A 72,089-nucleotide genomic window follows, 5' to 3' on the forward strand; every position below is an offset into this window, starting at 1 on the left:
TGTCAACTGTTGTATTCAATCCCGATGCAATTTCTGTGTTTCATCAAGACTTTGAAGGTCCACAGCTTACAGAATGCCACCAGATGTGCATCGGAAACTACTTCTAGTCTTCCTGGGAACGATCAAAGCGTACACTGTTTGAGACATACCTCCCGTAGAGGAAAGTGCGCATGGTGACTGTTGTATTCAATCCCGATGCAATTTCTGTGTTTCATCAACACTCTCATAGTCCACAGATTACAGAATGCCACCAGATGTGCATCGGAAACTACTACTGGTCTTCCAGGGAACGATCAAAGCGTAGACTGTTTGGGAATTACTCTCTGGAGGAAAGAGCGCATGGTGAATGTTGTATTCAATCCCGATGAAATTTCTGTGTTTCATCAACATTCTGATAGTCCACAGATTACAGAATGCCTCCAGATGTGCATCGGAAACTACTACTGGTCTCTTAGGGAACGATAAAAGCGTAGACTCTTTGAGACATTACTCCCATGGAGGCAAGTGCGCATGGTGACTGTTGTATTCAATCCCGATGCATTTTCTGTGTTCCATCAACACTCTGATAGTCCACAGATTACAGAATGCCTTTAGATGTGCAACGCAAACTACTACTGGTCTTCCAGGGAACGATCAAAGCGCAGACTGTTTGAGACATTACTCCCATGGAGGAAAGTGCACATGGTGACTGTTGTATTCAATTCCGATGCAATTTCTGTGTTTTATCAACACTCTGATAGTCCACAGATTACAGAATGCCACCAGACGTGCATCGCAAGCTACTACTGGTGTTGCAGGTAACGATCAAAGCGTAGACTCTTTGAGACATTACTCCCGTGGAGGAAAGTGCGCATGGTGACTGTTGTATTCAATCCCGATGCAATTTCTGTGTTCCATCAACACTCTGATAGTACACAGATTACAGAGTGAGTCCAGATGTGCATCGTAAGCTACTACTGGTCTTCCAGGGAATGATCAAAGCGTAGACTGTTTGAGAATTACTCCCATGGAGGAAAGTGGGCATGGTGACTGTTGTATTCAATCGTGATGCAATTTCTGTGTTTTATCAACACTCTGATGGTCCATAGATTACAGAATGCCACAAGACGTGCATCGGAAGCTACTACTGGTCTCCCAGGTAACAATCAAAGCGTAGACTGTTTGAGACATTACTCCCGTGGAGAAAAGAGCGCATGGTGACTGTTGTATTCAATCCCGATGCAATTTCTGTGTTTCATCTACACTCTGATAGTCCACAGGTTACAGAATGCCTCCAGATGTGCATCGGAAACTACTACTGGTCTTCCAGGGAACGATCAAAGCGTAGACTGTTTGAGACATTACTCCCACAAAGGAAAGTTTGCATGGTGACTGTTGTATTCTATCCCGATGCATTTTCTGTGTTTCATCAACACTCTGATAGTCCACAGATTACAGAATGCCTTTAGTTGTGCATCGGATACTTCTACTGGTCTTCTAGGGAACGATCAAAGCGTAGACCGTTTGAGACATTACTCCCATGGAGAAAAATGCACATGGTGACTGTTGTATTCAATTCCGATGCAATTTCTGTGTTTCATCAACAGTCTGATAGTCCACAGATTACAGAATGCCTAAAGGTGTGCATAGGAAACTACTACTGGTCTTCCAGGGAACGATCAAAGCGTAGACCCTTTGAGACATTACTCCCATGGAGGCAAGTGCGCATGGTGACTGTTGTATACAATCCCGATGCATTTTCTGTGTGCCATCAACACTCTGATAGTCTACAGATTACAGAATGCCTTTAGATGTGCATCGCAAACTACTACTTGTCTTCCAGGGAACGATCAAAGCGTAGACTGTTTGAGACATTGCTCCCATGGAGGAAAGTGCACATGGTGACTGTTGTATTCAATCCCGATGCAATTTCTGTGTTTCATCAACACTCTAATAGTTTACAGATTACAGAGTTAGTCCAGATGTGCATCGTAAGCTACTACTGGTCTTCCAAAGAATGATCAAAGCGTAGACTGTTTGAGAATTACTCCCATGGAGGAAAGTGGGCATGGTGACTGTTGTATTCAATCCTGATGCAATTTCTGTGTTTCATCAACACTCTGATGGTCCACAGATTACAGAATGCCACCAGACGTGCATCGGAAGCTACTACTGGTCTCCCAGGTAACAATCAAAGCGTAGACTGTTTGAGACATTACTCCCACGGAGGAAAGTTCGCATGGTGACTGTTGTATTCAATCCCGATGCAGTTTCTGTGTTTCATCAACACTCCCTAAGTCCACAGATTGCAGAATGCCACCAGATGTGCATCGGAAACTACTACTGGTCTTCCAGGGAACGATCAAAGCGTAGACTGTTTGAGACATTACTCCCATAGAGGAAAGTGCGCATGGTAACTGTTGTATTCAATCCCGATGAAATTTCTGTGTTTCATCAAAAATTTGAAGGTCCTCAGATTACAGATTGTCTCCAGATGTGCATCGGAAACTACTACTGGTCTTCCTGGGAACGATCAAAGCGTAGAGTGTTTGAGAATTACTCCCATTGAGGAAAGTGCGCATAGTAACTGTTGTATTCAATCCCGATGAAATTTCTGTGTTTCATCAACACTTTGAAGGTCCACAGATTACAGAATGCCACCAGATGTGCATCGCAAACTACTACTGGTCTTCCAGGGAACGATCAAAGCGTAGACTGTTCGAGACATACCTCCTGTGGAGAAAAGAGCGCATGGTGACTGTTGTATTTAATCCCGATGCAATTTCTGTGTTTCATCAACACTCAGATAGTCCACAGATTACAGAATGATACCAGATGTGCATCGGAAACTACTACTGGTCTTCCAGGGAACGATCAAAGCGTAGACTGTTTGAGACATTACTCCCATAGAGGAAAGTGCGCATGCTGACTGTTGTATTCAAATCCCGAGGCAATTTCTGTGTTTCATCAACACTTTGAAGATCCACAGATTACAGATTGTCTCCAGATGTGCATCGGAAACTACTACTGGTGTTCCAGGTAACGATCAAAGCGTAGACTGTTTGACACATTACTCCCGTGGAGGAAAGTGCGCATGGTGACTGTTGTATTCAATTCCGATGCAATTTCTGTGTTTCATCAACACTCTGATAGTCCACAGATTACAGAATGCCACCAGATGTGCATCGCAAACTACTACTGGTCTTCCAGGGAACGATCAAAGCGTAGACTGTTCGAGACATACCTCCCGTGGAGGAAAGTGCGCATGTTGACTGTTGTATTCAATCCCGATGCAATTTCTGTGTTTCATCAACACTCCCTAAGTCCACAGATTACAGAATGCCACCAGATGTGCATCGGAAACTACAACTGGGCTTCCAGGGTATGATCAATGCGTAGACTGATTGAGACATTACTCCCATAGAGGTAAGTTCGAATAGTAACTGTTGTATTCAATCCCGATGCAATTTCTGTGTTTCATCAACACTTTGAAGGTCCACAGATTACAGCATGCCACCAGATGTGCATCGTAAGCTACTTCTGGTCTTCCAGGGAACGATCAAAGCGTAGACTGTTTGAGACATACCTCACGTGGAGGAAAGTAAGCATGATGACTGTTGTATTCAATCCCGATTCAATTTCTGTATTTCATCAACACTCTGATGGTTTACAGATTACAGAGTTAGTCCAGATGTGCATCGTAAGCTACAACTGGTCTTCCAGGGAATGATCAAAGCGTAGACTGTTTGAGAATTACTCCCATGGAGGAAAGTGGGCATGGTGACTGTTGTATTCAATCCTAATGCAATTTCTGTGTTTCATCAAAACTCTGATGGTCCACAGATTACAGAATGCCACCAGACGTGCATCGGAAGCTATTACTGGTCTCCCAGGTAACAATCAAAGCGTAGCCTGTTTGAGACATTACTCCCGTGGAGGAAAGTGCGCATGGTGACTGTTGTATTCAATCCCGATGCAATTTCTGTGTTTCATCTACACTCTGATAGTCCACAGGTTACAGAATGCCTCCAGATGTGCATCGGAAACTACTACTAGTCTTCCACGGAACGATCAAAGCGTAGACTGTTTGAGACATTACTCCCACGGAGGAAAATGCACATGGTGACTGTTGTATTCAATTCCGATATAAATTCTGTGTTTCATCAACACTCTGATAGTCCACAGATTACAGAATGCCACCAGACGTGCATTCGAAGCTACTACTGGTCTACCAGGTTATGATCAAAGCGTAGACTATTTGAGACATTACTCCCGTGGAGGAAAGTGTGCATGGCGAATGTTGTATTCAATCCCGATGAATTTTCTGTGTTTCATCAACACTCTGATAGTCCACAGATTACAGAATGCCACCAGATGTGCATCGGAAACTACTACTGGCCTTCAAGGGAACGATCAAAGCGTAGACTGTTTCAGACATTACTCCCATGGAGGAAAGTGTGGATGGTGACTGGTTATTCAATCCCGATGCAATTTCTGTGTTTCATCAACACTCTCATAGTCCACAGATTACAGAATGACACCAGATGTGCATCGCAAACTACTACTGGTCTTCCAGGGAACGATCAAAGCGTAGACTGTTTGAGAATTACTCCTATGGAGGAAAGTACGCATGGTAACTGTTGTATTCTATCCCGATGCCATTTCTGAGTTTCATCAACACTTTGAAGGTCCACAGATTGCAGATTGTCACCTAATGTGCATCGGAAACTATTTCTGGTCTTCCAGTTAACGATCAAAGCGTAGACTGTTTGAGACATACCTCCCGTGGAAGAAAGTGCCCAAGGTGACTTTTGTATTCAATCCCGATGCAATTTCTATGTTTCATCTACACTCTGATAGTCCACAGGTTACAGAATGCCTCCAGATGTGCATCGGAAACTACTACTGGTCTTCCAGGGAACGATCAAAGCGTAGACTGTTTGAGACATTACTCCCACGGAGGAAAGTTCGCATGGTGACTGTTGTATTCAATCCCGATGCATTTTCTGTGTTTCATCAACACTCTGATAGTCCACAGATTACAGAATGCCTTTAGATGTGCATCGGATACTACTACTGGACTTCCAGGGAACGATCAAAGCGTAGACCGTTTGAGACATTACTCCCATGGAGGAAAATGCACATGGTGACTGTTGTATTCAATTCCGATGCAATTTCTGTGTTTCATCAACACTCTGATAGTCCACAGATTACAGAATGCCACCAGATGTGCATCGCAAACTACTACTGGTCTTCCAGGGAACGATCAAAGCGTAGACTGATCGAGACATACCTCCCGTGGTGGAAAGTGCGCATGGTGACTGTTGTATTCAATCCCGATGCAGTTTCTGTGTTTCATCAACACTCCCTAAGTCCACAGAATACAGAATGCCACCAGATGTGCATCGGAAACTACTACTGGTCTTCCAGGGAACGATCAAAGCGTAGACTCTTTGAGACATTACTCCCATGGAGGCAAGTGCGCATGGTGACTGTTGTATTCAATCCCGATGCATTTTCTGTGTTCCATCAACACTCTGATAGTCCACAGATTACAGAATGCCTTTAGATGTGCATCGCAAACTACTACTGGTCTTCCAGGGAACGATCAAAGCGCAGACCGTTTGAGACATTACTCCCATGGAGGAAAGTGCACATGGTGTCTGTTGTATTCAATTCCGATGCAATTTCTGTGTTTCATCAACACTCTGATAGTCCACAGATTACAGAATGCCACCACACGAGGATCGGAAGCTCCTACTGGTGTTCCAGGTAACGATCAAAGCGTAGACTGTTTGAGACATTACTCCCGTGGAGGAAAGTGCGCATGGTGACTGTTGTATTCAATCCCGATGCAATTTCTGTGTTTCATCAACACTCTGATAGTCCACAGGTTACAGAATGCCACCAGATGTGCATCGGAAACTACTACTGGTCTTCCAGTGATCGATCAAATCGTAGACTGTTTGAGATACTCCTGAGGAGGAAAGTGCGCATGGCGACTGTTGTATTCAATCCCGACGCAATTTCTGTGTTTCATCAACACTCTGATAGTTCACAGATTACAGAATGCCACCAGACGTGCATCGGAAATTACTACTGGTCTTCAAGGGAACGATCAAAGCTTAGACTGTTTCAGACATTACTCCCGTGGAGGACAGTGAGCGATGGTGACTGTTGTATTCAATCCCGATGCAATTTCTGTGTTTCATCAACAGTCTGATAGTCCACAGATTACAGAGTGAGTCCAGATGTGCATCGTAAGCTACTACTGTTCTTCCAGGGAATGATCAAAACGTAGACTGTTTAAGAATTACTCCCATGGAGGAAAGTGGGCATGGTGACTGTTGTATTCAATCCTGATTGCAATTTCTGTGTTCCATCAACACTCTGATGGTCCACAGATTACAGAATGCCACCAGACGTGCATCGGAAGCTACTACTGGTCTCCCAGGTAACAATCAAAGCGTAGACTGTTTGAGACATTACTCCCGTGGAGAAAAGAGCGCATGGTGTCTGTTGTATTCAATCCCGATGCAATTTCTGTGTTTCATCTACACTCTGATAGTCCACAGGTTACAGAATGGCTCCAGATGTGCATCGGAAACTACTACTGGTCTTCCAGGGAACGATCAAAGAGTAGACTGTTTGAGACATTACTCCCACGGAGGAAAGTTCGCATGGTGACTGTTGTATTCAATCCCGATGCATTTTCTGTGTTCCATCAAAACTCTGATAGTCCACAGATTACAGTATGCTTTTAGATGTGCATCGCAAACTACTACTGGTCTTCCAGTGATCGATCAAAGCGTAGACTGTTTGAGATACTCCTGTGGAGGAAAGTGCGCATGGCGACTTTTGTATTCAATCCCGACGCAATTTCTGTGTTTCATCAACACTCTGATAGTCCACAGATTACAGAATGCCACCAGACGTGCATCGGAAGCTACTACTGCTGATCCAGGTAACGATCAAAGCGTAGACTGTTTGAGACATTACTCCCGTGGAGGAAAGTGCGCATGGTGACTGTTGTATGCAATCCCGATGCAATTTCTGTGTTTCGTCAACACTCTGATAGTCCACAGGTTACAGTAAGCCACCAGATGTGCATCGGAAACTACTACTGGTCTTCCAGTGATCGATCAAAGCGTAGACTGTTTGAGATACTCCTGTGGAGGAAAGTGCGCATGGCGACTGTTGTATTCAATCCCGACGCAATTTCTGTGTTTCATCAACACTCTGATAGTTCACAGATTGCAGAATGCCACCAGACGTGCATCGGAAATTACTCCTGGTCTTCAAGGGAACGATCAAAGCTTAGACTGTTTCAGACATTACTCCCATGGAGGATAGTGCGGATGGTGACTGTTGTATTCAATCCCGATGCAATTTCTGTGTTACATCAACACTCTGATGGTCCACAGATTACAGAATGCCATCAGATGTGCATCGCAAATTACTCCTGGTATTCCAAGGAACGATCAAAGCGTAGACTGTTCGAGACATACCTCCCGTGGAGGAAAGTGCGCATTTTGACTGTTGTATTCAATCCCGATGCAATTTCTGTGTTTCATCAACACTCCCTAAGTCCACAGATTACAGAATGCCACCAGATGTGCATCGGAAACTACAACTGGGCTTCCAGGGAACGATCAATGCGTAGACTATTTGAGACATACGTCACGTGGAGGAAAGTGCGCATGATGACTGTTGTATTCGATCCCGATGCAATTTCTGTGTTTCATCAACACTCTGATAGTTTACAGATTACAGAGTTAGTCCAGATGTGCATCGTAAGCTACTACTGGTCTTCCAGGGAATGATCAAAGCGTAGACTGTTTGAGAATTACTCCCATGGAGGAAAGTGGGCATGGTGACTGTTGTATTCAATCATGATGCAATTTCTGTGTTTCATCAACACTCCCTAAGTCCACAGATTATAGAATGCCACCAGACGTGCATCGGAAGCTACTACTGGTCTCCGAGGTAACAATCAAAGCGTAGACCGTTTGAGACATTACTCCCATAGAGGAAAGTGCGCATGGTACCTGTTGTATTCAATCGCGATGCAATTTCTGTGTTTCATCAAAAATTTGAAGGTCCTCAGATTACAGATTGTCTTCAGATGTGCATCGGAAACTACTACTGGTCTTCCTGGGAACGATCAAAACGTAGAGTGTTTGAGAATTACTCCCATTGAGGAAAGTGCGCATGGTAACTGTTGTATTCAATCCCGATGCAATTTCTGTGTTTCATCAACACTTTGAAGGTCCACAGATTACAGAATGCCACCAGATGTGCATCGCAAACTACTACTGGTCTTCCAGGGAACGATCAAAGCGTAGACTGTTCGAGACATACCTCCCGTGGAGGAAAGTGCGCATGGTGACTGTTGTATTCAATCCCGAAGCAATTTCTGTGTTTCATCAACACTCAGATAGTCCACAGATTACAGAATGATACCAGATGTGCATCGGAAACTACTACTGGTCTTCCAGGGAACGATCAAAGCGTAGACTGTTTGAGACATTACTCCCATAGAGGAAAGTGCGCATGCTGACTGTTGCATTCAATCCCGAGGCAATTTCTGTGTTTCATAAACACTTTGAAGGTCCACAGATTACAGATTGTCTCCAGATGTGCATCGGAAACTACTACTGGTCTTCCTGGGAACGATCAAAGCGTAGACTGTTTGAGAATTGCTCCCATGGAGGAAAGTACGCATGGTAACTGTTGTATTCAATCCCGATTCAATTTCTGTGTTTCATCAACACTTTGAAGGTCCACAGATTACAGATTGTCACCTAATGTGCATCGGAAACTATTTCTGGTCTTCCAGTTAACGATCAGAGCGTAGACTGTTTGAGACATACCTCCCGTAGAAGAAAGTGCCCAAGGTGACTGTTGTATTCAATCCCGATGCAATTTCTGTGTTTCATCTACACTCTGATAGTCCACAGGTTACAGAATGCCTCCAGATGTGCATCGGAAACTACTACTGGTCTTCCAGGGAACGATCAAAGCGTAGGCTGTTTGAGACATTACCCCCGTGGAGGAAAGTGTGCATGGCGAATGTTGTATTCAATCCCGATGAATTTTCTGTGTTTCATCAACACTCTGATAGTCCACAGATTACAGAATTCCACCAGATGTGCATCGGAAACTACTACTGGTCTTCCAGGGAACGATCAAAGCGTAGACTGTTTGAGACATTACTCCCATAGAGGAAAGTGCGCATGCTGACTGTTGTATTCAATCCCGAGGCAATTTCTGTGTTTCATCAACGCTTTGAAGATCCACAGATTACAGATTGTCTCCAGATGTGCATCGGAAACTACTACTGGTGTTCCAGGTAACGATCAAAGCGTAGACTGTTTGACACATTACTCCCGTGGAGGAAAGTGCGCATGTTGACTGTTGTATTCAATTCCGATGCAATTTCTGTGTTTCATCAACACTCCGATAGTCCACAGATTACAGAATGCCACCAGACGTGCATCGGAAGCTACTACTGGTGTTCCAGGTAACGATCAAAGCGTAGACTGTTTGAGACATTACTCCCGTGGAGGAAAGTGCGCATGGTGACTGTTGTATTCAATCCCGATGCAATTGCTGTGTTTCATCAACACTCTGATAGTCCACAGGTTACAGAATGCCACCAGATGTGCATCGGAAACTACTACTGGTCTTCCAGGGAACGATCAAAGCGTAGACTGTTTGAGACATTACTCCCATGGAGGAAAGTACGCATGGTGACTGTTGTATTCAATCCCGATGCATTTTCTGTGTTCCATCAACACTCTGATAGTCCACAGATTACAGTATGCCTTTAGATGTGCATCGCAAACTACTACTGGTCTTCCAGGGAACGATCAAAGCGTAGACTGTTTGAGACATTACTCCCGTGGAGGAAAGTGCGCATGGTGACTGTTGTATTCAATCCCGATGCAATTTCTGTGTTTCATCTACACTCTGATAGTCCACAGGTTACAGAATGCCTCCAGATGTGCATCGGAAACTACTACTGGTCTTCCAGGGAACGATCAAAGCGTAGACTGTTTGAGACATTACTCCCACGGAGGAAAGTTCGCAAGGTGACTGTTGTATTCAATTCCGACGCATTTTCTGTGTTACATCAACACTCTGATAGTCCACAGATTACAGAATGCCTTTAGATGTGCATCGGATACTACTACTGGTCTTCCAGGGAACGATCAAGGCGTAGACCGTTTGAGACATTACTCCCATGGAGGAAAATGCACATGGTGACAGTTGTATTCAATTCCGATGCAATTTCTGGGTTTCATCAACACTCTGATAGTCCACAGATTACAGAATGCCACCAGACGTGCATTCGAAGCTACAACTGGTCTTAAAGGTTATGATCAAAGCGTAGACTATTTGAGACATTACTCCCGTGGAGGAAAGTGCACATGGTGACTTTTGTATTCAATTCCGATGCAATTTCTGTGTTTCATCAACACACTGATAGTCCACAGATTACAGAAAGCCTCCAGATGTGCATCGGAAACTACTACTGGTCTTCCACGGAACGATCAAAGCGTAGACTGGTTGAGACATTACTCCCGAGGAGGAAAGTGTGCATGGCGAATGTTGTATTCAATCCCGATGAATTTTCTGTGTTTCATCAACACTCTGATAGTCCACAGATTACAGAATTCCACCAGATGTGCATCTGAAACTACTACTGGTCTTCCAGGGAACGATCAAAGCGTAGACTGTTTGAGACATTACTCCCATAGAGGTAAGCGCGCATGGTAACTGTTGTATTCAATCCCGATACAATTTCTGTGTTTCATCAAAAATTTGAAGGTCCTCAGATTACAGATTGTCTCCAGATGTGCATCGGAAACTACTACTGGTCTTCCTGGGAACGATCAAATCGTAGAGTGTTTGAGAACTACTCCCATTGAGGAAAGTGCGCATAGTAACTGTTGTATTCAATCCCGATGAAATTTCTGTGTTTCATCAACACTTTGAAGGTCCACAGATTACAGAATGCCACCAGATGTGCATCGCAAACTACTACTGGTCTTCCAGGGAACGATCAAAGCGTAGACTGTTTGAGACATTACTCCCGTGGAGGAAAGTGCGCATGGTGACTGTTGTATTCAATCCCGATGCAATTTCTGTGTTTCATCTACACTCTGATAGTCCACAGGTTACAGAATGCCTCCAGATGTGCATCGGAAACTACAACTGGTCTTCCACGGAACGATCAAAGCGTAGACTGTTTGAGACATTACTCCCGTGGAGGAAAGTGCGCATGGTGACTGTTTTATTCAATTCCGATGCAATTTCTGTGTTTCATCAACACTCTGATAGTCCACAGATTACAGAATGCCACCAGACGTGCATCGGAAGCTACTACTGGTGTTCCAGGTAACGATCAAAGCGTAGACCGTTTGAGACATTACTCCCGTGGAGGAAAGTGCGCATGGTGACTGTTGTATTCAATCCCGATGCAATTGCTGTGTTTCATCAAGACTCTGATAGTCCACAGGTTACAGAATGCCACCAGATGTGCATCGGAAACTACTACTGGTCTTCCAGTGATCGATCAAAGCGTAGACTGTTTGAGATACTCCTGTGGAGGAAAGTGCGCATGGCGACTGTTGTATTCAATCCCGACGCAATTTCTGTGTTTCATCAACACTCTGATAGTTCACAGATTACAGAAAGCCACCAGACGTGCATCGGAAATTACTACTGGTCTCCCAGGTAACAATTAAAGCGTAGACTGTTTGAGACATTACTCCCATGGAGGAAAGTTCGCATGGTGACTGTTGTATTCAATCCCGATGCTTTTTCTGTGTTTCATCAACACTCTGATAGTCCACAGATTACAGAATGCCTTTAGATGTGCATCGGATACTACTACTGGTCTTCCAGGGAACGATCAAGGTGTAGACCATTTGAGACATTACTCCCATGGAGGAAAATGCACATGGTGACTGTTGTACTCAATTCCGAAACAATTTCTGGGTTTCATCAACACTGTGATAGTCCACAGATTAAAGAATGCCACCAGACGTGCATTCGAAGCTACTACTGGTCTTTAAGGTTATGATCAAAGCGTAGACTATTTGAGACATTACTGCCGTGGAGGAAAGTGCACATGGTGACTTTTGTAATCAATTCCGATGCAATTTCTGTGTTTCATCAACACACTGATAGTCCAAAGTTTACAGAAAGCCTCCAGATGTGCATCGGAAACTACTACTGGTCTTCCACGGAACGATCAAAGCGTAGACTGGTTGAGACATTACTCCCGTGGAGGAAAGTGTGCATGGCGAATGTTGTATTCAATCCCAATGAATTTTCGGTGTTTCATCAAGACTCAGATAGTCCACAGACTATAGAATTCCACCAGATGTGCATCGGAAACTACTACTGGTCTTCCAGGGAACGATCAAAGCGTAGACTGGTTGAGACATTACTCCCATAGAGGTAAGCTCGCATGGTAACTGTTGTATTCAATTCCGATGCAATTTCTGTGTTTCATCAAAAATTTGAAGGTCCTCAGATTACAGATTGTCTCCAGATGTGAATCGGAAACTACTACTGGTCTTCCTGGGAACGATCAAAACGTAGAGTGTTTGAGAATTACTCCCATTGAGGAAAGTGCGCATAGTAACTGTTGTATTCAATCCCGATGAAATTTCTGTGTTTCATCAACACTTTGAAGGTCCACAGATTACAGAATGCCACCAGATGTGCATCGCAAACTACTACTGGTCTTCCAGGGAACGATCAAAGCGTAGACTGTTCGAGACATACCTCCCGTGTAGGAAAGTGCGCATGGTGACTGTTGTATTTAATCCCGATGCAATTTCTGTGTTTCGTCAACACTCAGATAGTCCACAGATTACAGAATGATACCAGATGTGCATCGGAAACTACTACTGGTCTTTCAGGGAACGATCAAAGCGTAGACTGTTTGAGACATTACTCCCATAGAGGAAAGTGCGCATGCTGACTGTTGTATTCAATCCCGAGGCAATTTCTGTGTTTCATCAACGCTTTGAAGATCCACAGATTACAGATTGTCTCCAGATGTGCATCGGAAACTACTACTGGTGTTCCAGGTAACGATCAAAGCGTAGACTGTTTGACACATTACTCCCGTGGAGGAAAGTGCGCATGGTGACTGTTGTATTCAATTCCGATGCAATTTCTGTGTTTCATCAACACTCTGATAGTCCACAGATTACAGAATGCCACCAGACGTGCATCGGAAGATACTACTGGTGTTCCAGGTAACGATCAAATCGTAGACTGTTTGAGACATTACTCCCGTGGAGGAAAGTGCGCATGGTGACTGTTGTATTCAATCCCGATGCAAATGCTGTGTTTCATCAACACTCTGATAGTCCACAGGTTACAGAATGCCAACAGATGTGCATCGGAAACTACTACTGGTCTTCCAGTGATCGATCAAAGCGTAGACTGTTTGAGATACTCCTGTGGAGGAAAGTGCGCATGGCGACTGTTGTATTCAATCCCGACGCAATTTCTGTGTTTCATCAACACTCTGATAGTTCACAGATTACAGAATGCCACCAGACGTGCATCGGAAATTACTACTGGTCTCCCAGGTAACAATTAAGGCGTAGACTGTTTGAGACACTACTCCCACGGAGGAAAGTTCGCATGGTGACTGTTGTATTCAATCCCGATGCATTTTCTGTGTTTCATCAACACTCTGATAGTCCACAGATTACAGAATGCCTTTAGATGTGCATCGGATACTACTACTGGTCTTCCAGGGAACGATCAAGGCGTAGACCGTTTGAGACATTACTCCCATGGAGGAAAATGCACATGGTGACTGTTGTATTCAATTCCGATATAATTTCTGTGTTTCATCAACACTCTGATAGTCCACAGATTACAGAATGCCACCAGACGTGCATTCGAAGCTACTACTGGTCTTCCAGGTTATGATCAAAGCGTAGACTATTTGAGACATTACTCCCGTAAAGGAAAGTGCGCATGGTGACTGTTGTATTCTATCCCGATTCTATTTCAGTGTTTCATCAACACTCGGATAGTCCACAGATTACAGAATGCCTCCAGTTGTGCATCGGAAACTACTACTGGTCTTCCACGGAACGATCAAATCGTAGACTGGTTGAGACATTACTCCCGTGGAGGAAAGTGTGCATGGCGAATGTTGTATTCAATCACGATGAATTTTCTGTGTTTCATCAACACTCTGATAGTCCACATTTTACAGAATGCCACCAGACGTGCATCGGAAATTACTACTGGTCTTCAAGGGAACGATCAAAGCTTAGACTGTTTCAGACATTACTCCCATTAAGGAAATTGCGGATGGTGACTGTTGTATTCAATCCCGATGCAATTTCTGTGTTTCATCAACACTCTGATAGTCCACAGATTACAGAGTGAGTCCATATGTGCATCGTAATCTTCTACTGGTCTTCCAGGGAATGATCAAAGCGTAGACTGTTTGAGAATTACTCCCATGGAGGAAAGTGGGCATGGTGACTGTTGTATTCAATCCTGATGCAATTTCTGTGTTTCATCAACACTCTGATGGTCCACAGATTACAGAATGCCACCAGACGTGCATCGGAACCTACTACTGGTCTCCCAGGTAACAATCAAATCGTAGACTGTTTGAGACACTATTCCCGTGGAGAAAAGAGCGCATGGTGACTGTTGTATTCAATCCCGATGCAATTTCTGTGTTTCATCTACACTCTGATAGTCCACATGTTACAGAATGCCTCCAGATGTGCATCGGAAACTACTACTGGTCTTCCAGGGAACGATCAAAGCGTAGACTGTTTGAGACATTACTCCCATGGAGGAAAGTACGCATGGTGACTGTTGTATTCAATCCCGATGCATTTTCTGTGTTCCATCAACACTCTGATAGTCCACAGATTACAGTATGCCTTTAGATGTTCATCGCAAACTACTACTGGTCTTCCAGGGAACGATCAAAGCGTAGACTGTTTGAGACATTACTCCCGTGGAGGAAAGTGCGCATGGTGACTGTTGTATTCAATCCCGATGCAATTTCTGTGTTTCATCTACACTCTGATAGACCACAGGTTACAGAATGCCTCCAGATGTGCATCGGAAACTACTACTGGTCTTCCAGGGAACGATAAAGGCGTAGACTGTTTGAGACATTACTCAGACGGAGGAAAGTTCGCATGGTGACTGTTGTATTCAATCCCGATGCATTTTCTGTGTTTCATCAACACTCTGATAGTCCACAGATTACAGAATGCCTTTAGATGTGCATCGGATACTACTACTGGTCTTCCAGGGAACGATCAAGGCGTAGACCGTTTGAGACATTACTCCCATTGAGGAAAATGCACATGGTGACTGTTGTATTCAATTCCGATGCAATTTCTGGGTTTCATCAACACTGTGATAGTCCACAGATTACAGAATGCCACCAGACGTGCATTCGAAGCTACTACTGGTCTTAAAGGTTATGATCAAAGCGTACACTATTTGAGACATTACTCCCGTGGAGGAAAGTCCACATGGTGACTTTTGTATTCAATTCCGATGCAATTTCTGTGTTTCATCAACACACTGATAGTCCACAGATTACAGAAAGCCTCCAGATGTGCATCGGAAACTACTACTGGTCTTCCACGGAACGATCAAAGCGTAGACTGGTTGAGACATTACTCCCGTGGAGGAAAGTGTGCATGGCGAATGTTGTATTCAATCCCGATGAATTTTCTGTGTTTCATCAACACTCTGATAGTCCACAGATTACAGAATGCCACCAGATGTCCATCGAAAATTACTACTGGCCTTCAAGGGAACGATCAAAGCGTAGACTGTTTCAGACATTACTCCCATGGAGGAAAGTGTGGATGGTGACTCTTGTATTCAATCCCGATGCAATTTCTGTGTTTCATTAACACTCTGATAGTCCACAGATTACAGAATGCCACCAGATGTGCATCGCAAACTACTACTGGTCTTCCAGGGAACGATCAAAGCGTAGACTGATCGAGACATACCTCCCGTGGAGGAAAGTGCGCATGGTGACTGTTGTATTCAATCCCGATGCAGTTTCTGTGTTTCATCAACACTCCCTAAGTCCACAGATTACAGAATTCCACCAGATGTGCATCGGAAACTACTACTGGTCTTCGAGGGAACGATCAAAGCGTAGACTGTTTGAGACATTACTATCATAGAGGAAAGTGCGCATGGTAACTGTTGTATTCAATCCCGATGCAATTTCTGTGTTTCATCAAAAATTTGAAGGTCCTCAGATTACAGATTGTCTCCAGATGTGCATCGGAAACTACTACTGGTCTTCCTGGGAACGATCAAAACGTAGAGTGTTTGAGAATTACTCCCATTGAGGAAAGTGCGCATAGTAACTGTTATATTCAATCCCGATGAAATTTCTGTGTTTCATCAACACTTTGAAGGTCCACAGATTACAGAATGCCACCAGATGTGCATCGGAAACTACTACTGGTCTTCCAGTGATCGATCAAAGCGTAGACTGTTTGAGATACTCCTGTGGAGGAAAGTGCGCATGGCGAATGTTGTATTCAATCCCGACGCAATTTCTGTGTTTCATCTACACTCTGATAGTCCACAGGTTACAGAATGCCTCCAGATGTGCATCGGAAACTACTACTGGTCTTCCACGGAACGATCAAAGCGTAGACTGTTTGAGACATTGCTCCCACGGAGGAAAGTTCGCATGGTGACTGTTGTATTCAATCCCGATGCATTTTCTGTTTTTCTTCAACACTCTGATAGTCCACAGATTACAGAATGCCTTTAGATGTGCATCGGATACTACTACTGGTCTTCCAGGCAACGATCAAGGCGTAGACCCTTTGAGACATTACTCCCATGGAGGTAAATGCACATGGTGACTGTTGTATTCAATTCCGATATAATTTCTGTGTTTCATCAACGCTCTGATAGTCCACAGATTACAGAATGCCACCAGACGTGCATTCGAAGCTACTACTGGTCTTCCAGGTTATGATCAAAGCGTAGACTATTTGAGACATTACTCACGTGGAGGAAAGTGCACATGGTGTCTGTTGTATTCAATTCCGATGCAATTTCTGTGTTTTATCAACACTCCCTAAGTCTACAGATTACAGAATGCCACCAGATGTGCATCGGAAACTACTACTGGTCTTCAAGGGAACGATCAAAGCGTAGACTGTTTGAGACATTACTCCCGTGGAGGAAAGTGCGCATGGCGACTGTTGTATTCAATCCCGATGCAATTTCTGTGTTTCATCAACACTCTGATAGTCCACATATTACAGAATGTCACCAGATGTGCATCGGAAATTACTACTGGCTTCAAGAGAACGATCAAAGCTTAGACTGTTTGAGAATTACTCCCATGGAGGGAAGTGGGCATGGTGACTGTTGTATTCAATCCTGATGCAATTTCTGTGTTCATCAACACTCTGATAGTCCACAGATTACTGGATGCCACCAGACGTGCATCGGAAGCTACGACTGGTCTCCCAGGTAACGATCAAAGCGTAGACTGTTTGAGACATTACTCCCGTAAAGGAAAGTGCGCATGGTGACTGTTGTATTCAATCCCGATGCAATTTCAGTGTTTCATCAACACTCTGATAGTCCACAGATTACAGAATGCCTCCAGATGTGCATCGGAAACTACTACTGGTCTTCCACGGAACGATCAAAGCGTAGACTGTGTGAGACATTACTCCCGTGGAGGAAAGTGTGCATGGCGAATGTTGTATTCAATCCCGATGAATTTTCTGTGTTTCATCAACACTCTGATAGTCCACAGATTACAGAATGCCACCAGATGTGCATCGGAAATTACTACTGGCCTTCAAGGGAACGATCAAAGCGTAGACTGTTTCAGACATTACTCCCATGGAGGAAAGTGTGGATGGTGACTGTTGTATTCAATCCCGATGCAATTTCTGTGTTTCATCAACACTCAGATAGTCCACAGATTACAGAATGATACCAGATGTGCATCGGAAACTACTACTGGTCTTCCAGGGAACGATCAAAGCGTAGACTGTTTGAGACATTACTCCCATAGAGGAAAGTGCGCATGCTGACTGTTGTATTCAATCCCGAGGCAATTTCTGTGTTTCATCAACACTTTGAAGATCCACAGATTACAGATTGTCTCCAGATGTGCATCGGAAACTACTACTGGTCTTCCTGGGATCGATCAAAACGTAGAGTGTTTGAGAACTACTCCCATTGAGGAAAGTGCGCATGGTAACTTTTGTATTCAATCCTGATGCAATTTCTGTGTTTCACCAACACTTTGAAGGGCCACAGATTACAGAATGCCTCCAGATGTGCATCGCAAACTACTACTGGTCTTCCAGGGAACGATCAAAGCGTAGACTGATCGAGACATACCTCCCGTGGAGGAAAGTGCGCATGGTGACTGTTGTATTCAATCCCGATGCAGTTTCTGTGTTTCATCAACCCTCCCTAAGTCCACAGATTACAGAATTCCACCAGATGTGCATCGGAAACTACTACTGGTCTTCCAGGGAACGATCAAAGCGTAGACTGTTTGAGACATTACTCCCATAGAGGAAAGTGCGCATGGTAACTGTTGTATTCAATCCCGATGCTATTTCTGTGTTTCATCAAAAATTTGAAGTCCTCAGATTACAGATTATCTCCAGATGTGCATCGGAAACTACTACTGGTCATCCTGGGAACGATCAAAACGTAGAGTGTTTGAGAATTACTCCCATTGAGGAAAGTGCGCATGGTAACTGTTGTATTCAATCCCGATGAAAATTCTGTGTTTCTTCAACACTTTGAAAGTCCACAGATTACAGAATGCCACCAGATGTGCATCGCAAACTACTACTGGTCTTCCAGGGAACGATCAAATCGTAGACTGTTCGAGACATACCTCCCGTGGAGGAAAGTGCGCATGGTGACTGTTGTATTCAATCCCGATGCAATTTCTGTGTTTCATCAACACTCAGATAGTCCACAGATTACAGAATGATGCCAGATGTGCATCGGAAACTACTACTGGTCTTCCAGGGAACGATCAAAGCGTAGACTGTTTGAGACATTACTCCCATAGAGGAAAGTGCGCATGCTGACTGTTGTATTCAATCCCGATGCAATTTCTGTGTTTCATCAACACTTTGAAGATCCACAGATTACAGATTGTCTCCAGATGTGCATCGGAAACTACTACTGGTCTTCCTGGGATCGATCAAAACGTAGAGTGTTTGAGAATTACTCCCATTGAGGAAAGTGCGCATGGTAACTTTTGTATTCAATCCCGATGCAATTTCTGTGTTTCACCAACACTTTGAAGGTCCACAGATTACAGAATGCCTCCAGATGTGCATCGGAAACTACTACTGGTCTTCCAGGGACCGATCAAAGCGTAGACTCTTTGAGACATTACTCACATGGAGGCAAGTGCGCATGGTGACTGTTGTATTCAATCCAGATGCATTTTCTGTGTTCCATCAACACTCTGATAGTCCACAGATTACAGAATGCCTTTAGATGTGCATTGCAAACTACTACTGGTCTTCCAGGGAACGATCAAAGCGCAGACTGTTTGAGACATTACTCCCATGGAGGAAAGTGCACATGGTGACTGTTGTATTCAATTCCGATGCAATTTCTGTGTTTCATCAACACTCTGATAGTCCACAGATTACAGAATGCCACCAGACGTGCATCGGAAGCTACTACTGGTGTTCCAGGTAAAGATCAAAGCGTAGACTGTTTGAGACATACCTCCCATGGAAGAAAGTGCCCAAGGTGACTGTTGTATTCAATCCCGATGCAATTTCTGTGTTTCACCTACACTCTGATAGTCCACTGGTTACAGAATGCCTCCAGATGTGCATCGGAAACTACTACTGGTCTTCCAGGGAACGATCAAAGCGCAGACTGTTTGAGACATTACTCCCATGGAGGAATGTGCACATGGTGACTGTTGTATTCAATTCCGATGCAATTTCTGTGTTTCATCAACACTCTGATAGTCCACAGATTACAGAATGCCACCAGACGTGCATTCGAAGCTACTACTGGTCTTCCAGGTTATGATCAAAGCGTAGACTATTTGAGACATTACTCACGTGGAGGAAAGTGCACATGGTGACTGTTGTATTCAATTCCGATGCAATTTCTGTGTTTTATCAACACTCCCTAAGTCTACAGATTACAGAATGCCACCAGATGTGCATCGGAAACTACTACTGGTCTTCAAGGGAACGATCAAAGCGTAGACTGTTTGAGACATTACTCCCGTGGAGGAAAGTGCGCATGGCGACTGTTGTATTCAATCCCGATGCAATTTCTGTGTTTCATCAACACTCTGATAGTCCACATATTACAGAATGTCACCAGATGTGCATCGGAAATTACTACTGGTCTTCAAGAGAACGATCAAAGCTTAGACTGTTTGAGAATTACTCCCATGGAGGGAAGTGGGCATGGTGACTGTTGTATTCAATCCTGATGCAATTTCTGTGTTCATCAACACTCTGATAGTCCACAGATTACTGAATGCCACCAGACGTGCATCGGAAGCTACGACTGGTCTCCCAGGTAACGATCAAAGCGTAGACTGTATGAGACATTACTCCCGTAAAGGAAAGTGCGCATGGTGACTGTTGTATTCAATCCCGATGCAATTTCAGTGTTTCATCAACACTCTGATAGTCCACAGATTACAGAATGCCTCCAGATGTGCATCGGAAACTACTACTGGTCTTCCACGGAACGATCAAAGCGTAGACTGTGTGAGACATTACTCCCGTGGAGGAAAGTGTGCATGGCGAATGTTGTATTCAATCCCGATGAATTTTCTGTGTTTCATCAACACTCTGATAGTCCACAGATTACAGAATGCCACCAGATGTGCATCGGAAATTACTACTGGCCTTCAAGGGAACGATCAAAGCGTAGACTGTTTCAGACATTACTCCCATGGAGGAAAGTGTGGATGGTGACTGTTGTATTCAATCCCGATGCAATTTCTGTGTTTCATCAACACTCACATAGTCCACAGATTACAGAATGATACCAGATGTGCATCGGAAACTACTACTGGTCTTCCAGGGAACGATCAAAGCGTAGACTGTTTGAGACATTACTCCCATAGAGGAAAGTGCGCATGCTGACTGTTGTATTCAATCCCGAGGCAATTTCTGTGTTTCATCAACACTTTGAAGATCCACAGATTACAGATTGTCTCCAGATGTGCATCGGAAACTACTACTGGTCTTCCTGGGATCGATCAAAACGTAGAGTGTTTGAGAATTACTCCCATTGAGGAAAGTGCGCATGGTAACTTTTGTATTCAATCCCGATGCAATTTCTGTGTTTCACCAACACTTTGAAGGACCGCAGATTACAGAGTGCCTCCAGATGTGCATCGCAAACTACTACTGGTCTTCCAGGGAACGATCAAAGCGTAGACTGATCGAGACATACCTCCCGTGGAGGAAAGTGCGCATGGTGACTGTTGTATTCAATCCCGATGCAGTTTCTGTGTTTCATCAACACTCCCTAAGTCCACAGATTACAGAATTCCACCAGATGTGCATCGGAAACTACTACTGGTCTTCCAGGGAACGATCAAAACGTAGACTGTTTGAGACATTACTCCCATAGAGGAAAGTGCGCATGGTAACTGTTGTATTCAATCCCGATGCTATTTCTGTGTTTCATCAAAAATTTGAAGTCCTCAGATTACAGATTGTCTCCAGATGTGCATCGGAAACTACTACTGGTCATCCTGGGAACGATCAAAACGTAGAGTGTTTGAGAATTACACCCATTGAGGAAAGTGCGCATGGTAACTGTTGTATTCAATCCCGATGAAAATTCTGTGTTTCTTCAACACTTTGAAAGTCCACAGATTACAGAATGCCACCAGATGTGCATCGCAAACTACTACTGGTCTTCCAGGGAACGATCAAATCGTAGACTGTTCGAGACATACCTCCCGTGGAGGAAAGTGCGCATGGTGACTGTTGTATTCAATCCCGATGCAATTTCTGTGTTTCATCAACACTCAGATAGTCCACAGATTACAGAATGATACCAGATGTGCATCGGAAACTACTACTGGTCTTCCAGGGAACGATCAAAGCGTAGACTGTTTGAGACATTACTCCCATAGAGGAAAGTGCGCATGCTGACTGTTGTATTCAATCCCGATGCAATTTCTGTGTTTCACCAACACTTTGAAGGTCCACAGATTACAGAATGCCTCCAGATGTGCATCGGAAACTATTACTGGTCTTCCACGGAACGATCAAAGCGTAGACTGGTTGAGACATTACTCCCGTGGAGGAAAGTGTGCATGGCGAATGTTGTATTCAATCCCGATGAATTTTCTGTGTTTCATCAACACTCTGATAGTCCACAGATTACAGAATGCCACCAGATGTCCATCGAAAATTACTACTGGCCTTCAAGGGAACGATCAAAGCGTAGACTGTTTCAGACATTACTCCCATGGAGGAAAGTGCGGATGGTGACTCTTGTATTCAATCCCGATGCAATTTCTGTGTTTCATTAACACTCTGATAGTCCACAGATTACAGAATGCCACCAGATGTGCATCGCAAACTACTACTGGTCTTCCAGGGAACGATCAAAGCGTAGACTGATCGAGACATACCTCCCGTGGAGGAAAGTGCGCATGGTGACTGTTGTATTCAATCCCGATGCAGTTTCTGTGTTTCATCAACACTCCCTAAGTCCACAGATTACAGAATTCCACCAGATGTGCATCGGAAACTACTACTTGTCTTCGAGGGAACGATCAAAGCGTAGACTGTTTGAGACATTACTATCATAGAGGAAAGTGCGCATGGTAACTGTTGTATTCAATCCCGATGCAATTTCTGTGTTTCATCAAAAATTTGAAGGTCCTCAGATTACAGATTGTCTCCAGATGTGCATCGGAAACTACTACTGGTCTTCCTGGGAACGATCAAAGCGTAGACTGTTTGAGACATTACTCCCATGAAGGAAAGTGCGCATGGTGACTGTTGTATTCAATCCCGATGCAATTTCAGTGTTTCATCAACACTCTGATAGTCCACAGATTACAGAATGCCTCCAGATGTGCATCGGAAACTACTACTGGTCTTCCACGGAACGATCAAAGCGTAGACTGTGTGAGACATTACTCCCGTGGAGGAAAGTGTGCATGGCGAATGTTGTATTCAATCCCGATGAATTTTCTGTCTTTCATCAACACTCTGATAGTCCACAGATTACAGAATGCCACCAGATGTGCATCGGAAATTACTACTGGCCTTCAAGGGAACGATCAAAGCGTAGACTGTTTCAGACATTACTCCCATGGAGGAAAGTGTGGATGGTGACTGTTGTATTCAATCCCGATGCAATTTCTGTGTTTCATCAACACTCACATAGTCCACAGATTACAGAATGATACCAGATGTGCATCGGAAACTACTACTGGTCTTCCAGGGAACGATCAAAGCGTAGACTGTTTGAGACATTACTCCCATAGAGGAAAGTGCGCATGCTGACTGTTGTATTCAATCCCGAGGCAATTTCTGTGTTTCATCAACACTTTGAAGATCCACAGATTACAGATTGTCTCCAGATGTGCATCGGAAACTACTACTGGTCTTCCTGGGATCGATCAAAACGTAGAGTGTTTGAGAATTACTCCCATTGAGGAAAGTGCGCATGGTAACTTTTGTATTCAATCCCGATGCAATTTCTGTGTTTCACCAACACTTTGAAGGTCCGCAGATTACAGAGTGCCTCCAGATGTGCATCGCAAACTACTACTGGTCTTCCAGGGAACGATCAAAGCGTAGACTGATCGAGACATACCTCCCGTGGAGGAAAGTGCGCATGGTGACTGTTGTATTCAATCCCGATGCAGTTTCTGTGTTTCATCAACACTCCCTAAGTCCACAGATTACAGAATTCCACCAGATGTGCATCGGAAACTACTACTGGTCTTCCAGGGAACGATCAAAACGTAGACTGTTTGAGACATTACTCCCATAGAGGAAAGTGCGCATGGTAACTGTTGTATTCAATCCCGATGCTATTTCTGTGTTTCATCAAAAATTTGAAGTCCTCAGATTACAGATTGTCTCCAGATGTGCATCGGAAACTACTACTGGTCATCCTGGGAACGATCAAAACGTAGAGTGTTTGAGAATTACACCCATTGAGGAAAGTGCGCATGGTAACTGTTGTATTCAATCCCGATGAAAATTCTGTGTTTCTTCAACACTTTGAAAGTCCACAGATTACAGAATGCCACCAGATGTGCATCGCAAACTACTACTGGTCTTCCAGGGAACGATCAAATCGTAGACTGTTCGAGACATACCTCCCGTGGAGGAAAGTGCGCATGGTGACTGTTGTATTCAATCCCGATGCAATTTCTGTGTTTCACCAACACTTTGAAGGTCCGCAGATTACAGAGTGCCTCCAGATGTGCATCGCAAACTACTACTGGTCTTCCAGGGAACGATCAAAGCGTAGACTGATCGAGACATACCTCCCGTGGAGGAAAGTGCGCATGCTGACTGTTGTATTCAATCCCGATGCAATTTCTGTGTTTCACCAACACTTTGAAGGTCCACAGATTACAGAATGCCTCCAGATGTGCATCGGAAACTATTACTGGTCTTCCACGGAACGATCAAAGCGTAGACTGGTTGAGACATTACTCCCGTGGAGGAAAGTGTGCATGGCGAATGTTGTATTCAATCCCGATGAATTTTCTGTGTTTCATCAACACTCTGATAGTCCACAGATTACAGAATGCCACCAGATGTCCATCGAAAATTACTACTGGCCTTCAAGGGAACGATCAAAGCGTAGACTGTTTCAGACATTACTCCCATGGAGGAAAGTGCGGATGGTGACTCTTGTATTCAATCCCGATGCAATTTCTGTGTTTCATTAACACTCTGATAGTCCACAGATTACAGAATGCCACCAGATGTGCATCGCAAACTACTACTGGTCTTCCAGGGAACGATCAAAGCGTAGACTGATCGAGACATACCTCCCGTGGAGGAAAGTGCGCATGGTGACTGTTGTATTCAATCCCGATGCAGTTTCTGTGTTTCATCAACACTCCCTAAGTCCACAGATTACAGAATTCCACCAGATGTGCATCGGAAACTACTACTGGTCTTCGAGGGAACGATCAAAGCGTAGACTGTTTGAGACATTACTATCATAGAGGAAAGTGCCCATGGTAACTGTTGTATTCAATCCCGATGCAATTTCTGTGTTTCATCAAAAATTTGAAGGTCCTCAGATTACAGATTGTCTCCAGATGTGCATCGGAAACTACTACTGGTCTTCCTGGGAACGATCAAAACGTAGAGTGTTTGAGAATTACTCCCATTGAGGAAAGTGCGCATAGTAACTGTTATATTCAATCCCGATGAAATTTCTGTGTTTCATCAACACTTTGATGGTCCACATATTACAGAATGCCACCAGATGTGCATCGGAAACTACTACTGGTCTTCCAGTGATCGATCAAAGCGTAGACTGTTTGAGATACTCCTGTGGAGGAAAGTGCGCATGGCGAATGTTGTATTCAATCCCGACGCAATTTCTGTGTTTCATCTACACTCTGATAGTCCACAGGTTACAGAATGCCTCCAGATGTGCATCGGAAACTACTACTGGTCTTCCACGGAACGATCAAAGCGTAGACTGTTTGAGACATTACTCCCACGGAGGAAAGTTCGCATGGTGACTGTTGTATTCAATCCCGATGCATTTTCTGTGTTTCATCAACACTCTGATAGTCCACAGATTACAGAATGCCTTTAGATGTGCATCGGATACTACTACTGGTCTTCCAGGGAACGATCAAGGCGTAGACCCTTTGAGACATTACTCCCATGGAGGTAAATGCACATGGTGACTGTTGTATTCAATTCCGATATAATTTCTGTGTTTCATCAACGCTCTGATAGTCCACAGATTACAGAATGCCACCAGACGTGCATTCGAAGCTACTACTGGTCTTCCAGGTTGTGATCAAAGCGTAGACTATTTGAGACATTACTCCCGTGGAGGAAAGTGCACATGGTGACTGTTGTATTCAATTCCGATGCAATTTCTGTGTTTTATCAACACTCCCTAAGTCCACAGATTACAGAATGCCACCAGATGTGCATCGGAAACTACTACTGGTCTTCAAGGGAACGATCAAAGCGTAGACTGTTTGAGACATTGCTCCCGTGGAGGAAAGTGCGCATGGCGACTGTTGTATTCAATCCCGATGCAATTTCTGTGTTTCATCAACACTATGATAGTCCACATATTACAGAATGTCACCAGATGTGCATCTGAAATTACTACTGGTCTTCAAGAGAACGATCAAAGCTTAGCCTGTTTGAGAATTACTCCCATGGAGGGAAGTGGGCATGGTGACTGTTGTATTCAATCCTGATGCAATTTCTGTGTTCATCAACACTCTGATAGTCCACAGATTACTGAATGCCACCAGACGTGCATCGGAAGCTACGACTGGTCTCCCAGGTAACGATCAAAGCGTAGACTGTTTGAGACATTACTCCCGTAAAGGAAAGTGCGCATGGTGACTGTTGTATTCAATCCCGATGCAATTTCAGTGTTTCATCAACACTCTGATAGTCCACAGATTACAGAATGCCTCCAGATGTGCATCGGAAACTACTACTGGTCTTCCACGGAACGATCAAAGCGTAGACTGTTTGAGACATTACTCCCGTGGAGGAAAGTGTGCATGGCGAATGTTGTATTCAATCCCGATGAATTTTCTGTGTTTCATCAACACTCTGATAGTCCACAGATTACAGAATGCAACCAGATGTGCATCGGAAATTACTACTGGCCTTCAAGGGAACGATCAAAGCGTAGACTGTTTCAGACATTACTCCCATGGAGGAAAGTGTGGATGGTGACTGTTGTATTCAATCCCGATGCAATTTCTGTGTTTCATCAACACTCAGATAGTCCACAGATTACAGAATGATACCAGATGTGCATCGGAAACTACTACTGGTCTTCCAGTGAACGATCAAAGCGTAGACTGTTTGAGACATTACTCCCATAGAGGAAAGTGCGAATGCTGACTGTTGTATTCAATCCCGAGGCAATTTCTGTGTTTCATCAACACTTTGAAGATCCACAGATTACAGATTGTCTCCAGATGTGCATCGGAAACTACTACTGGTCTTCCTGGGATCGATCAAAACGTAGAGTGTTTGAGAATTACTCCCATTGAGGAAAGTGCGCATGGTAACTTTTGTATTCAATCCCGATTCAATTTCTGTGTTTCACCAACACTTTGAAGGTCCACAGGTTACAGAATGCCTCCAGATGTGCATCGCAAACTACTACTGGTCTTCCAGGGAACGATCAAAGCGTAGACTGATCGAGACATACCTCCCGTGGAGGAAAGTGCGCATGGTGACTGTTGTATTCAATCCCGATGCAGTTTCTGTGTTTCATCAACACTCCCTAAGTCCACAGATTACAGAATTCCACCAGATGTGCATCGGAAACTACTACTGGTCTTCCAGGGAACGATCAAAGCGTAGACTGTTTGAGACATTACTCCCATAGAGGAAAGTGCGCATGGTAACTGTTGTATTCAATCCCGATGAAAATTCTGTGTTTCTTCAACACTTTGAAAGTCCACAGATTACAGAATGCCAATAGATGTGCATCGCAAACTACTACTGGTCTTCCAGGGAACGATCAAATCGTAGACTGTTCGAGACATACCTCCCGTGGAGGAAAGTGCGCATGGTGACTGTTGTATTCAATCCCGATGCAATTTCTGTGTTTCATCAACACTCAGATAGTCCACAGATTACAGAATGATACCAGATGTGCATCGGAAACTACTACTGGTCTTCCAGGGAACGATCAAAGCGTAGACTGTTTGAGACATTACTCCCATAGAGGAAAGTGCGCATGCTGACTGTTGTATTCAATCCCGAGGCAATTTCTGTGTTTCATCAACACTTTGAAGATCCACAGATTACAGATTGTCTCCAGATGTGCATCGGAAACTACTACTGGTCTTCCTGGGATCGATCAAAACGTAGAGTGTTTGAGAATTACTCCCATTGAGGAAAGTGCGCATGGTAACTTTTGTATTCAATCCCGATGCAATTTCTGTGTTTAACCAACACTTTGCAGGTCCACAGATTACAGAATGCCTCCAGATGTGCATCGGAAACTACTACTGGTCTTCCAGGGACCGATCAAAGCGTAGACTCTTTGAGACATTACTCCCATGGAGGCAAGTGCGCATGGTGACTGTTGCATTCAATCCAGATGCATTTTCTGTGTTCCATCAACACTCTGATAGTCCACAGATTACAGAATGCCTTTAGATGTGCATCGCAAACTACTACTGGTCTTCCAGGGAACGATCAAAGCGCAGACTGTTTGAGACATTACTCCCATGGAGGAAAGTGCACATGGTGACTGTTGTATTCAATTCCGATGCAATTTCTGTGTTTCATCAACACTCTGATAGTCCACAGATTACAGAATGCCACCAGACGTGCATCGGAAGCTACTACTGGTGTTCCAGGTAACGATCAAAGCGTAGACTGTTTGAGACATACCTCCCATGGAAGAAAGTGCCCAAGGTGACTGTTGTATTCAATCCCGATGCAATTTCTGTGTTTCACCTACACTCTGATAGTCCACTGGTTACAGAATGCCTCCAGATGTGCATCGGAAACTACTACTGGTCTTCCAGGGAACGATCAAAGCGTAGACTGTTTGAGACATTACTCCCACGGAGGAAAGTTCGCATGGTGACTGTTGTATTCAATCCCGATGCATTTTCTGTGTTTCATCAACACTCTGATAGTCCACAGAATACAGAATGCCTTTAGATGTGCATCGGATACTATTACTGGTCTTCCATGGAACGATCAAAGCGTAGACCGTTTGAGAGATTACTCCCATGGAGGAAAATGCACATGGTGACTGTTGTATTCAATTCCGATGCAATTTCTGTGTTTCATCAACACTCTGATAGTCCACAGATTACAGAATGCCACCAGATGTGCATCGCAAACTACTACTGGTCTTCCAGGGAACGATCAAAGCGTAGACTGATCGAGACATACCTCCCGTGGAGGAAAGTGCGCATGGTGACTGTTGTGTTCAATCCCGATGCAGTTTCTGTGTTTCATCAACACTCCCTAAGTCCACAGATTACAGAAAGCCACCAGATGTGCATCGGAAACTACTACTGGTCTTCCAGGGAACGATCAAAGCTTAGACTGTTTCAGACATTACTCCCATGGAGGAAAGTGAGGGATGGTGACTGTTGTATTCAATCCCGATGCAATTTCTGTGTTTCATCAACACTCTGATAGTCCACAGGTTACAGTATGCCACCAGATGTGCATCGGAAACTACTACTGGTCTTAAAGTGATCGATCAAAGCGTAGACTGTTTGAGATACTCCTGTGGAGGAAAGTGCGCATGGCTACTGTTGTATTCAATCCCGACGCAATTTCTGTGTTTCATCAACACTCTGATAGTTCACAGATTGCAGAATGCAACCAGACGTGCATCGGAAATTACTACTGGTCTTCAAGGGAACGATCAAAGCCTAGACTGTTTCAGACATTACTCCCATGGAGGAAAGTGCGGATGGTGACTGTTGTATTCAATCCCGATGCAATTTCTGTGTTTCATTAACACTCTGATAGTCCACAGATTACAGAATGCCACCAGATGTGCATCGCAAATTACTACTGGTCTTCCAAGGAACGATCAAAGCGTAGACTGTTCGAGACATACCTCCCGTGGAGGAAAGTGCGCAATTTGACTGTTGTATTCAATCCCGATGCAATTTCTGTGTTTCATCAACTCTCCCTAAGTCCACAGATTACAGAATGCCACCAGTTGTGCATCGGAAACTACAACTGGGCTTCCAGGGAACGATCAATGCGTAGACTGTTTGAGACATACCTCACGTGGAGGAAAGTGCGCATGATGACTGTTGTATTCAATCCCGATCCAATTTCTGTGGTTCATCAACACTCTGATAGTTTACAGATTACAGAGTTAGTCCAGATGTGCATCGTAAGCTACTACTGGTCTTCCAGGGAATGATCAAAGCGTAGACTGTTTGAGACATTACACCCATGGAGGAAAGTGCACATGGGGACTGTTGTATTTAATCCTGATGCAATTTCTGTGTTTCATCAACACTCCCTAAGTCCACAGATTACAGAATGCCACCAGACGTGCATCGGAAGCTACTACTGGTCTCCCAGGTAACAATCAAAGCGTAGACTGTTTGAGACATTACTCCCGTGGAGGAAAGCGCGCATGGTGACTGTTGTATTCAATCCCGATGCAATTTCTGTGTTTCATCTACACTCTGACAGTCCACGGGTTACAGAATGCCTCCAGATGTGCATCGGAAACTACTACTGGTCTTCCAGGGAACGATCAAAGCGTAGACTGTTTGAGACATTACTCCCACGGAGGGAATTCCGCATGGTGACTGTTGTATTCAATCCCGACGCAATTTCTGTGTTTCATCAACACTCTGATAGTTCACAGATTACAGAATGCCACCAGACGTGCATCGGAAATTACTACTGTTCTTCAAGGGAACGATCAAAGCTTAGACTGTTTCAGACATTACTCCCATGGAGGAAAGTGAGGGATGGTGACTGTTGTGTTCAATCTCGATGCAATTTCTGTGTTTCATCAACACTCTGATAGTCCACAGATTACAGAGTGACTCAAGATGTGCATCGTAAGCTACTACTGGTCTTCCAGGGAATGATCAAAACGTAGTCTGTTTAAGAATTACTCCCATGGAGGAAAGTGGGCATTGTGACTGTTGTATTCAATCCTGATTGCAATTTCTGTGTTCCATCAACACTCTGATGGTCCACAGATTACAGAATGCCACCAGACGTGCATCGGAAGCTACTACTGGTCTCCCAGGTAACAATCAAAGCGTAGACTGTTTGAGACATTACTCCCGTGGAGAAAAGAGCGCATGGTGACTGTTGTATTCTATCCCGATGCAATTTCTGTGTTTCGTCTACACTCTGATAGTCCACAGGTTACAGAATGCCTCCAGATGTGCATCGGAAACTACTACTGGTGTTCCAGGGAACGATCAAACAGTAGACTGTTTGAGACATTACTCCCTCGGAGGAAAGTTCGCATGGTGACTTTTGTATTCAATCCCGATGCATTTTCTGTGTTCCATCAACACTCTGATAGTCCACAGATTACAGTATGCCTTTAGATGTGCATCGCAAACTACTACTGGTCTTCCAGGGAACGATCAAAGCGTAGACTGTTTGAGACATTACTCCCATGGGGGAAAGTGCACATGGTGACTGTTGTATTCAATTCCGATACAATTTCTGTGTTTCATCAACACTCTGATAGTCCACAGATTACAGAATGCCACCAGACGTGCATCGGAAGCTACTACTGGTGATCCAGGTAACGATCAAAGCGTAGACTCTTTGAGACATTACTCCCGTGGAGGAAAGTGCATATGGTGACTGTTGTATTCAATCCCGATGCAATTTCTGTGTTTCATTAACACTCTGATAGTCCACAGATTACAGAATGCCACCAGACGTGCATCGGAAATTACTACTGGTCTTCAAGGGAACGATCAAAGCTTAGACTGTTTCAGACATTACTCCCATTAAGGAAATTGCGGATGGTGACTGTTGTATTCAATCCCGATGCAATTTCTGTGTTTCATCAACACTCTGATAGTCCACATATTACAGAGTGAGTCCATATGTGCATCGTAATCTTCTACTTGTCTTCCAGGGAATGATCAAAGCGTAGACTGTTTGAGAATTACTCCCATGGAGGAAAGTGGGCGTGGTGACTGTTGTATTCAATCCTGATGCAATTTCTGTGTTTCATCAACACTCTGATGGTCCACAGATTACAGAATGCCACCAGACGTGCATCGGAACCTACTACTGGTCTCCCAGGTAACAATCAAATCGTAGACTGTTTGAGACACTACTCCCGTGGAGAAAAGAGCGCATGGTGACTGTTGTATTCAATCCCGATGCAATTTCTGTGTTTCATCTACACTCTGATAGTCCACAGGTTACAGAATGCCTCCAGATGTGCATCGGAAACTACTACTGGTCTTCCAGGGAACGATCAAAGCGTAGACTCTTTGAGACATTACTCCCATGGAGGAAAGTACGCATGGTGACTGTTGTATTCAATCCCGAAGCATTTATTGTGTTCCATCAACACTCTGATAGTCCACAGATTACAGAATGCCTCCAGATGTGCATCGGAAACTACTACTGGTCTTCCACGGAACGATCAAAGCGTAGACTGTTTGAGACATTACTCCCGTGGAGGAAAGTGTGCATGGCGAATGTTGTATTCAATCCCGATGAATTTTCTGTGTTTCATCAACACTCTGATAGTCCACAGATTACAGAATGCAACCAGATGTGCATCGGAAATTACTACTGGCCTTCAAGGGAACGATCAAAGCGTAGACTGTTTCAGACATTACTCCCATGGAGGAAAGTGTGGATGGTGACTGTTGTATTCAATCCCGATGCAATTTCTGTGTTTCATCAACACTCAGATAGTCCACAGATTACAGAATGATACCAGATGTGCATCGGAAACTACTACTGGTCTTCCAGGGAACGATCAAAGCGTAGACTGTTTGAGACATTACTCCCATAGAGGAAAGTGCGCATGCTGACTGTTGTATTCAATCCCGAGGCAATTTCTGTGTTTCATCAACACTTTGAAGATCCACAGATTACAGATTGTCTCCAGATGTGCATCGGAAACTACTACTGGTCTTCCTGGGATCGATCAAAACGTAGAGTGTTTGAGAATTACTCCCATTGAGGAAAGTGCGCATGGTAACTTTTGTATTCAATCCCGATGCAATTTCTGTGTTTCACCAACACTTTGAAGGTCCACAGGTTACAGAATGCCTCCAGATGTGCATCGCAAACTACTACTGGTCTTCCAGGGAACGATCAAAGCGTAGACTGATCGAGACATACCTCCCGTGGAGGAAAGTGCGCATGGTGACTGTTGTATTCAATCCCGATGCAGTTTCTGTGTTTCATCAACACTCCCTAAGTCCACAGATTACAGAATTCCACCAGATGTGCATCGGAAACTACTACTGGTCTTCCAGGGAACGATCAAAGCGTAGACTGTTTGAGACATTACTCCCATAGAGGAAAGTGCGCATGGTAACTGTTGTATTCAATCCCGATGCTATTTCTGTGTTTCATCAAAAATTTGAAGTCCTCAGATTACAGATTGTCTCCAGATGTGCATCGGAAACTACTACTGGTCATCCTGGGAACAATCAAAACGTAGAGTGTTTGAGAATTACTCCCATTGAGGAAAGTGCGCATGGTAACTGTTGTATTCAATCCCGATGAAAATTCTGTGTTTCTTCAACACTTTGAAAGTCCACAGATTACAGAATGCCAATAGATGTGCATCGCAAACTACTACTGGTCTTCCAGGGAACGATCAAATCGTAGACTGTTCGAGACATACCTCCCGTGGAGGAAAGTGCGCATGGTGACTGTTGTATTCAATCCCGATGCAATTTCTGTGTTTCATCAACACTCAGATAGTCCACAGATTACAGAATGATACCAGATGTGCATCGGAAACTACTACTGGTCTTCCAGGGAACGATCAAAGCGTAGACTGTTTGAGACATTACTCCCATAGAGGAAAGTGCGCATGCTGACTGTTGTATTCAATCCCGAGGCAATTTCTGTGTTTCATCAACACTTTGAAGATCCACAGATTACAGATTGTCTCCAGATGTGCATCGGAAACTACTACTGCTCTTCCTGGGATCGATCAAAACGTAGAGTGTTTGAGAATTACTCCCATTGAGGAAAGTGCGCATGGTAACTTTTGTATTCAATCCCGATGCAATTTCTGTGTTTCACCAACACTTTGAAGGTCCACAGATTACAGAATGCCTCCAGATGTGCATCGGAAACTACTACTGGTCTTCCAGGGACCGATCAAAGCGTAGACTCTTTGAGACATTACTCCCATGGAGGCAAGTGCGCATGGTGACTGTTGCATTCAATCCAGATGCATTTTCTGTGTTCCATCAACACTCTGATAGTCCACAGATTACAGAATGCCTTTAGATGTGCATCGCAAACTACTACTGGTCTTCCAGGGAACGATCAAAGCGTAGACTGTTTGAGACATACCTCCCATGGAAGAAAGTGCCCAAGGTGACTGTTGTATTCAATCCCGATGCAATTTCTGTGTTTCACCTACACTCTGATAGTCCACTGGTTACAGAATGCCTCCAGATGTGCATCGGAAACTACTACTGGTCTTCCAGGGAACGATCAAAGCGTAGACTGTCTGAGACATTACTCCCACGGAGGAAAGTTCGCATGGTGACTGTTGTATTCAATCCCGATGCATTTTCTGTGTTTCATCTACACTCTGATAGTCCACAGAATACAGAATGCCTTTAGATGTGCATCGGATACTACTACTGGTCTTCCATGGAACGATCAAAGCGTAGACCGTTTGAGACATTACTCCCATGGAGGAAAATGCACATGGTGACTGTTGTATTCAATTCCGATGTAATTTCTGTGTTTCATCAACACTCTGATAGTCCACAGATTACAGAATGCCACCAGATGTGCATCGCAAACTACTACTGGTCTTCCAGGGAACGATCAAAGCGTAGACTGATCGAGACATACCTCCCGTGGAGGAAAGTGCGCATGGTGACTGTTGTGTTCAATCCCGATGCAGTTTCTGTGTTTCATCAACACTCCCTAAGTCCACAGATTACAGAAAGCCACCAGATGTGCATCGGAAACTACTACTGGTCTTCCAGGGAACGATCAAAGCTTAGACTGTTTCAGACATTACTCCCATGGAGGAAAGTGAGGGATGGTGACTGTTGTATTCAATCCCGATGCAATTTCTGTGTTTCATCAACACTCTGATAGTCCACAGGTTACAGTATGCCACCAGATGTGCATCGGAAACTACTACTGGTCTTAAAGTGATCGATCAAAGCGTAGACTGTTTGAGATACTCCTGTGGAGGAAAGTGCGCATGGCGACTGTTGTATTCAATCCCGACGCAATTTCTGTGTTTCATCAACACTCTGATAGTTCACAGATTGCAGAATGCAACCAGACGTGCATCGGAAATTACTACTGGTCTTCAAGGGAACGATCAAAGCCTAGACTGTTTCAGACATTACTCCCATGGAGGAAAGTGCGGATGGTGACTGTTGTATTCAATCCCGATGCAATTTCTGTGTTTCATTAACACTCTGATAGTCCACAGATTACAGAATGCCACCAGATGTGCATCGCAAATTTCTACTGGTCTTCCAAGGAACGATCAAAGCGTAGACTGTTCGAGACATACCTCCCGTGGAGGAAAGTGCGCAATTTGACTGTTGTATTCAATCCCGATGCAATTTCTGTGTTTCATCAACTCTCCCTAAGTCCACAGATTACAGAATGCCACCAGTTGTGCATCGGAAACTACAACTGGGCTTCCAGGGAACGATCAATGCGTAGACTGTTTGAGACATACCTCACGTGGAGGAAAGTGCGCATGATGACTGTTGTATTCAATCCCGATGCAATTTCTGTGTTTCATCAACACTCTGATAGTCCACATATTACAGAGTGAGTCCATATGTGCATCGTAATCTTCTACTGGTCTTCCAGGGAATGATCAAAGCGTAGACTGTTTGAGAATTACTCCCATGGAGGAAAGTGGGCGTGGTGACTGTTGTATTCAATCCTGATGCAATTTCTGTGTTTCATCAACACTCTGATGGTCCACAGATTACAGAATGCCACCAGACGTGCATCGGAACCTACTACTGGTCTCCCAGGTAACAATCAAATCGTAGACTGTTTGAGACACTACTCCCGTGGAGAAAAGAGCGCATGGTGACTGTTGTATTCAATCCCGATGCAATTTCTGTGTTTCATCTACACTCTGATATTCCACAGGTTACAGAATGCCTCCAGATGTGCATCGGAAACTACTACTGGTCTTCCAGGGAACGATCAAAGCGTAGACTGTTTGAGACATTACTCCCATGGAGGAAAGTACGCATGGTGACTGTTGTATTCAATCCCGATGCATTTATTGTGTTCCATCAACACTCTGATAGTCCACAGATTACAGAATGCCTCCAGATGTGCATCGGAAACTACTACTGGTCTTCCACGGAACGATCAAAGCGTAGACTGTTTGAGACATTACTCCCGTGGAGGAAAGTGTGCATGGCGAATGTTGTATTCAATCCCGATGAATTTTCTGTGTTTCATCAACACTCTGATAGTCCACAGATTACAGAATGCAACCAGATGTGCATCGGAAATTACTACTGGCCTTCAAGGGAACGATCAAAGCGTAGACTGTTTCAGACATTACTCCCATGGAGGAAAGTGTGGATGGTGACTGTTGTATTCAATCCCGATGCAATATCTGTGTTTCATCAACACTCAGATAGTCCACAGATTACAGAATGATACCAGATGTGCATCGGAAACTACTACTTGTCTTCCAGGGAACGATCAAAGCGTAGACTGTTTGAGACATTACTCCCATAGAGGAAAGTGCGCATGCTGACTGTTGTATTCAATCCCGAGGCAATTTCTGTGTTTCATCAACACTTTGAAGATCCACAGATTACAGATTGTCTCCAGATGTGCATCGGAAACTACTACTGGTCTTCCTGGGATCGATCAAAACGTAGAGTGTTTGAGAATTACTCCCATTGAGGAAAGTGCGCATGGTAACTTTTGTATTCAATCCCGATGCAATTTCTGTGTTTCACCAACACTTTGAAGGTCCACAGGTTACAGAATGCCTCCAGATGTGCATCGCAAACTACTACTGGTCTTCCAGGGAACGATCAAAGCGTAGACTGTTTGAGACATTACTCCCATAGAGGAAAGTGCGCATGGTAACTGTTGTATTCAATCCCGATGCTATTTCTGTGTTTCATCAAAAATTTGAAGTCCTCAGATTACAGATTGTCTCCAGATGTGCATCGGAAACTACTACTGGTCATCCTGGGAACAATCAAAACGTAGAGTGTTTGAGAATTACTCCCATTGAGGAAAGTGCGCATGGTAACTGTTGTATTCAATCCCGATGAAAATTCTGTGTTTCTTCAACACTTTGAAAGTCCACAGATTACAGAATGCCAATAGATGTGCATCGCAAACTACTACTGGTCTTCCAGGGAACGATCAAATCGTAGACTGTTCGAGACATACCTCCCGTGGAGGAAAGTGCGCATGGTGACTGTTGTATTCAATCCCGATGCAATTTCTGTGTTTCATCAACACTCAGATAGTCCACAGATTACAGAATGATACCAGATGTGCATCGGAAACTACTACTGGTCTTCCAGGGAACGATCAAAGCGTAGACTGTTTGAGACATTACTCCCATAGAGGAAAGTGCGCATGCTGACTGTTGTATTCAATCCCGAGGCAATTTCTGTGTTTCATCAACACTTTGAAGATCCACAGATTACAGATTGTCTCCAGATGTGCATCGGAAACTACTACTGGTCTTCCTGGGATCGATCAAAACGTAGAGTGTTTGAAAATTACTCCCATTGAGGAAAGTGCGCATGGTAACTTTTGTATTCAATCCCGATGCAATTTCTGTGTTTCACCAACACTTTGAAGGTCCACAGATTACAGAATGCCTCCAGATGTGCATCGGAAACTACTACTGGTCTTCCAGGGACCGATCAAAGCGTAGACTCTTTGAGACATTACTCCCATGGAGGCAAGTGCGCATGGTGACTGTTGCATTCAATCCAGATGCATTTTCTGTGTTCCATCAACACTCTGATAGTCCACAGATTACAGAATGCCTTTAGATGTGCATCGCAAACTACTACTGGTCTTCCAGGGAACGATCAAAGCGCAGACTGTTTGAGACATTACTCCCATGGAGGAAAGTGCACATGGTGACTGTTGTATTCAATTCCGATGCAATTTCTGTGTTTCATCAACACTCTGATAGTCCACAGATTACAGAATGCCACCAGACGTGCATCGGAAGCTACTACTGGTGTTCCAGGTAACGATCAAAGCGTAGACTGTTTGAGACATACCTCCCATGGAAGAAAGTGCCCAAGGTGACTGTTGTATTCAATCCCGATGCAATTTCTGTGTTTCACCTACACTCTGATAGTCCACTGGTTACAGAATGCCTCCAGATGTGCATCGGAAACTACTACTGGTCTTCCAGGGAACGATCAAAGCGTAGACTGTCTGAGACATTACTCCCACGGAGGAAAGTTCGCATGGTGACTGTTGTATTCAATCCCGATGCATTTTCTGTGTTTCATCTACACTCTGATAGTCCACAGAATACAGAATGCCTTTAGATGTGCATCGGATACTACTACTGGTCTTCCATGGAACGATCAAAGCGTAGACCGTTTGAGACATTACTCCCATGGAGGAAAATGCACATGGTGACTGTTGTATTCAATTCCGATGCAATTTCTGTGTTTCATCAACACTCTGATAGTCCACAGATTACAGAATGCCACCAGATGTGCATCGCAAACTACTACTGGTCTTCCAGGGAACGATCAAAGCGTAGACTGATCGAGACATACCTCCCGTGGAGGAAAGTGCGCATGGTGACTGTTGTGTTCAATCCCGATGCAGTTTCTGTGTTTCATCAACACTCCCTAAGTCCACAGATTACAGAAAGCCACCAGATGTGCATCGGAAACTACTACTGTTCTTCCAGGGAACGATCAAAGCTTAGACTGTTTCAGACATTACTCCCATGGAGGAAAGTGAGGGATGGTGACTGTTGTATTCAATCCCGATGCAATTTCTGTGTTTCATCAACACTCTGATAGTCCACAGGTTACAGTATGCCACCAGATGTGCATCGGAAACTACTACTGGTCTTAAAGTGATCGATCAAAGCGTAGACTGTTTGAGATACTCCTGTGGAGGAAAGTGCGCATGGCGACTGTTGTATTCAATCCCGACGCAATTTCTGTGTTTCATCAACACTCTGATAGTTCACAGATTGCAGAATGCAACCAGACGTGCATCGGAAATTACTACTGGTCTTCAAGGGAACGATCAAAGCCTAGACTGTTTCAGACATTACTCCCATGGAGGAAAGTGCGGATGGTGACTGTTGTATTCAATCCCGATGCAATTTCTGTGTTTCATTAACACTCTGATAGTCCACAGATTACAGAATGCCACCAGATGTGCATCGCAAATTACTACTGGTCTTCCAAGGAACGATCAAAGCGTAGACTGTTCGAGACATACCTCCCGTGGAGGAAAGTGGGCAATTTGACTGTTGTATTCAATCCCGATGCAATTTCTGTGTTTCATCAACTCTCCCTAAGTCCACAGATTACAGAATGCCACCAGTTGTGCATCGGAAACTACAACTGGGCTTCCAGGGAACGATCAATGCGTAGACTGTTTGAGACATACCTCACGTGGAGGAAAGTGCGCATGATGACTGTTGTATTCAATCCCGATCCAATTTCTGTGGTTCATCAACACTCTGATAGTTTACAGATTACAGAGTTAGTCCAGATGTGCATCGTAAGCTACTACTGGTCTTCCAGGGAATGATCAAAGCGTAGACTGTTTGAGACATTACACCCATGGAGGAAAGTGCACATGGGGACTGTTGTATTTAATCCTGATGCAATTTCTGTGTTTCATCAACACTCCCTAAGTCCACAGATTACAGAATGCCACCAGACGTGCATCGGAAGCTACTACTGGTCTCCCAGGTAACAATCAAAGCGTAGACTGTTTGAGACATTACTCCCGTGGAGGAAAGCGCGCATGGTGACTGTTGTATTCAATCCCGATGCAATTTCTGTGTTTCATCTACACTCTGACAGTCCACGGGTTACAGAATGCCTCCAGATGTGCATCGGAAACTACTACTGGTCTTCCAGGGAACGATCAAAGCGTAGACTGTTTGAGACATTACTCCCACGGAGGGAATTCCGCATGGTGACTGTTGTATTCAATCCCGACGCAATTTCTGTGTTTCATCAACACTCTGATAGTTCACAGATTACAGAATGCCACCAGACGTGCATCGGAAATTACTACTGTTCTTCAAGGGAACGATCAAAGCTTAGACTGTTTCAGACATTACTCCCATGGAGGAAAGTGAGGGATGGTGACTGTTGTGTTCAATCTCGATGCAATTTCTGTGTTTCATCAACACTCTGATAGTCCACAGATTACAGAGTGACTCAAGATGTGCATCGTAAGCTACTACTGGTCTTCCAGGGAATGATCAAAACGTAGTCTGTTTAAGAATTACTCCCATGGAGGAAAGTGGGCATTGTGACTGTTGTATTCAATCCTGATTGCAATTTCTGTGTTCCATCAACACTCTGATGGTCCACAGATTACAGAATGCCACCAGACGTGCATCGGAAGCTACTACTGGTCTCCCAGGTAACAATCAAAGCGTAGACTGTTTGAGACATTACTCCCACGGAGGAAAGAGCGCATGGTGACTGTTGTATTCAATCCCGATGCAATTTCTGTGTTTCATCTACACTCTGATAGTCCACAGGTTACAGAATGCCTCCAGATGTGCATCGGAAACTACTACTGGTGTTCCAGGGAACGATCAAACAGTAGACTGTTTGAGACATTACTCCCTCGGAGGAAAGTTCGCATGGTGACTTTTGTATTCAATCCCGATGCATTTTCTGTGTTCCATCAACACTCTGATAGTCCACAGATTACAGTATGCCTTTAGATGTGCATCGCAAACTACTACTGGTCTTCCAGGGAACGATCAAAGCGTAGACTGCTTGAGACATTACTCCCATGGGGGAAAGTGCACATGGTGACTGTTGTATTCAATTCCGATACAATTTCTGTGTTTCATCAACACTCTGATAGTCCACAGATTACAGAATGCCACCAGACGTGCATCGGAAGCTACTACTGGTGATCCAGGTAACGATCAAAGCGTAGACTCTTTGAGACATTACTCCCGTGGAGGAAAGTGCATATGGTGACTGTTGTATTCAATCCCGATGCAATTTCTGTGTTTCATCAACTCTCTGATAGTCCACAGATTACAGAATGCCACCAGACGTGCATCGGAAATTACTACTGGTCTTCAAGGGAACGATCAAAGCTTAGACTGTTTCAGACATTACTCCCATTAAGGAAATTGCGGATGGTGACTGTTGTATTCAATCCCGATGCAATTTCTGTGTTTCATCAACACTCTGATAGTCCACATATTACAGAGTGAGTCCATATGTGCATCGTAATCTTCTACTGGTCTTCCAGGGAATGATCAAAGCGTAGACTGTTTGAGAATTACTCCCATGGAGGAAAGTGGGCGTGGTGACTGTTGTATTCAATCCTGATGCAATTTCTGTGTTTCATCAACACTCTGATGGTCCACAGATTACAGAATGCCACCAGACGTGCATCGGAACCTACTACTGGTCTCCCAGGTAACAATCAAATCGTAGACTGTTTGAGACACTACTCCCGTGGAGAAAAGAGCGCATGGTGACTGTTGTATTCAATCCCGATGCAATTTCTGTGTTTCATCTACACTCTGATAGTCCACAGGTTACAGAATGCCTCCAGATGTGCATCGGAAACTACTACTGGTCTTCCAGGGAACGATCAAAGCGTAGACTGTTTGAGACATTACTCCCATGGAGGAAAGTACGCATGGTGACTGTTGTATTCAATCCCGATGCATTTATTGTGTTCCATCAACACTCTGATAGTCCACAGATTACAGAATGCCGTTAGATGTGCATCGGATACTACTACTGGTCTTCCAGGGAACGATCACGGCGTAGACCGTTTGAGACATTACTCCCATTGAGGAAAATGCACATGGTGACTGTTGTATTCAATTCCGATGCAATTTCTGGGTTTCATCAACACTCTGAAAGTCCACAGATTACAGAATGCCACCAGACGCGCATTCGAAGCTACTACTGGTCTTAAAGGTTATGATCAAAGCGTACACTATTTGAGACATTACTCCCGTGGAGGAAAGTCCACATGGTGACTTTTGTATTCAATTCCGATGCAATTTCTGTGTTTCATCAACACACTGATAGTCCACAGATTACAGAAAGCCTCCAGATGTGCATCGGAAACTACTACTGGTCTTCCATGGAACGATCAAAGCGTAGACTGGTTGAGACATTACTCCCGTGGAGGAAAGTGTGCATGGCGAATGTTGTATTCAATCCCGATGAATTTTCTGTGTTTCATCAACACTCTGATAGTCCACAGATTACAGAATGCCACCAGATGTCCATCGAAAATTACTACTGGCCTTCAAGGGAACGATCAAAGCGTAGACTGTTTTAGACATTACTCCCATGGAGGAAAGTGTGGATGGTGACTCTTGTATTCAATCCCGATGCAATTTCTGTGTTTCATTAACACTCTGATAGTCCACAGATTACAGAATGCCACCAGATGTGCATCGCAAACTGCTACTGGTCTTCCAGGGAACGATCAAAGCGTAGACTGATCGAGACATACCTCCCGTGGAGGAAAGTGCGCATGGTGACTGTTGTATTCAATCCCGATGCAGTTTCTGTGTTCATCAACATTCCCTAAGTCCACAGATTACAGAATTCCACCAGATGTGCATCGGAAACTACTACTGGTCTTCGAGGGAACGATCAAAGCGTAGACTGTTTGAGACATTACTATCATAGAGGAAAGTGCGCATGGTACTGTTGTATTCAATCCCGATGCAATTTCTGTGTTTTATCAAAAATTTGAAGGTCCTCAGATTACAGATTGTCTCCAGATGTGCATCGGAAACTACTACTGGTCTTCCTGGGAACGATCAAAACGTAGAGTGTTTGAGAATTACTCCCATTGAGGAAAGTGCGCATAGTAACTGTTATATTCAATCCCGATGAAATTTCTGTGTTTCATCAACACTTTGAAGGTCCACAGATTACAGAATGCCACCAGATGTGCATCGGAAACTACTACTGGTCTTCCAGTGATCGATCAAAGCGTAGACTGTTTGAGATACTCCAGTGGAGGAAAGTGCGCATGGCGAATGTTGTATTCAATCCCGACGCAATTTCTGTGTTTCATCTACACTCTGATAGTCCACAGGTTACAGAATGCCTCCAGATGTGCATCGGAAACTACTACTGGTCTTCCACGGAACGATCAAAGCGTAGACTGTTTGAGACATTAATCCCACGGAGGAAAGTTCGCATGGTGACTGTTGTATTCAATCCCGATGCATTTTCTGTGTTTCATCAACACTCTGATAGTCCACAGATTACAGAATGCCTTTAGATGTGCATCGGATACTACTACTGGTCTTCCAGGGAACGATCAAGGCGTAGACCCTTTGAGACATTACTCCCATGGAGGTAAATGCACATGGTGACTGTTGTATTCAATTCCGATATAATTTCTGTGTTTCATCAACGCTCTGATAGTCCACAGATTACAGAATGCCACCAGACGTGCATTCGAAGCTACTACTGGTCTTCCAGGTTATGATCAAAGCGTAGACTATTTGAGACATTACTCCCGTGGAGGAAAGTGCACATGGTGACTGTTGTATTCAATTCCGATGCAATTTCTGTGTTTTATCAACACTCCCTAAGTCCACAGATTACAGAATGCCACCAGATGTGCATCGGAAACTACTACTGGTCTTCAAGGGAACGATCAAAGCGTAGACTGTTTGAGACATTACTCCCGTGGAGGAAAGTGCGCATGGCGACTGTTGTATTCAATCCCGATGCAATTTCTGTGTTTCATCAACACTCTGATAGTCCACATATTACAGAATGTCACCAGATGTGCATCTGAAATTACTACTGGTCTTCAAGAGAACGATCAAAGCTTAGCCTGTTTGAGAATTACTCCCATGGAGGGAAGTGGGCACGGTGACTGTTGTATTCAATCCTGATGCAATTTCTGTGTTCATCAACACTCTGATAGTCCACAGATTACTGAATGCCACCAGACGTGCATCGGAAGCTACGACTGGTCTCCCAGGTAACGATCAAAGCGTAGACTGTTTGAGACATTACTCCCGTAAAGGAAAGTGCGCATGGTGACTGTTGTATTCAATCCCGATGCAATTTCAGTGTTTCATCAACACTCTGATAGTCCACAGATTACAGAATGCCTCCAGATGTGCATCGGAAACTACTACTGGTCTTCCACGGAACGATCAAAGCGTAGACTGTTTGAGACATTACTCCCGTGGAGGAAAGTGTGCATGGCGAATGTTGTACCCAATCCCGATGAATTTTCTGTGTTTCATCAACACTCTGATAGTCCACAGATTACAGAATGCCACCAGATGTGCATCGGAAATTACTACTGGCCTTCAAGGGAACGATCAAAGCGTAGACTGTTTCAGACATTACTCCCATGGAGGAAAGTGTGGATGGTGACTGTTGTATTCAATCCCGATACAATTTCTGTGTTTCATCAACACTCTGATAGTCCACAGATTACAGAATGCCACCAGATGTGCATCGCAAACTACTACTGGTCTTCCAGGGAACAATCAAAGCGTAGACTGATCGAGACATACCTCCCGTGGAGGAAAGTGCGCATGGTGACTGTTGTATTCAATCCCGATGCAGTTTCTGTGTTTCATCAACACTCCCTAAGTCCACAGATTACAGAATTCCACCAGATGTGCATCGGAAACTACTACTGGTCCTCCAGGGAACGATCAAAGCGTAGACTGTTTGAGACATTACTCCCATAGAGGAAAGTGCGCATGGTAACTGTTGTATTCAATCCCGATGCTATTTCTGTGTTTCATCAAAAATTTGAAGTCCTCAGATTACAGATTGTCTCCAGATGTGCATCGGAAACTACTACTGGTCATCCTGGGAACGATCAAAACGTAGAGTTTTTGAGAATTACTCCCATTGAGGAAAGTGCGCATGGTAACTGTTGTATTCAATCCCGATGAAAATTCTGTGTTTCTTCAACACTTTGAAAGTCCACAGATTACAGAATGCCACCAGATGTGCATCGCAAACTACTACTGGTCTTCCAGGGAACGATCAAATCGTAGACTGTTCGAGACATACCTCCCGTGGAGGAAAGTGCGCATGGTGACTGTTGTATTCAATCCCGATGCAATTTCTGTGTTTCATCAACACTCAGATAGTCCACAGATTACAGAATGATACCAGATGTGCATCGGAAACTACTACTGGTCTTCCAGGGAACGATCAAAGCGTAGACTGTTTGAGACATTACTCCCATAGAGGAAAGTGCGCATGCTGACTGTTGTATTCAATCCCGAGGCAATTTCTGTGTTTCATCAACACTTTGAAGATCCACAGATTACAGATTGTCTCCAGATGTGCATCGGAAACTACTACTGGTCTTCCTGGGATCGATCAAAACGTAGAGTGTTTGAGAATTACTCCCATTGAGGAAAGTGCGCATGGTAACTTTTGTATTCAATCCCGATGCAATTTCTGTGTTTCATCAACACTTTGAAGGTCCACAGATTACAGAATGCCTCCAGATGTGCATCGGAAACTACTACTGGTCTTCCAGGGACCGATCAAAGCGTAGACTCTTTGAGACATTACTCCCATGGAGGCAAGTGCGCATGGTGACTGTTGTATTCAATCCAGATGCATTTTCTGTGTTCCATCAACACTCTGATAGTCCACAGAATACAGAATGCCTTTAGATGTGCATCGGATACTACTACTGGTCTTCCATGGAACGATCAAAGCGTAGACCGTTTGAGACATTACTCCCATGGAGGAAAATGCACATGGTGACTGTTGTATTCAATTCCGATGCAATTTCTGTGTTTCATCAACACTCTGATAGTCCACAGATTACAGAATGCCACCAGATGTGCATCGCAAACTACTACTGGTCTTCCAGGGAAAGATCAAAGCGTAGACTGATCGAGACATACCTCCCGTGGAGGAAAGTGCGCATGGTGACTGTTGTATTCAACCCCGATGCAGTTTCTGTGTTTCATCAACACTCCCTAAGTCCACAGATTACAGAAAGCCACCAGATGTGCATCGGAAACTACTACTGGTCTTCCAGGGAACGATCAAAGCTTAGACTGTTTCAGACATTACTCCCATGGAGGAAAGTGAGGGATGGTGACTGTTGTATTCAATCCCGATGCAATTTCTGTGTTTCATCAACACTCTGATAGTCCACAGGTTACAGTATGCCACCAGATGTGCATCGGAAACTACTACTGGTCTTAAAGTGATCGATCAAAGCGTAGACTGTTTGAGATACTCCTGTGGAGGAAAGTGCGCATGGCGACTGTTGTATTCAATCCCGACGCAATTTCTGTGTTTCATCAACACTCTGATAGTTCACAGATTGCAGAATGCAACCAGACGTGCATCGGAAATTACTACTGGTCTTCAAGGGAACGATCAAAGCTTAGACTGTTTCAGACATTACTCCCATCGAGGAAAGTGCGGATGGTGACTGTTGTATTCAATCCAGATGCAATTTCTGTGTTTCATTAACACTCTGATAGTCCACAGATTACAGAATGCCACCAGATGTGCATCGCAAATTACTACTGGTCTACCAAGGAACGATCAAAGCGTAGACTGTTTGAGACATTACTCCCGTAAAGGAAAGTGCGCATGGTGACTGTTGTAATCAATCCCGATGCAATATCAGTGTTTCATCAACACTCTGATAGTCCACAGATTACAGAATGCCTCCAGATGTGCATCGGAAACTACTACTGGTCTTCCAGGGAACGATCAAAGCGCAGACTGTTTGAGACAGTACTCCCTTGGAGGAAAGTGCACATGGTGACTGTTGTATTCAATCCTGATGCAATTTCTGTGTTTCATCAACACTCTGATAGTCCACATATTACTGAATGCCACCAGACGTGCATCGGAAGCAACGACTGGTCTCCCAGGTAACGATCAAAGCGTAGACTGTTTGAGACATTACTCCCGTAAAGGAAAGTGCGCATGGTGACTGTTGTATTCAATTCCGATGCAATGTCTGTGTTTCATCAACACTCTGATAGTCCACAGATTACAGAATGCCACCAGACGTGCATCGGAAGCTCCTACTGGTGTTTCAGGTAACGATCAAAGCGTAGACTGTTTGAGACATTACTCCCGTGGAGGAAAGTGCGCATGGTGACTGTTGTATTCAATCCCGATGCAATTTCTGTGTTTCATCAACACTCTGATAGTCCACAGGTTACAGAATGCCACTAGATGTGCATCGGAAACTACTACTGGTCTTCCAGTGATCGATCAAACCGTAGACTGTTTGAGATACTCCTGAGGAGGAAAGTGCGCATGGCGACTGTTGTATTCAATCGCGACGCAATTTCTGTGTTTCATCAACACTCTGATAGTTCACAGATTACAGAATGCCACCAGACGTGCATCGGAAATTACTACTGGTCTTCAAGGGAACGATCAAAGCTTAGACTGTTTCAGACATTACTCCCATGGAGGAAAGTGAGGGATGGTGACTGTTGTATTCAATCTCGATGCAATTTCTGTGTTTCATCAACACTCTGATAGTCCACAGATTACAGAGTGACTCAAGATGTGCATCGTAAGCTACTACTGGTCTTCCAGGGAATGATCAAAACGTAGACTGTTTAAGAATTACTCACATGGAGGAAAGTGGGCATGGTGACTGTTGTATTCAATCCTGATTGCAATTTCTGTGTTCCATCAACACTCTGATGGTCCACAGATTACAGAATGCCACCAGACGTGCATCGGAAGCTACTACTGGTCTCCCAGGTAACAATCAAAGCGTAGACTGTTTGAGACATTACTCCCGTGGAGAAAAGAGCGCATGGTGACTGTTGTATTGAATCCCGATGCAATTTCTGTGTTTCATCTACACTCTGATAGTCCACAGGTTACAGAATGCCTCCAGATGTGCATCGGAAACTACTACTGGTCTTCCAGGGAACGATCAAAGAGTAGACTGTTTGAGACATTACTCCCACGGAGGAAAGTTCGCATGGTGACTTTTGTATTCAATCCCGATGCATTTTCTGTGTTCCATCAACACTCTGATAGTCCACAGATTACAGTATGTCTTTAGATGTGCATCGCAAACTACTACTGGTCTTCCAGGGAACGATCAAAGCGTAGACTGTTTGAGACATTACTCCCATGGGGGAAAGTGCACATGGTGACTGTTGTATTCAATTCCGATGCAATTTCTGTGTTTCATCAACACTCTGATAGTCCACAGATTACAGAATGCCACCAGACGTGCATCGGAAGCTACTACTGGTGATCCAGGTAACGATCAAAGCGTAGACTCTTTGAGACATTACTCCCGTGGAGGAAAGTGCATATGGTGACTGTTGTATTCAATCCCGATGCAATTTCTGTGTTTCATCAACACTCTGATAGTCCACAGGTTACAGTATGCCACCAGATGTGCATCGGAAACTACTACTGGTCTTCCAGTGATCGATCAAAGCGTAGACTGTTTGAGATACTCCTGTGGAGGAAAGTGCGCATGGCGACTGTTGTATTCAATCCCGACGCAATTTCTGTGTTTCATCAACACTCTGATAGTTCACAGATTGCAGAATGCCACCAGACGTGCATCGGAAATTACTACTGGTCTTCAAACGAACGATCAAAGCTTAGACTGTTTCAGACATTACTCCCATGGAGGAAAGTGCGGATGGTGACTGTTGTATTCAATCTCGATGCAATTTCTGTGTTTCATCAACACTCTGATAGTCCACAGATTACAGAATGCCACCAGATGTGCATCGCAAATTACTACTGGCCTTCCAAGGAACGATCAAAGCGTAGACTGTTGGAGACATACCTCCCGTGGCGGAAAGTGCGCATTTTGACTGTTGTATTCAATCCCGATGCAATTTCTGTGTTTCATCAACACTCCCTAAGTCCACAGATTGCAGAATGCCACCAGATGTGCATCGGAAACTACAACTGGGCTTCCAGGGAACGATCAATGCGTCGACTGTTTGAGACATACCTCACGTGGAGGAAAGTGCTCATGATGACTGTTGTATTCAATCCCGATGCAATTTCTGTGTTTCATCAACACTCTGATAGTTTACAGATTACAGAGTTAGTCCAGATGTGCATCGTAAGCTACTACTGGTCTTCCAGGGGATGATCAAAGCGTAGACTGTTTGAGAATTACTCCCATGGAGGAAAGCGGGCATGGTGACGTTTGTATTCAATCCCGATGCATTTTCTGTGTTCCATCAACACTCTGATAGTCCACAGATTACAGAATGCCACCAGACGTGCATCGGAAGCTACTACTGGTCTCCCAGGTAACAATCAAAGCGAAGACTGTTTGAGACATTACTCCCGTGGAGGAAAGTGCGCATGGTGACTGTTGTATTCAATCGCGATGCAATCTCTGTGTTTCATCTACACTCTGATAGTCCGCAGGTTACAGAATGCCTCCAGATGTGCATCGGAAACTACTACTGGTCTTCCAGGGAACGATCAAAGCGTAGACTGTTTGAGACATTACTCCCACGGAGGGAATTTCGCATGGTGACTGTTGTATTCAATCCCGATGCATTTTCTGTGTTTCATCAACACTCTGATAGTCCACAGATTACAGAATGCCTCCAGATGTGCATCGGAAACTACTACTGGGCTTCCACGGAACGATCAAAGCGTAGACTGTTCGAGACATAATTCCCGTGGAGGAAAGTGCGCATGGTGACTGTTGTATTCAATCCCGATGCAATTTCTGTGTTTCATCAACACTCAGATAGTCCACGGATTACAGAATGATACCAGATGTGCATCGGAAACTACTACTGGTCTTCCAGGGAACGATCAAAGCGTAGACTGTTTGAGACATTACTCCCATAGAGGAAAGTGCGCATGCTGACTGTTGTATTCAATCCCGAGGCAATTTCTGTGTTTCATAAACACTTTGAAGGTCCACAGATTACAGATTGTCTCCAGATGTGCATCGGAAACTACTACTGGTCTTCCTGGGAACGATCAAAGCGTAGAATGTTTGAGAATTACTCCCATGGAGGAAAGTACGCATGGTAACTGTTGTATTCAATCCCGATGCAATTTCTGTGTTTCATCAACACTTTGAAGGTCCACAGATTACAGATTGTCACCTAATGTGCATCGGAAACTATTTCTGGTCTTCCAGTTAACGATCAAAGCGTAGACTGTTTGAGACATACCTCCCGTGGAAGAAAGTGCCCAATTTGACTGTTGTATTCAATCCCGATGCAATTTCTGTGTTTCATCTACACTCTGATAGTCCACAGGTTACAGAATGCCTCCAGATGTGCATCGGAAACTACTACTGGTCTTCCAGGGAACGATGAAAGCGTAGACTGTTTGACACATTACTCCCACGGAGGAAAGTTCGCATGGTGACTGTTGTATTCAATCCCGATGCATTTTCTGTGTTTCATCAACACTCTGATAGTCCACAGATTACAGAATGCCTTTAGATGTGCATCGGATACTACTACTGGTCTTCCAGGGAACGATCAAAGCGTAGATCGTTTGAGACATTACTCCCATGGAGGAAAATGCACATGGTGACTGTTGTATTCAATTCCGATGCAATTTCTGTGTTTCATCAACACTCTGATAGTCCACAGATTAAAGAATGCCACCAGACATGCATCGGAAGCTACTACTGGTGTTCCAGGTAACGATCAAAGCGTAGACTGTTTGAGACATTACTCCCGTGGAGGAAAGTGCGCATGGTGACTGTTGTATTTAATCCCGATGCAATTTCTGTGTTTCATCAACACTCTGATAGTCCACAGGTTACAGAATGCCACCAGATGTGCATCGGAAACTACTACTGGTCTTCCAGTGATCGATCAAAGCGTAGACTGTTTGAGATACTCCTGTGGAGGAAAGTGCGCATGGCGACTGTTGTATTCAATCCCGACGCAATTTCTGTGTTTCATCAACACTCTGATAGCTCACAGATTACAGAATGCCACCAGACGTGCATCGGAAATTACTACTGGTCTTCAGGGGAACGATCAAAGCTTAGACTGTTTCAGACATTACTCCCATGGAGGAAAGTGCGGATGGTGACTGTTGTATTCAATCCCGATGCAATTTCTGTGTTTCATCAACACTCTGATAGTAAACAGATTACAGAGTGAGTCCAGATGTGCATCGTAAGCTACTACTGGTCTTCCAGGGAATGATCAAAGCGTAGACTGTTTGAGAATTACTCCCATGGAGGAAAGTGGGCATGGTGACTGTTGTATTCAATCCCGATGCAATTTCTGTGTTTCATCTACACTCTGATAGTCCACAGGTTACAGAATGCCTCCAGATGTGCATAGGAAACTACTACTGGTCTTCCAGGGAACGATCAAAGCGTAGACTGTTAGAGACATTACTCCCACGGAGGAAAGTTCGCATGGTGACTGTTGTATTGAATCCCGATGCATTTTCTGTGTTTCATCAACACTCTGATAGTCCACAGATTACAGAATGCCTTTAGATGTGCATCGAATACTACTACTGGTTTTCCAGGGAACGATCAAAGCGTAGACCGTTTGAGACATTACTCCCATGGAGGAAAATGCACATTGTGACTGTTGTATTCAATTCCGATGCAATTTCTGTGTTTCATCAACAGTCTGATAGTCCACAGAATACAGAATGCCTAAAGGTGTGCATCGGAAACTACTACTGGTCTTCCAGGGAACGATCAAAGAGTAGACTGTTTGAGACATTACTCCCACGGAGGAAAGTTCGCATGGTGACTTTTGTATTCAATCCCGATGCATTTTCTGTGTTCCATCAACACTCTGATAGTCCACAGATTACAATATGCCTTTAGATGTGCATCGCAAACTTCTACTGGTCTTCCAGGGAACGATCAAAGCGTAGACTGTTTGAGACATTACTCCCATGGAGGAAAGTGCACATGGTGACTGTTGTATTCAATTCCGATGCAGTTTCTGTGTTTCATCAACACTCTGATAGTCCACAGACTGTTGTATTCAATCCCGATGCAATTTCTGTGTTTCATCAACACTCTGATAGTCCACAGATTACAGGATGCCACCAGACGTGCATCGGAAACTACTACTGGTCTCCCAGGTAACAATCAAAGCGTAGACTGTTTGAGACATTACTCCCGTGGAGGAAAGTGCGCATGGTGACTGTTGTATTCAATCCCGATGCAATTTCTGTGTTTCATCTACACTCTGATAGTCCGCAGGTTACAGAATGCCTCCAGATGTGCATCGGAAACTACTACTGGTCTTCCAGGGAACGATCAAAGCGTAGACTGTTTGAGACATTACTCCCACGGAGGGAATTTCGCATGGTGACTGTTGTATTCAATCCCGATGCATTTTCTGTGTTTCATCAACACTCTGATAGTCCACAGATTACAGAATGCCTTTAGATGTGCATCGGATACTACTACTGGTCTTCCAGGGAACGATCAAAGCGTAGACCGTTTGAGACATTACTCCCATGGAGGAAAATGCACATGGTGACTGTTGTATTCAATTCCGATATAATTTCTGTGTTTCATCAACACTCTGATAGTGCACAGATTACAGAATGGCACCAGACGTGCATTCGAAGCTACCACTGGTCTTCCAGGTTATGATCAAAGCGTAGACTATTTGAGATATTACTCCCGTGGAGGAAAGTGCACATGGTGACGGTTGTATTCATTTCCGATGCAATTTCTGTGTTTCATCAACACTCCCTAAGTCCACAGATTACAGAATGATACCAGATGTGCATCGGAAACTACTACTGGTATTCCAGGGAACGATCAAAGCGTAGACTGTTTGAGACATTACTCCCGTGGAGGAAAGTGCGCATGGCGACTGTTGTATTCAATCCCGATGCAATTTCTGTGTTTCATCAACACTCTGATACTCCACATATTACAGAATGTCACCAGATGTGCATCGGAAATTACTACTGGTCTTCAAGTGAACGATCAAAGCTTAGACTGTTTGAGAATTACTCCCATGGATTAAAGTGGGCATGGTGAATGTTGTATTCAATCCTGATGCAATTTCTGTGTTTCATCAACACTCCGATAGTCCACATATTACTGAATGCCACAAGACGTGCATCGGAAGCTACGACTAGTCTCCCAGGTAACGATCAAAGCGTAGACTGTTTGAGACATTACTCCCGTAAAGGAAAGTGCGCATGGTGACTGTTGTAATCAATCCCGATGCAATTTCGGTGTTTCATCAACACTCTGATAGTCCACAGATTACAGAATGCCTCCAGATGTGCATCGGAAACTACTACTGGGCTTCCACGGAACGATCAAAGCGTAGACTGTTTGAGACATTACTCCCGTGGAGGAAAGTGTGCATGGCGAATGTTGTATGCAATCCCGATGCATTTTCTGTGTTTCATCAACACTCTGATAGTCCACAGATTACAGAATGCCACCAGATGTGCATCGGAAATTACTAGTGGCCTTCAAGGGAACGATCAAAGCGTAGACTGTTTCAGACATTACTCCCATGGAGGTAAGTGTGGATGGTGACTGTTGTATTCTATCCCGATGCAATTTCTGTGATTCATCAACACTCTGATAGTCCACAGATTACAGAATGCCACACGATGTGCATCGCAAACTGCTACTGGTCTTCCAGGGAACGATCAAAGCGTAGACTGATCGAGACATACCTCCCGTGGAGGAAAGTGCGCATGGTGACTGTTGTATTCAATCCCGATGCAGATTCTGTGTTTCATCAACACTCCCTAAGTCCACAGATTACAGAATGCTACCAGATGTGCATCGGAAACTACTACTGGTCTTCCAGGGAACGATCAAAGCGTAGACTGTTTGAGACATTACTCCCATAGAGGAAAGTGCGCATGGAAACTGTTGTATTCAATCGCGATGCAATTTCTGTGTTTCATCAAAAATTTGAAGGTCCTCAGATTACAGATTGTCTCCAGATGTGCATCGGAAAATACTACAGGTCTTCCTGGGAACGATCAAAACGTAGAGTGTTTGAGAATTACTCCCATTGAGGAAAGTGCGCATGGTAACTGTTGTATTCAATCCCAATGCAATTTCTGTGTTTCATCAACACTTTGAAGGTCCACAGATTACAGAATGCCACCAGATGTGCATCGAAAACTACTACTGGTCATCCAGGGAACGATCAAAGCGTAGACTGTTCGAGACATACCTCCCGTGGAGGAAAGTGCGCATGGTGACTGTTGTATTCAATCCCGATGCAATTTCTGTGTATCATCAACACTTTGAAGGTCCACAGATTACAGATTGTCACCTAATGTGCATCGGAAACTATTTCTAGTCTTCCAGTTAACGATCAAAGCGTAGACTGTTTGAGACATACCTCCCGTGGAAGAAAGTGCCCAATTTGACTGTTGTATTCAATCCCGATGCAATTTCTGTGTTTCAGCTACACTCTGATAGTTCACAGGTTACAGAATGCCTCCAGATGTGCATCGGAAACTACTACTGGTCTTCCAGGGAACGATCAAAGCGTAGACTGTTTGAGACATTACTCCCTCGGAGGAAAGTTCGCATGGTGACTGTTGTATTCAATCCCGATGCATTTTCTGTGTTTCATCAACACTCTGATAGTCCACAGATTACAGAATGCCTTTAGATATGCATCGGATACTACTACTGGTCTTCCAGGGAACGATCAAGGCGTAGACCTTTTGAGACATTACTCCCATGGAGGAAAATGCACATGGTGACTGTTGTATTCAATTCCGACGCAATTTCTGTGTTTCATCAACACACTGATAGTCCACAGATTAAAGAATGCCACCAGACGTGCATCGGAAGCTACTACTGGTGTTCCAGGTAACGAACAAAGCGTAGACTGTTTGAGACATTACTCCCGTGGAGGAAAGTGCGCATGGTGACTGTTGTATTCAATCCCGATGCAAGTTCTGTGTTTCATCAACACCCTGATAGTCCACAGGTTACAGAATGCCACCAGATGTGCATCAGAAACTACTACTGGTCTTCCAGTGATCGATCAAAGCGTAGACTGTTTGAGATACTCCTGTGGAGGAAAGTGCGCATGGCGACTGTTGTATTCAATCCCGACGCAATTTCTGTGTTTCATCAACACTCTGATAGTTCACAGATTACAGAATGCCACCAGACGTGCATCGGAAATTAATACTGGTCTTCAAGGGAACGATCAAAGCTTAGACTGTTTCAGACATTACTCCCATGGAGGAAAGTGCGGATGGTGACTGTTGTATTCAATCCCGATGCAATTTCTGTGTTTCATCAACACTCTGATAGTCCACAGATTACAGAGTGAGTCCAGATGTGCATCGTAAGCTACTACTGGTCTTCCAGGGAATGATCAAAGCGTAGACTGTTTGAGAATTACTCCCATGGAGGAAAGTGGGCACGGTGACTGTTGTATTCAATCCTGATGCAATATCTGTGTTTCATCAACACTCTGATGGCCCACAGATTACAGAATGCCACCAGACGTGCATCGGAACCTACTACTGGTCTCCCAGGTAACAATCAAAGCGTAGACTCTTTGAGACATTACTCCCGTGGAGAAGAGAGCGCATGGTGACTGTTGTATTCAATCCCGACGCAATTTCTGTGTTTCATCTACACTCTGATAGTCCACAGGTTACAGAATGCCTCCAGATGTGCAATGGAAACTACTACTGGTCTTCCAGGGAACGATCAAAGCGTAGACTGTTTGAGACATAACTCCCACGGAGGAAAGTTCGCATGGTGACTGTTGTATTGAATCCCGATGCATTTTCTGTGTTTCATCAACACTCTGATAGTCCACAGATTACAGAATGCCTTCAGATGTGCATCGGATACTACTACTGGTTTTCCAGGGAACGATCAAAGCGTAGACCGTTTGAGACATTACTCCCATGGAGGAAAATGCACATGGTGACTGTTGTATTCAATTCCGATGCAATATCTGTGTTTCATCAACAGTCTGATAGTCCACAGAATACAGAATGCCTAAAGGTGTGCATCGGAAACTACTACTGGTCTTCCAGGGAACGATCAAAGCGTAGACTCTTTGAGACATTACTCCCATGGAGGCAAGTGATCATGGTGACTGTTGTATTCAATCCCGATGCATTTTCTGTGTTCCATCAACACTCTGATAGTCCACAGATTACAGAATGCCTTTAGATGTGCATCGGAAACTACTACTGGTCTTCCAGGGAACGATCAAAGCGTAGACTGTTTGAGACATTACTCCCATGGAGGAAAGTGCACATGGTGACTGTTGTATTCAATTCCGATGCAATGTCTGTGTTTCATCAACACTCTGATAGTCCACAGATTACAGAATGCCACCAGATGTGCATCGGAAATTACTAGTGGCCTTCAAGGGAACGATCAAAGCGTAGACTGTTTCAGACATTACTCCCATGGAGGTAAGTGTGGATGGTGACTGTTGTATTCTATCCCGATGCAATTTCTGTGATTCATCAACACTCTGATAGTCCAGAGATTACAGAATGCCACACGATGTGCATCGCAAACTGCTACTGGTCTTCCAGGGAACGATCAAAGCGTAGACTGATCGAGACATACCTCCCGTGGAGGAAAGTGCGCATGGTGACTGTTGTATTCAATCCCGATGCATTTTCTGTGTTTCATCAACACTCCCTAAGTCCACAGATTACAGAATGCTACCAGATGTGCATCGGAAACTACTACTGGTCTTCCAGGGAACGATCAAAGCGTAGACTGTTTGAGACATTACTCCCATAGAGGAAAGTGCGCACGGAAACTGTTGTATTCAATCGCGATGCAATTTCTGTGTTTCATCAAAAATGTGAAGGTCCTCAGATTACAGATTGTCTCCAGATGTGCATCGGAAAATACTACTGGTCTTCCTGGGAACGATCAAAACGTAGAGTGTTTGAGAATTACTCCCATTGAGGAAAGTGCGCATGGTAACTGCTGTATTCAATCCCAATGCAATTTCTGTGTTTCATCAACACTTTGAAGGTCCACAGATTACAGAATGCCACCAGATGTGCATCGAAAACTACTACTGGTCATCCAGGGAACGATCAAGGCGTAGACTGTTCGAGACATACCTCCCGTGGAGGAAAGTGCGCATGGTGACTGTTGTATTTAATCCCGATGCAATTTCTGTGTTTCATCAACACTTTGAAGGTCCACAGATTACAGATTGTCACCTAATGTGCATCGGAAACTATTTCTGGTCTTCCAGTTAACGATCAAAGCGTAGACTGTTTGAGACATACCTCCCGTGGAAGAAAGTGCCCAATTTGACTGTTGTATTCAATCCCGATGCAATTTCTGTGTTTCAGCTACACTCTGATAGTTCACAGGTTACAGAATGCCTCCAGATGTGCATCGGAAACTACTACTGGTCTTCCAGGGAACGATCAAAGCGTAGACTGTTTGAGACATTACTCCCTCGGAGGAAAGTTCGCATGGTGACTGTTGTATTCAATCCCGATGCATTTTCTGTGTTTCATCAACACTCTGATAGTCCACAGATTACAGAATGCCTTTAGATGTGCATCGGATACTACTACTGGTCTTCCAGGGAACGATCAAAGCGTAGACCTTTTGAGACATTACTCCCATGGAGGAAAATGCACATGGTGACTGTTGTATTCAATTCCGACGCAATTTCTGTGTTTCATTAACACTCTGATAGTCCACAGATTAAAGAATGCCACCAGACGTGCATCGGAAGCTACTACTGGTGTTCCAGGTAACGATCAAAGCGTAGACTGTTTGAGACATTACTCCCGTGGAGGAAAGTGCGCATGGTGACTGTTGTATTCAATCCCGATGCAAGTTCTGTGTTTCATCAACACCCTGATAGTCCACAGGTTACAGAATGCCACCAGATGTGCATCGGAAACTACTACTGGTCTTCCAGTGATCGATCAAAGCGTAGACTGTTTGAGATACTCCTGTGGAGGAAAGTGCGCATGGCGACTGTTTTATTCAATCCCGACGCAATTTCTGTGTTTCATCAACACTCTGATAGTTCACGGATTACAGAATGCCACCAGACGTGCATCGGAAATTAATACTGGTCTTCAAGGGAACGATCAAAGCTTAGACTGTTTCAGACATTACTCCCATGGAGGAAAGTGCGGATGGTGACTGTTGTATTCAATCCCGATGCAATTTCTGTGTTTCGTCAACATTCTGATAGTCCACAGATTACAGAGTGAGTCCAGATGTGCATCGTAAGCTTCTACTGGTCTTCCAGGGAATGATCAAAGCGTAGACTGTTTGAGAATTACTCCCATGGAGGAAAGTGGGCACGGTGACTGTTGTATTCAATCCTGATGCAATTTCTGTGTTTCATCAACACTCTGATAGCCCACAGATTACAGAATGCCACCAGACGTGCATCGGAACCTACTACTGGTCTCCCAGGTAACAATCAAAGCGTAGACTCTTTGAGACATTACTCCCGTGGAGAAGAGAGCGCATGGTGACTGTTGTATTCAATCCCGACGCAATTTCTGTGTTTCATCTACACTCTGATAGTCCACAGGTTACAGAATGCCTCCAGATGTGCATCGGAAACTACTACTGGTCTTCCAGGGAACGATCAAAGCGTAGACTGTTTGAGACATAACTCCCACGGAGGAAAGTTCGCATGGTGACTGTTGTATTGAATCCCGATGCATTTTCTGTGTTTCATCAACACTCTGATAGTCCACAGATTACAGAATGCCTTCAGATGTGCATCGGATACTACTACTGGTTTTCCAGGGAACGATCAAAGCGTAGACCGTTTGAGACATTACTCCCATGGAGGAAAATGCACATGGTGACTGTTGTATTCAATTCCGATGTAATTTCTGTGTTTCATCAACAGTCTGATAGTCCACAGAATACAGAATGCCTAAAGGTGTGCATCGGAAACTACTACTGGTCTTCCAGGGAACGATCAAAGCGTAGACTCTTTGAGACATTACTCCCATGGAGGCAAGTGATCATGGTGACTGTTGTATTCAATCCCGATGCATTTTCTGTGTTCCATCAACACTCTGATAGTCCACAGATTACAGAATGCCTTTAGATGTGCATCGGTAACTACTACTGGTCTTCCAGGGAACGATCAAAGCGTAGACTGTTTGAGACATTACTCCCATGGAGGAAAGTGCACATGGTGACTGTTGTATTCAATTCCGATGCAATGTCTGTGTTTCATCAACACTCTGATAGTCCACAGATTACAGAATGCCACCAGATGTGCATCGGAAATTACTAGTGGCCTTCAAGGGAACGATCAAAGCGTAGACTGTTTCAGACATTACTCCCATGGAGGTAAGTGTGGATGGTGACTGTTGTATTCTATCCCGATGCAATTTCTGTGATTCATCAACACTCTGATAGTCCACAGATTACAGAATGCCACACGATGTGCATCGCAAACTGCTACTGGTCTTCCAGGGAACGATCAAAGCGTAGACTGATCGAGACATACCTCCCATGGAGGAAAGTGCGCATGGTGACTGTTGTATTCAATCCAGATGCAGATTCTGTGTTTCATCAACACTCCCTAAGTCCACAGATTACAGAATGCTACCAGATGTGCATAGGAAACTACTACTGGTCTTCCAGGGAACGATCAAAGCGTAGACTGTTTGAGACATTACTCCCATAGAGGAAAGTGCGCATGGAAACTGTTGTATTCAATCGCGATGCAATTTCTGTGTTTCATCAAAAATTTGAAGGTCCTCAGATTACAGATTGTCTCCAGATGTGCATCGGAAAATACTACTGGTCTTCCTGGGAACGATCAAAACGTAGAGTGTTTGAGAATTACTCCCATTGAGGAAAGTGCGCATGGTAACTGTTGTATTCAATCCCAATGCAATTTCTGTGTTTCATCAACACTTTGAAGGTCCACAGATTACAGAATGCCACCAGATGTGCATCGAAAACTACTACTGGTCATCCAGGGAACGATCAAAGCGTAGACTGTTCGAGACATACCTCCCGTGGAGGAAAGTGCGCATGGTGACTGTTGTATTCAATCCCGATGCAATTTCTGTGTTTCATCAACACTTTGAAGGTCCACAGATTACAGATTGTCACCTAATGTGCATCGGAAACTATTTCTGGTCTTCCAGTTAACGATCAAAGCGTAGACTGTTTGAGACATACCTCCCGTGGTAGAAAGTGCCCAATTTGACTGTTGTATTCAATCCCGATGCAATTTCTGTGTTTCAGCTACACTCTGATAGTTCACAGGTTACAGAATGCCTCCAGATGTGCATCGGAAACTACTACTGGTCTTCCAGGGAACGATCAAAGCGTAGACTGTTTGAGACATTACCCCTCGGAGGAATGTTCGCATGGTGACTGTTGTATTCAATCCCGATGCATTTTCTGTGTTTCATCAACACTCTGATAGTCCACAGATTACAGAATGCCTTTAGATGTGCATCGGATACTACTACTGATCTTCCAGGGAACGATCAAAGCGTAGACCTTTTGAGACATTACTCCCATGGAGGAAAATGCACATGGTGACTGTTGTATTCAATTCCGACGCAATTTCTGTGTTTCATCAACACTCTGATAGTCCACAGATTAAAGAATGCCACCAGACGTGCATCGGAAGCTACTACTGGTGTTCCAGGTAACGATCAAAGCGTAGACTGTTTGAGACATTACTCCCGTGGAGGAAAGTGCGCATGGTGACTGTTGTATTCAATCCCGATGCAAGTTCTGTGTTTCATCAACACCCTGATAGTCCACAGGTTACAGAATGCCACCAGATGTGCATCGGAAACTACTACTGGTCTTCCAGTGATCGATCAAAGTGTAGACTGTTTGAGATACTCCTGTGGAGGAAAGTGCGCATGGCGACTGTTGTATTCAATCCCGACGCAATTTCTGTGTTTCATCAACACTCTGATAGTTCACAGATTACAGAATGCCACCAGACGTGCATCGGAAATTAATACTGGTCTTCAAGGGAACGATCAAAGCTTAGACTGTTTCAGACATTACTCCCATGGAGGAAAGTGCGGATGGTGACTGTTGTATTCAATCCCGATGCAATTTCTGTGTTTCATCAACACTCTGATAGTCCACAGATTACAGAGTGAGTCCAGATGTGCATCGTAAGCTACTACTGGTCTTCCAGGGAATGATCAAAGCGTAGACTGTTTGAGAATTACTCCCATGGAGGAAAGTGGGCACGGTGACTGTTGTATTCAATCCTGATGCAATTTCTGTGTTTCATCAACACTCTGATGGCCCACAGATTACAGAATGCCACCAGACGTGCATCGGAACCTACTACTGGTCTCCCAGGTAACAATCAAAGCGTAGACTCTTTGAGACATTACTCCCGTGGAGAAGAGAGCGCATGGTGACTGTTGTATTCAATCCCGACGCAATTTCTGTGTTTCATCTACACTCTGATAGTGCACAGGTTACAGAATGCCTCCAGATGTGCATCGGAAACTACTACTGGTCTTCCAGGGAACGATCAAAGCGTAGACTGTTTGAGACATAACTCCCACGGAGGAAAGTTCGCATGGTGACTGTTGTATTGAATCCCGATGCATTTTCTGTGTTTCATCAACACTCTGATAGTCCACAGATTACAGAATGCCTTCAGATGTGCATCGGATACTACTACTGGTTTTCCAGGGAACGATCAAAGCGTAGACCGTTTGAGACATTACTCCCATGGAGGAAAATGCACATGGTGACTGTTGTATTCAATTCCGATGCAATTTCTGTGTTTCATCAACAGTCTGATAGTCCACAGAATACAGAATGCCTAAAGGTGTGCATCGGAAACTACTACTGGTCTTCCAGGGAACGATCAAAGCGTAGACTCTTTGAGACATTACTCCCATGGAGGCAAGTGATCATGGTGACTGTTGTATTCAATCCCGATGCTTTTTCTGTGTTCCATTAACACTCTGATAGTCCACAGATTACAGAATGCCTTTAGTTGTGCATCGGAAACTACTACTGGTCTTCCAGGGAACGATCAAAGCGTAGACTGTTTGAGACATTACTCCCATGGAGGAAAGTGCACATGGTGACTGTTGTATTCAATTCCGATGCAATGTCTGTGTTTCATCAACACTCTGATAGTCCACAGATTACAGAATGCCACCAGACGTGCATCGCAAGCTACTACTGGTGTTCCAGGTAACAATCAAAGCGTAGACTGTTTGAGACATTACTCCCGTGGAGGAAAGTGCGCATGGTGACTGTTGTATTCAGTCTCGAAGCAATTTCTGTGTTTCATCAACACTCTGATAGTCCACAGGTTACAGAATGCCACCAGATGTGCATCTTAAACTACTACTGGTATTCCAGTGATCGATCAAAGCGTAGACTGTTTGAGATACTCCTGTGGAGGAAAGTGCGCATGGCGACTGTTGTATTCAATCCCGACGCAATTTCTGTGTTTCATCAACACTCTGATAGTTCACAGATTACAGAATGCCACCAGACGTGCATCGGAAATTACTACTGGTCTTCAAGGGAACGATCAAAGCTTAGACTGTTTCAGACATTACTCCCATGGAGGAAAGTGCGGATGGTGACTGTTGTATTCAATCCCGATGCAATTTTGTGTTTCATCAACACTCTGATAGTCCACAGATTACAGAATGCCACCAGATGTGCATCGCAAACTACTACTGGTCTTCCAAGAACGATCAAAGCGTAGACTGTTCGAGACATACCTCCCGTGGAGGAAAGTGCGCATGTTGGGTGTTGTATTCAATCCCGATGCAATTTCTGTGTTACATCAACACTCCCTGAATCCACAGATTACAGAATGCCACCAAATGTGCATCGGAAACTACAACTGGTCTTCCAGGGAACGATCAATGCGTAGACTGTTTGAGACATTACTCCCGTGGAGGAAAGTGCACATGGTGGCTGTTGTATTCAATCCCGATGCAATTTCTGTGTTTCATCTACACTCTGATAGTCCACAGGTTACAGAATGTCTCCAGATGTGCAACGGAAACTACTACTGGTCTTCCAGGGAACGATCAAAGCGTAGACTGTTTGAGACATTACTCCCACGGAGGAAAGGTCGCATGGTGACTGTTGTATTCAATCCCGATGCATTTTCTGTGTTTCATCAACACTCTGATAGTCCACAGATTGCAGAATGCCTTTAGATGTGCATCGGATACTACTACTGGTCTTCCAGGGAACGATCAAAGCGTAGACCGTTTGAGACATTACTCCCATGGAGGAAAATGCACATGCTGACTGTTGTATTCAATTCCGATGCAATTTCTGTGTTTCATCAACACTCTGATAGTCCACAGATTACAGAATGCCACCAGACGTGCATTCGAAGCTACTACTGGTCTTCCAGGTTATGATCAAAGCGTAGACTATTTGAGACATTACTCCCGTGGAGGAAAGTGCTCATGGTGACTGTTGTATTCAATCCCGATGCATTTTCTGTGTTTCATCAACACTCTGATAGTCCACAGATTACAGAATGCCTTTAGATGTGCATCGGATACTACTACTGGTCTTCCAGGGAACGATCAAAGCGTAGACTGTTTGAGACATTACTCCCGTGGAGGAAAGTGCGCATGGCGACTGTTGTATTCAATCCCGATGCAATTTCTGTGTTTCATCAACACTCTGATAGTCCACATATTACAGAATGTCACCAGATGTGCATCGGAAATTACTACTGGTCTTCAAGGGAACGATCAAATCTTAGACTGTTTGAGAATTACTCCCATGGAGGAAAGTGGGCATGGTGACTGTTGTATTCAATCCTGATGCAATTTCTGTGTTTCATCAACACTCTGATAGTCCACAGATTACTGAATGCCACCAGATGTGCATCGGAAGCTACGACTGGTCTCCCAGGTAACGATCAAAGCGTAGACTGTTTGAGACATTACTCCCGTGGAAGAAAGTGCGCATGGTGACTGTTGTATTCAATACCGATGCAATTTCTGTGTTTCATCAGCACTCTGATAGTCCACAGGTTACAGAATGCCACCAGATGTGCATCGGAAACTACTACTGGTCTTCCAGTGATCGATCAAAGCGTAGACTGTTTGAGATACTCCTGTGGAGGAAAGTGCGCATGGCGACTGTTGTATTCAATCCCGACGCAATTTCTGTGTTTCATCAACACTCTGATAGTTCACAGATTACAGAATGCCAACAGACGTGCATCGGAAATTACTACTGGTCTTCAAGGGAACGATCAAAGCTTAGACTGTTTCAGACATTACTCCCATGGAGGAAAGTGCGGATGGTGACTGTTGTATTCAATCCCGATGCAATTTCTGTGTTTCATCAACACTCTGATAGTTCACAGATTACAGAATGCCACCAGACGTGCATCGGAAATTACTACTGGTCTTCAAGGGAACGATCAAAGCTTAGACTGTTTGAGACATTACTCCCACGGAGGAAAGTTCGCATGGTGACTGTTGTATTCAATCCCGATGCATTTCCTGTGTTTCATCAACACTCTGATAGTCCACAGATTACAGAATGCCTTTAGATGTGCATCGGATACTACTACTGGTCTTCCAGGGAACGATCAAAGCGTAGACCGTTTGAGACATTACACCCATGGAGGAAAATGCACATGCTGACTGTTGTAATCAATTCCGATGCAATTTCTGTGTTTCATCAACACTCTGATAGTCCACAGATTACAGAATGCCACCAGACGTGCATTCGAAGCTACTACTGGTCTTCCAGGTTATGATCAAAGCGTAGACTATTTGAGACATTACTCCCGTGGAGGAAAGTGCTCATGGTGACTGTTGTATTCAATCCCGATGCATTTTCTGTGTTTCATCAACACTCTGATAGTCCACAGGTTACAGAATGCCTTTAGATGTGCATCGGATACTACTACTGGTCTTCCAGGGAACGATCAAAGCGTAGACTGTTTGAGACATTACTCCCGTGGAGGAAAGTGCGCATGGCGACTGTTGTATTCAATCCCGATGCAATTTCTGTGTTTCATCAACACTCTGATAGTCCACATATTACAGAATGTCACCAGATGTGAATCGGAAATTACTACTGGTCTTCAAGGGAACGATCAAAGCTTAGACTGTTTGAGAATTACTCCCATGGAGGAAAGTGGGCATGGTGACTGTTGTATTCAATCCTGATGCAATTTCTGTGTTTCATCAACACTGATAGACCACAGATTACTGAATGCCACCAGATGTGCATCGGAAGCTACGACTGGTCTCCCAGGTAACGATCAAAGCGTAGACAGTTTGAGACATTACTCCCGTAAAGGAAAGTGCGCATGGTGACTGTTGTATTCAATCCTGATGCAATTTCAGTGTTTCATCAACACTCTGATAGTCCACAGATTACAAAATGCCTCCAGATGTGCATCGGGAACTACTACTGGTCATCCAAGGAACGATCAAAGCGTAGACTGTTTGAGACATTACTCCCGTGGAGGAAAGTGTGCATGGCGAATGTTGTATTCAATCCCGATGCATTTTCTGTGTTTCATCAACACTCTGATAGTCCACAGATTACAGAATGCCACCAGATGTGCATCGGAAATTACTACTGGCCTTCAAGGGAACGATCAAAGCGTAGACTGTTTCAGACATTACTCCCATGGAGGAAAGTGTGGATAGTGACTGTTGTATTCAATCCCGATGCAATTTCTGTGTTTCATCAACACTCTGATAGTCCACAGACTACAGAATGCCACCAGATGTGCATCGCAAACTACTACTGGTCTTCCAGGGAACGATCAAAGCGTAGACTGATCGAGACATACCTCCCGTGAAGGAAAGTGCGCATGGTGACTGTTGTATTCAATCCTGATGCATTTTCTGTGTTTCATCAACACTCTGATAGTCCACAGATTACAGAATGACTTTAAATGTGCATCGGATACTACTACTGGTCTTCCAGGGAACGATCAAAGCGTAGACCGTTTGAGACATTACTCCCATGGAGGAAAATGCACATGGTGACTGTTGTATTCAATCCTGATGCAATTTCTGTGTTTCATCAACACTCTGATAGTCCACAGATTACAGAATGCCACCAGACGTGCATCGGAAGCAACGACTGGTCTCCCAGGTAACGATCAAAGCGTAGACTGTTTGAGACATTACTCCCGTAAAGGAAAGTGCGCATGGTGACTGTTGTATTCAATCCCGATGCAATTTCAGTGTTTCATCAACACTCTGATAGTCCACAGATTACAGAATGCCTCCAGATGTGCATCGGAAACTACTACTGGTCTTCCACGGAACGATCAAAGCGTAGACTGTTTGAGACATTACTCCCGTGGAGGAAAGTGTGCATGGCGAATGTTGCATTCAATCCCGATGCATTTTCTGTGTTTCATCAACACTCTGATAGTCCACAGATTACAGAATGCCACCAGATGTGCATCTGAAATTACTACTGGCCTTCAAGGGAACGATCAAAGCGTAGACTGTTTCAGACATTACTCCCATGGAGGAAAGTGTGGATGGTGACTGTTGTATTCAATCCCGATGCAATTTCTGTGTTTCATCAACACTCTAATAGTCCACAGATTACAGAATGCCACCAGATGAGCATCGCACACTACTACTGGTCTTCCAGGGAACGATCAAATCGTAGACTGAACGAGACATACCTCCCGTGGAGGAAAGTGCGCATGGTGACTGTTGTATTCAATCCCGATGCAGTTTCTGTGTTTCATCAACACTGCCTAAGTCCACAGATTACAGAATGCTACCAGATGTGCATCGGAAACTACTACTGGTCTTCCAGGGAACGATCAAAGCGTAGACTGTTTGAGACATTACTCCCATAGAGGAAAGTGCGCATGGTAACTGTTGTATTCAATCCCGATGCAATTTCTGTGTTTCATCAAAAATTTGAAGGTCCTCAGATTACAGATTGTCTCCAGATGTGCATCGGAAACTACTACTGGTCTTCCTGGGAACGATCAAAACGTAGAGTGTTTGAGAATTACTCCCATTGAGGAAAGTGCGCATGGTAACTGTTGTATTCAATCCCGATGCAATATCTGTGTTTCATCAACACTTTGAAGGTCCACAGATTACAGAATGCCACCAGATGTGCATCGCAAACTACTACTGGTCTTCCAGGGAACGATCAAAGCGTAGACTGTTCGAGACATACCTCTCGTGGAGGAAAGTGCGCATGGTGACTGTTGTATTCAATCCCGATGCAATTTCTGTGTTTCATCAACACTCAGATAGTCCACAGATTACAGAATGAGTCCAGATGTGCATCGGAAACTACTACTGGACTTCCAGGGAACGATCAGAGCGTAGCCTGTTTGAGACATTACTCCCGTGGAGGAAAGTGCGCATGGCGACTGTTGAATTCAATGCCGATGCAACATCTGTGTTTCATCAACACTCTGATAGTCCACAGATTACAGAGTGCCTCCAGATGTGCATCGGAAACTACTACTGGTCTTCCAGGGAACGATCAAAGCGTAGACTGTTTGAGACATTACACCCATGGAGGAAAGTGCACATGGGGACTGTTGTATTCCATTCCGATGCAATTTCTGTGTTTCATCAACACTCCGATAGTCCACAGATTACAGAATGCCACCAGACGTGTATCGGAAGCTACTACTGGTCTTCCAGGTAACGATCAAAGCGTAGACTGTTTGAGACATTACTCCCATGGAGGAAAATGCACATGGTGACTGTTGTATTCAATTCCGATGCAATTTCTGTGTTTCATCAACACTCTGATAGTCCACAGATTACAGAATGCCACCAGACGTGCATTAGAAGCTACTACTGGTCTTCCAGGTTATGATCAAAGCGTAGACTATTTGAGACATTACTCCCGTGGAGGAAAGTGCACATGGTGACTGTTGTATTCAATCCCGATGCATTTTCTGTGTTTCATCAACACTCTGATAGTCCACAGATTACAGAATGCCTTTAGATGTGCATCCGATACTACTACTGGTCTTCCAGGGAACGATCAAAGCGTAGACTGTTTAAGACATTACTCCCGTGGAGGAAAGTGCGCATGGCGACTGTTGTATTCAATCCCGATGCAATTTCTGTGTTTCATCAACACTCTAATAGTCCACATATTACAGAATGTCACCAGATATGCATCGAAAATTACTACTGGTTTTCAAGGGAACGATCAAAGCTTAGACTGTTTGAGAATTACTCCCATGGAGGAAAGTGGGCATGGTGACTGTTGTATTCAATCCTGATGCAATTTCTATGTTTCATCAACACTCTGATAGTCCACAGATTACTGAATGCCACCAGACGTGCATCGGAAGCTACGACTGGTCTCCCAGGTAACGATCAAAGCGTAGACTGTTTGAGACATTACTCCCGTAAAGGAAAGTGCGCATGGTGACTGTTGTATTCAATCCCGATGCAATTTCCGTGTTTCATCAACACTCTGATAGTCCACAGATTACAGAATGCCTCCAGATGTGCATCGGAAACTACTACTGGTCTTCCACGGAACGATCAAAGCGTAGACTGTTTGAGACATTACTCCCGTGGAGGAAAGTGTGCATGGCGAATGTTGCATTCAATCCCGATGCATTTTCTGTGTTTCATCAACACTCTGATAGTCCACAGATTACAGAATGCCACCAGATGTGCATCGGAAATTACTACTGGCCTTCAAGGGAACGATCAAAGTGTAGACTGTTTCAGACATTACTCCCATGGAGGAAAGTGTGGATGGTGACTGTTGTATTCAATCCCGATGCAATTTCTGTGTTTCATCAACACTCTGATAGTCCACAGATTACAGAATGCCACCAGATGTGCATCGCACACTACTACTGGTCTTCCAGGGAACGATCAAAGCGTAGACTGAACGAGACATACCTCCCGTGGAGGAAAGTGCGCATGGTGACTGTTGTATTCAATCCCGATGCAGTTTCTGTGTTTCATCAACACTCCCTAAGTCCACAGATTACAGAATGCCACCAGATGTGCATCGGAAACTACTACTGGTATTCCAGGGAACGATCAAAGCGTAGACTGTTTGAGACATTACTCCTATAGAGGAAAGTGCGCATGGTAACTGTTGTATTCAATCCCGATGCAATTTCTGTGTTTCATCAACACTCAGATAGTCCACAGATTACAGAATGAGTCCAGATGTGCATCGGAAACTACTACTGGACTTCCAGGGAACGATCAGAGCGTAGCCTGTTTGAGACATTACTCCCGTGGAGGAAAGTGCGCATGGCGACTGTTGAATTCAATGCCGATGCAACATCTGTGTTTCATCAACACTCTGATAGTCCACAGATTACAGAGTGCCTCCAGATGTGCATCGGAAACTACTACTGGTCTTCCAGGGAACGATCAAAGCGTAGACTGTTTGAGACATTACACCCATGGAGGAAAGTGCACATGGGGACTGTTGTATTCCATTCCGATGCAATTTCTGTGTTTCATCAACACTCCGATAGTCCACAGATTACAGAATGCCACCAGACGTGTATCGGAAGCTACTACTGGTCTTCCAGGTAACGATCAAAGCGTAGACTGTTTGAGACATTACTCCCATGGAGGAAAATGCACATGGTGACTGTTGTATTCAATTCCGATGCAATTTCTGTGTTTCATCAACACTCTGATAGTCCACAGATTACAGAATGCCACCAGACGTGCATTAGAAGCTACTACTGGTCTTCCAGGTTATGATCAAAGCGTAGACTATTTGAGACATTACTCCCGTGGAGGAAAGTGCACATGGTGACTGTTGTATTCAATCCCGATGCATTTTCTGTGTTTCATCAACACTCTGATAGTCCACAGATTACAGAATGCCTTTAGATGTGCATCCGATACTACTACTGGTCTTCCAGGGAACGATCAAAGCGTAGACTGTTTAAGACATTACTCCCGTGGAGGAAAGTGCGCATGGCGACTGTTGTATTCAATCCCGATGCAATTTCTGTGTTTCATCAACACTCTAATAGTCCACATATTACAGAATGTCACCAGATATGCATCGAAAATTACTACTGGTTTTCAAGGGAACGATCAAAGTTTGACTGTTTGAGAATTACTCCCATGGAGGAAAGTGGGCATGGTGACTGTTGTATTCAATCCTGATGCAATTTCTGTGTTTCATCAACACTCTGATAGTCCACAGATTACTGAATGCCACCAGACGTGCATCGGAAGCTACGACTGGTCTCCCAGGTAACGATCAAAGCGTAGACTGTTTGAGACATTACTCCCGTAAAGGAAAGTGCGCATGGTGACTGTTGTATTCAATCCCGATGCAATTTCCGTGTTTCATCAACACTCTGATAGTCCACAGATTACAGAATGCCTCCAGATGTGCATCGGAAACTACTACTGGTCTTCCACGGAACGATCAAAGCGTAGACTGTTTGAGACATTACTCCCGTGGAGGAAAGTGTGCATGGCGAATGTTGCATTCAATCCCGATGCATTTTCTGTGTTTCATCAACACTCTGATAGTCCACAGATTACAGAATGCCACCAGATGTGCATCGGAAATTACTACTGGCCTTCAAGGGAACGATCAAAGTGTAGACTGTTTCAGACATTACTCCCATGGAGGAAAGTGTGGATGGTGACTGTTGTATTCAATCCCGATGCAATTTCTGTGTTTCATCAACACTCTGATAGTCTACAGATTACAGAATGCCACCAGATGTGCATCGCACACTACTACTGGTCTTCCAGGGAACGATCAAAGCGTAGACTGAACGAGACATACCTCCCGTGGAGGAAAGTGCGCATGGTGACTGTTGTATTCAATCCCGATGCAGTTTCTGTGTTTCATCAACACTCCCTAAGTCCACAGATTACAGAATGCCACCAGATGTGCATCGGAAACTACTACTGGTATTCCAGGGAACGATCAAAGCGTAGACTGTTTGAGACATTACTCCTATAGAGGAAAGTGCGCATGGTAACTGTTGTATTCAATCCCGATGCAATTTCTGTGTTTCATCAAAAATTTGAAGGTCCTCAGATTACAGATTGTCTCCAGATGTGCATCGGAAACTACTACTGGTCTTCCTGGGAACGATCAAAACGTAGAGTGTTTGAGAATTACTCCCATTGAGGAAAGTGCGCATGGTAACTGTTGTATTCAATCCCGATGCAATATCTGTGTTTCATCAACACGTTGAAGGTCCACAGATTACAGAATGCCACCAGATGTGCATCGCAAACTACTACTGGGCTTCCAGGGAACGATCAAAGCGTAGACTGTTCGAGACATACCTCTCGTGGAGGAAAGTGCGCATGGTGACTGTTGTATTCAATCCCGATGCAATTTCTGTGTTTCATCAACACTCAGATAGTCCACAGATTACAGAATGAGTCCAGATGTGCATCGGAAACTACTACTGGACTTCCAGGGAACGATCAGAGCGTAGCCTGTTTGAGACATTACTCCCGTGGAGGAAAGTGCGCATGGCGACTGTTGTATTCAATGCCGATGCAACATCTGTGTTTCATCAACACTCTGATAGTCCACAGATTACAGAGTGCCTCCAGATGTGCATCGGAAACTACTACTGGTCTTCCAGGGAACGATCAAAGCGTAGACTGTTTGAGACATTACACCCATGGAGGAAAGTGCACATGGGGACTGTTGTATTCAATTCCGATGCAATTTCTGTGTTTCATCAACACTCTGATAGTCCACAGATTACAGAATGCCACCAGACGTGCATCGGAAGCTACTACTGGTCTTCCAGGTAACGATCAAAGCCTAGACTGTTTGAGACATTACTCCCGTGGAGGAAAGTGCGCATGGTGAATGTTGTATTCAATCCCGATGAAATTTCTGTGTTTCATCAACACTCTGATAGTCCACAGATTACAGAATGCCACCAGACGTGCATTAGAAGCTACTACTGGTCTTCCAGGTTATGATCAAAGCGTAGACTATTTGAGACATTACTCCCGTGGAGGAAAG

The sequence above is a fragment of the Schistocerca gregaria genome, chromosome 10, assembly GCF_023897955.1.
Source record: "Schistocerca gregaria isolate iqSchGreg1 chromosome 10, iqSchGreg1.2, whole genome shotgun sequence".
NCBI classification, from domain to species: Eukaryota; Metazoa; Arthropoda; class Insecta; order Orthoptera; family Acrididae; genus Schistocerca; species Schistocerca gregaria.